The sequence below is a fragment of the Caloenas nicobarica genome, chromosome 1 (genome assembly GCF_036013445.1).
Source record: "Caloenas nicobarica isolate bCalNic1 chromosome 1, bCalNic1.hap1, whole genome shotgun sequence".
NCBI lineage: Eukaryota > Metazoa > Chordata > Aves > Columbiformes > Columbidae > Caloenas > Caloenas nicobarica.
In genome coordinates, this window is record NC_088245.1 from 120,288,548 (window position 1) to 120,360,404 (window position 71,857).

General features: G+C 44.7%; 1 protein-coding gene across 2 annotated transcripts; it reads left to right on the forward strand.

Annotated features, from left to right (window-relative positions):
• The first annotated feature begins 221 nt into the window (after positions 1 to 221).
• Positions 222 to 27,618, forward strand: RIPK4 (receptor interacting serine/threonine kinase 4). Of its 2 annotated transcripts, none has more exons than XM_065655698.1 (8): positions 222 to 604; positions 12,767 to 13,058; positions 20,661 to 20,809; positions 21,634 to 21,683; positions 22,739 to 22,897; positions 23,810 to 23,916; positions 24,384 to 24,636; positions 25,528 to 27,618. In XM_065655698.1, exons 1-8 carry the CDS (start codon positions 534 to 536, stop codon positions 26,703 to 26,705), a joined length of 2,259 nt encoding a protein of 752 aa, XP_065511770.1. In that variant the 5' UTR covers positions 222 to 533; the 3' UTR covers positions 26,706 to 27,618. The 2 variants fall into 2 exon arrangements, with proteins under 2 accessions (XP_065511770.1, XP_065511779.1); XM_065655707.1 differs by lacking the exon at positions 222 to 604 and adding an exon at positions 4,894 to 5,099.
• Positions 27,619 to 71,857: the final 44,239 nt, after the last annotated feature.

Here is a 71,857-nt window from a genome sequence, read left to right on the forward strand (position 1 = left end):
TGGATTTCAAAGTTGTTTCTTCAGAGTTTTTTCAAATTTTATATTAAGATTTCAGTGTTACATTAGCACTCCAAGATGCTGGTATGCATGTACAAAGCAAAGCAAAATATGTATCTGAATGAAAGCACTTTGGTGCAAAGAGGCTCTTCTTCTCTTATTTTGATACCAAACTGTAAATTTTTAATGCTAGTTATTTGTACTAAAATAACTATGTAAATCTCTTCAGTTTTGAAAACTAGACTTTTGTTCCTGCTGATTTTTTTCAACACAATTCTGAAGCCGCTTTCTCTCCAGCAAGTGCTGCAGAGTGCTGTCCCACAGAAGTGCCTGTGAAATGTGCCTGCCGACCCAATGCTCTGGCACACTCTGCCCCTTTGTCCCACCACAGTGTGTGACACGGGGTACATGTTAAGCAAGTATCTTCATTGAACACATACTTCGTCCAGTGCCTCCTAGAAGACAGAAGCTCAACGATAAATGAGACATTATTTGCTGGGTTTTGTGGGACCCAGCTTGAAAAACAACTTCTTCCCATGCACAGCAGGTGTGAGGTGGACGTGAGTCACTGGGGACTTGTTCTCATGGAGCCAGATCATCCGATAAGGTAAACTGGCGCAGGTCCACTGGAGTCTGTAGAACCAGCGTAATGTCTCACTGCGGCTCTGGCACCATGGGCCTTTGTGGATTTCAGTGTGACCGAACTAGCCCTTGGCTTTGTGGAGGCAGGAGGAGACAGCTGCCAGGCTGACAAAAGAAACCCTTTGATAATGACCTCAGAGATGGTGCCCTGCAGCGCAGCTAACAGTGGAAAAAATGTGCCTTAAAATGTACTTTAAAATGATGGTGCCTGCCAGGAAGCAGAGCAAGATGGGAGCCTGAGGAACTCATGTAGAACACTTTTTTTTGTTCTCAGGGGTTTGAGAAAGAAAATTTAAAAGTAGGCATTCTTTTCCTTAATACCACAGAAACAACCGTGTTAGTCACTCACTGTTTACGTGAATGTGATTAATCTTTTTTTAAAAAATTAGTATGTGTATTTTTTCACTTTGTGCAGGCTCTCTACCATCATAAACAGAACTGCTAATGAGATATATGTAATATTTGGATTGTTTAATACTTGTCAATTAAGTTCCTGAAAGCAAAGCTTTTTATTATCCTTACAGAGGAAGAATGTTAGCAAAAATAGTTCAGTAGTTTCTAAGAAAGCAGCTATGAAAAAGCACAGTATTTGTCTTTTGGAAAAAATTAACAAACTGGGTCATTAAGCAGTGCTTTCTTTTGCATGGGCTTTAAAGTGTAGCATCTGGGAGAGGAGCGGTTGCCCACATTTGTTTTTTGGCATATAAGTCCATGAAGTAAGATGTATTAAAAGCAATATCTGCAAAACCTTCCTAAAGCCCCCAACCAGTTGTTTCCTTACTAGATCACATCAAATACAGAGAATGTTCTGTTACTGTCTCTACAGCAAGGAGTTTATGTCTTCTCCAGCAAATTATTATGTGCCTCAGTCTTCTGCCTTTGAAGAAGAGTTCTCAGCCTTATAAGGAAGCCACATGATTTTTATTACCTTGTATTCTGATTTGTTCAGCTACCACCGTCACAAGCACTAGAAACATGCTGATGAAGACCCAAGTATGGTTCCCAGCCTGCCTTTTAATTCATGGCTTGTTTTTGTGCATTCAAATCAATTTATGAAGGAACTGACTCTTGGGGTGCTGAGCAGGCAGAGCTACCATTAACTTAAGCTCTGAAAGAGCAAATATTAATACATATGCCTGACTCTGGACACTAGGAGCAGTCCAGCTGGAGTATGTAGTTGGCTTCAGTAGGGTTACCTACACTGTACTTTTTTTTTTTTTTTAAATCAGTGGAAAAGTTGGTTGAAGAATTCCTACCTTCTTCCTACTGCTCATTTCTACCTCCACACCACACTTCTAGTTGTTTGAAGGGTGCGCTTTAAACAAGATTAGCAAGGAACTCCAGCATCTGCTATGACGTGCAACTATGCCCCTTTCATCAGCTTCCTCGGAAATAGTTTGCTTCCAGCCTACTCGCCTCCCTTTCTGTTGACATGAACGAGCAGCTGGTAAGTCAGGCCAGCTTTCCAATCTGTCTGAAAACTAACCGAGGGAGTTATTTTAAGTGAGATCATTGAGCTGATTCAGTTACTGTTCAACCACATGAGTGCGAGTAAAACTGTGTGAATACTCGCACTGACACAAATGGGGGACAGCAGCCTCCTGCAGAGGCAATGGAGTTTTAGATCAGCTTAAACCAGCTGCAGTATTGCATTGCTTGTGTATAAAAACCTAAACATAGCTTAAATGTTTGCAGAGTGGGCGAATAGACATGTATTTGTTTTATCTTTTGGAAAGTTGCAAGTTGCAAATTAGTTCTCTTTTGTATCAGTGTTAAAGTTATTACATAGTTGCCATCTGCTGTCCACAGAACAGAGAAGTAAAACATTTTAGCTCTAACATGCAGGACAAAGGTGCCCTACAACCTGTTAAAGCTTCAGGCTGGTTAACTGCATACACTCCAAGCAGCCATTTATAAGGCTTTCATTCTAAAAAGAAAAGGCTAAAGCACTGGATTAAATCCTCTTCTCTGAAAGGACTGAGAAATACTGCCAGACAATGAAACAGAGTAAGAAGAGAGTTTTCTTTGTGATGCCCCTTCCTACTTACATGCACAGGAGAGAAGCAGTTAGACAAGACTGGTTACCTTGCCGCAAAAAGATGCATTAGGTTGCTTTCACATTATTTGTTCTCAATAAACCTAGTATTGACTGCTTGTCAGCCTGGCTAGCTATTAGCATATTTTATGTATTTATTTATTTATTTTTAGTCAGGGACCTGACTGCTCTAGAAGTTCCCTAGCCACCTCCTTTTTCTGCCTCTTGAAGACAAGCACTTCTGGTGCCCTTTTCCAGCCTTCTTACACTTCACCAACTACAAGCTCAGAGTCTGGACAGCCAGTTTTCTAAGCATCTTAAATGTCAAATTCATTTAGGCCGAGTCCTTTTGAAAGCACTTAAATAGACAACATTTTCTTGGACCAGCTCTTTTAATGTTCTGTCATGAGCTCTCACTCCTTTGTTGCTGGTGTTTGTTGAATTAATTCTCAAATCACAGTGAAGGCAGAAGGTATGCAATGTACTTCTCGCTTAAACCCAACTGCCAATCAAGTGCAACTTGTGTTTCTTCTAACTCACTTAGTTTTACAACTTTTATCATCTTCCCAATGAAAGAGGAGTTTGAATGACAGTGTATCATTAGTAGAAGAAAATATTTGGTGTGCTATTTGGAACAAAGTCATGCACACCTCCAGAAGATACAGTGTCCAAGGCCCTTGTTCTCCAAATCGCTTCAACTTAAGTGGAGCTCCTTGAGAGAGCTCTCCACGCTGATCCAGTTACAGCTGAAGTCCCAAATCAAAGCAAGGAACAAGTTAGGATGATAGCCAGGAAAAGGTCAGATAGAGGTGTATTGTTGGGTGACACAGGTGACCTAAGGGCTTGTCTCTACAAACAGCTATTTCTTATTCCTGATTTATTTATACATAGATGTTCTCATTTTGAGTAAGCAATTGTTTAGTTTAATCTGGCATAAATTAAGCATGAAAAAGTCTATGTGGAATAAAGCCTTGAGAACAGACTTGATGTCCCACGTCTTCCGAAAGTAATTAAATGTCTCCATAGATTTCTTTTTAAATGGAGCTTTGCAAAGACAAGACTAACTACTGCTATTATCCCAGCTTTAAAACACATTGTCCTCTATCTGTTGCCTAACCGCTGAGATTAAATGATTATACACTAACTGCCTAGAACAATCAACTTGAGTTTGATATTCATTATAACAAACAAACACGAGCTTTATTAACCTTTAGACATGTGATAGGTGTGAAGGTCATGATGCAGATCGAGCAGCCTCTTTGCTGTCACGTTATGGACCAAAGGTTGCAGACTCCTTCCTTCCAACTGCAGCATGTCAGTACCAGAGTAAGACTCTCTATCCATTGGTTCGAGTCCTGTGGTACCTACAATTAGATCCACAGGAGGATTTAGACACTGAAATCTGCCGCTGGGATCATCAAAGCTCCTGCTCCCAGGGACAACTAAAAACCAGAGACGCATCAGTTCTTGGCTGTACCGTTTCCCAGAGCCTAAAACTCCTTCGGAGTGTCCCTGGGCAGCCCCTGGCTTCTGTCACCGGGAGCAGGCTGGCCTGAGCCTCTCAGACCCGAGCAGGATGTACAGATGAAGGGTTTGTGCTCCTTTGCCGGAGGGACACAGCGCGCTGGGGCTCCTGCCTAGGAAAAAAAAGAAGGAACGCAGCTGCTGGTGCTTCCCTCCACTTTATTTAATAGCTTAATTGTCACAGCTCGACAGCGCACACAGCGTTCCCCTCCTGCCCCATCACTTTGGCCCCAGGAGCTTTAGGACACGCGTGCTGCACCCCCACTGCGGGGCTTCGGGGCTGCTGCCGCCCGGGACCTGCCCCAGCTCCCCGCGCTGACAAGAGGGGCCGCCGGAGAGCCCACCCGAGGGCGGGGGTCTGTCCTTTGTAGGTGCCAGAAGAAGCAAGAGCCGGACATTCAGCGTTGCCCGGGCCCTGGGGACATTCTGGCCGCCTCCGAGGGGCCAAAGAGGGCGCTACGCCTGGGAGCGGGACCCGGGTACCGGCAACCGGGACCGGGCCACCACCGCCCCCCGATCGCGCTCGCAGCGCCCAGCTCCCCGCGGCGGCGGTGACGGAACGGGACGGGGGGGCGGGCCCGGCCCAGGAAGTGACGCCACCCCCGTTCCCCCCCCTCCCCGTCACACCTGACTCACCTGGACGGGCGGCGGCGGCGGCGGCGGCGCTGCGCACCGCGGTGCCGGGCGGGCGGCGGCCGAGGAGCAGCCGCAGCAGCAGGATGGCGCGGGAGAGCGGTTCCCCGTGGGCCATGGGATTGCTGAAAACCTTCGAGGAGAGCGAATTCGGCAGCTGGGAGAAGATCGGCTCGGGGGGGTTCGGGCAGGTGTACAAGGTGCGCCACCTCCACTGGAAGACCTGGCTCGCCATCAAGTGTTCGCCCAGCCTCCATGTGGACGAGAAGTAAGAAGTGATGGGGAGGGAGGGAACGGGGGAAAGCGGCTCTACCCGCAGCAGCGACCCTCTCCAGGCACCCCGGAGCCCTCAGTCGCCCCGGGGCTCGCACAGCTGGGGAGCCTCGGGGCGACTGAGGGCTTCTCCTCTACAGCCCTGCCTAGGGAACAAACCAAGCGATATAGCCCAGATCTTGGGAAATGTACTTGAAAAAGAACAAACCAAAGCAACTCAGCCCCACGACGACACAGCTGAAGAGCTGTAGCTTGCAGCCCATCTCAGCCCTGTTTACCAACAGCAACAACGGGTATGAAGGTCTGACTAAACACAGCGAGGAGAGCTGCGCAATTAAATATTTCCTAGTCAAACGTGGCCTTTGCCACACTTAAGCAAAGCCTGGACTGACACCTTTAGTTACATCGTGCATAATGGGTGGCTTCGCTTAAAGAATAAGCTCCATTGCTTTGCCACTTGTAGCAGCTTGGAGAGAGCCACCGCACGGCTGCAGCGTAGCTCTTGCCTATTCCTTGGAGCCATTCGGAAAGTATTTTGCCCTGCCCTGGTCCTGCATGTATTGGCTTGTGCTGAAGCATTTACGCCTGCTGCAGCTCCAAAGGTCATCGAAGGCAGTCCTGAATGGGAAGTGCAGGAGGTGTGGGAATACCAAATGGAATCCAGGAGCTTCTCAGGCCTGTTGTGTCTCACTCCAGTCAGCTCCCTACCTTGAGAAAAATCAGCCCTTTGGCTTGCATTTGCAGATGCATTTATTGTGACTCCTGTGTGGTAGATGCTGGTGGGGTGAGCAGCGTGCCCAGCATGGGGGGCGTTGGGATGTGGGCTGTGCTGTCTTTCGGGAGTGGGTGCCGAAAAGAGACGTGCTGGGAAATATGTTCTCCAGCTTTACTTCAGGGCCATTGCTTCTCCCTGTGTCTGCCCAGGATGAATCCTTGCTGGGTAGTCCAGTGTGGAGCTGTATTGCAGGTAAAGATACCACATGGACAGAACCCCCTCCAGCTCACTTGCCCGCTGTGACTAGCTGAGGCCCATAGTGGAGGATGGTCAACTACACTGTTCTCGCTTGGTCTGCGTATGATGGGGGCCTATCGAGTGCGGCTCTCCTTTCCCAGAAAAGGAAGGCTATCAGATCTTTGGAAACAATGATCTATGCATCTTTGGAAACATCCTTCTGTTTTGAGGGATGGTAGTGATTTCCTGGCAGGTCGGTGTCTGCGTGGAAGGGGGTGAACATGGCCAAGTCGCATTCATGGAGCTTTTCCAGCTCCACCTTGATCTGTGGGACCTCTGCCATCTCATAAGCTGATTCTGCAGTTCATTTTTTGAGATGTGGGTTGGTTTGGTCACAAAAGGTTTCCCTTGTTGCAGTTCCTGCAGGAAGAGGGGAAAAATCGGCCCAAGACAGAAAATGTTTGTAAGCTCATCTCCTGCAAGATGACTAGGGTAGAGGGGCATCTTGCCCACTGTCTGAATTGCTGACTTTGCCATAGGCATGGCTTATATAGCATAGTAAATAAGATTAAAATGTTCCTTGCTTAAAAGGGGAGAGGGAGAGTTTATGTATAGGGTAACTGCTACCTGTGGGTAAAATGGAAAAGACCTCAAAATTGCACAGGGTGTTTTATTGGATTAACTTGCAAGCCCTCCTACCATTAAAACTTTGAAGTAGACATCAGACATCATGCTCATTGAGTTCTAATCAAAATTGTATTGTAGCTGACTAATTTTGCAGTTAAAATTAAAGCATCTCTTTAAAATAAGCTAGAACATTTGTTATACTTTTCATTTGAAGAATGCATTTAGAAATTTACTCCAAAATTTATTTACAGTCAGAGATGAAGGATGCTGCCACCTATTGTAATCTGAACAATTGCTTTTGAGAGTTGCTACTAAATCTGTATGTTGATAGAGAACCACCTGTCCCTCAGTAGCTATGAGGTGTGCAGATACTGGGGAGACCATATGAATATGCAGTGCCATAAACAAAAAACACTTTTAGAATTTGGGAACTTTGAGGGTGTAGGAGTTCTGCAGCTCCTGTTTAATTTTAACAGTCTAATCTTTGAAACACTTATTCATTTGTTTTGCTGCAGAATTTGTGCTTTGGATGCTTAGGGGGAGCATTAATTGTAAGTTGGAGGGTCCCTGGCCTTTGAAAAGGCTGTTCCTGCAAAATCAAGGCTAAGATGAATTTGTATATGCTTCTCCTTCGGTTCGAGGCTGCTCTACAAAGCCCTTTTCAGTAGCTGGTGACGCTGCCTCCCCAATCCCCAAAGACACTTTTCACCCAAAACTTTTCTAAGAAATGGCAGGGTGGGGGGCACAGACATAATAAAACACTACCTCTGTAGTTCACAGGTTGAAACAGGCCTGCGTAATTAGATTGTTAATCCAGGAGATTAACTCGACTAGCCATTTTTTTTTTTAATCTTGTAAAGCGGCAGAGTTAGAAGAACTATCAGCGGTATTTGAAACATTAACTGAAAAACATAGGGACTTTTTTTGTTATTTATTTATATGGTACCACATTAAAACCCCGTTTGTAATGACTCGGTGGTGGTAATACTCTGTAGTCTCTCTTACTGTGTTTCTGCAGACAGTAAGAGATTTGAAGTAATTCCCTTGGCAATTATCACAGCATAGAGCCAAGGGGCCTCAAGCAGAAGAAAAACTGAATGTACAGCCAGAAGTGTTTTTCCCTTGAAGCCTAAGCCCTCTCAGGCGATCAAGCCAAATTCCGTTCCTAACACCTTATTTGCTCCCACTTTCTTTCTCCTGAGATCACATTTCCCGCATGTGACTCACGATGTTCCTGAAATGGGAAAGTTCAGTGTAAGCCTCAAGAAAAGAGAGGGTGACCCAGAAAGGTGGGGGAGCCTCTCCCCCAGGACTTGCAGTGGAGGGCCCAAAGTCTTTTCTCTTTACTGCCGTTGGCCAGAACGGAGATATGGTCCAGAGAAAAAGGACAGTGAGCTCGGGGGACAACCTGGAAGCCTTTGTGGGTTTCTCATAGCTGAACAGAATGTGCAGACTTTAAGGAGTATGAACGATGTAACGGCTCCCAGAGAGGGCTCTTTGCTGGAGGTGTCAGCCCGTGGGGGTGACTACAGCGTGCGGAGGTGGAAAGGTCTGCCTTCCTGATTGGAAAATAGAAAATGAGCAAAGACCTGCAAGTACCTCCCTCTGCAGGACCTGAATTTAGGAATGGAGTAGAATTTAGAAATTCAGGAGGTTTTAGAAATGCCTTGCTGTTAGCAGATGCTGCATTTATTTAGGTGATGAAGGTGAATGAACATCTGTTCTGGTGGTCTCTGGATGTGTAGGTACAACTTAATACTCACCTTGTGCTCCTTGAAGAGTAAAGGTGAGCCTAGCTGTCCGGGTTAACCTGCAGTCCTCTCGCACCAGGGCTGTGCAGCAGAGACCTGTTAGCAAGGCTGAGATCTGTGTTAACCTGAAAGAAGGTTTTTGTTGTTTTTTTTTTGTTTGGTTGGTTGGTTTTTTTCCCAAAGGTATTCTGCCCTGACCATGCAGTGGTCTTTCTATTCTTCTCTCATTCATGTTCCTCTCTAAGGATCAGCAGTGTGAAGGTCATTAAAGCTGTATTTATGCCATGATGCAGATGCAAGAGTCTCTGAAAAAATTATGGGGTGTTGTATTTATGTGGACCCCATCTTCACTGCCAGCAGTTTGTAAAGAAGTGACTTGCATTCTGCACTGGAGAGAAATGTGGCTGTGCAGGACTGGATCTCCCCTGGGCTGGGAGAAGACTGGCTGCCCTGTGTCTGGAGGTGGTTCACACAAATGGCCTCATTACAGGTTTTCAGGGCTTCTTGAGTTTCTCTGGAGTTTAACTGCTCTGCCTTAGACTCCATTAGGGAAACGTGATGGTAGTGGTAGGGGAATATAAAACTGGAAGGGCTGCCTTGTGAGTATAAAGTTGTATTTTTATAACACGGTGTTATCTTTAGGGCATAAAGATTGGGTACATGCAAATGTGGATATAGTTGTAATTCTTGCTGTTCTTGTGGCAGGGTTTGTGGTACAAGGGTTGGGCTCTCGTCCCTGCGGAGTGAGGTGGTGGGCAGGAGTAAGTGTCTTGTCTCTCCAGGAGAATCCAGAGAGTGCAGCCCTCTCCACTTGGTGTCTGACTTTGAGCAGAAGCAGACAGCTGTTTCAGGGTTGTGAGAGGTCCCCCATTCATGCAGTATTTCTGATTGGTTTGAAAATGTCTGGTCTGTCATTGACTTCTTATCTGAGAGAGATACTATTTAGCACTGAACCCAGTTAATAGATCTCTTGATGTGTGTGTTCCCTGTCTTCTGATACTGTTACAGGTGAAAGTGTATGCATCCTGTCATTTACATGAGCTCTGCTGTCCTGTGTGCAAGCTTTTAATTTTTCTTATTTTAACTTTTATTACCTTTATGTTGAGATAAATTACTGGAGGGGGAGGGGAATGGAGCCAAAGTCCTTAGAGAAGATAGCTCTGACTCTTTAATTGTGTAGGTATTAAATAAGAAACTCCATTATAACAGAAGCTTGTCTCATGCCTCTTGACTGAGAAAACTCGTGAGGAGCTTTTTCTTTTCCTCCACCTTGGAGTGAAGTGTTTCTTGGTGACAGTGCAGGATAATTTCTAAGCACTAGGAGTAACTGAGCATCATAACCCACCCCATCCCATACTTTCATCTGTTAAATATGAACTTGAAGGATACCTACAGCATCCTTTGTTGCGGCATCGGCATTTGTGTATTGAAGTGATGAGTGCGTTGAGAACAACTAAGACTGTGATGGGCCCCAGTAGCACTTTGCACTAAGGGAAAGACCTTTCATCTTTGCCTGATGGAGGAGATCTTAGTTAAACGATCTGTTTGTGTTAGTGCAATTAATACAAGTTGCACTCAAGCACTTGGTTGATGACTGAGTTGTATTTTGTCTCTCTTTATTTCTTTTGTCTCTTTTCCTGTTCTGTTTTCTGAAAGTGACAAGAACCTGTATTTGAAAACTCATGTATTTCCCGGGCTATACCAGATCACTGGCTGATTCAGTTTTTAACACCCTGGGTATGGGAAGATGCTAAAGGTGGCAATTGTTGTTTGGAGGTTTTATTTAAACAGGCAAATTAGATAAAGGGCACTTGTCTGTTAATTAGTCAGTTAATTCACTCAGCTAACTGGGTTTGGTCCAAACAGAAAGGGAGCTTTTTTTTTCCTTTTTTTATTTTTATTTTTTTAAAATTGGAAGTTCTCTCTTTGTAGGCAAAATGCCCCATTTCGAGCAGCCGATCTCTGTGATATTGGTAATGCTCTCTGAGGCTGTCATTAGCCCGGGAACTCTGTCCCTTGGATTCTAGTGGTTCTTGTTAGGCTTTAGCTGTTGCTGGGTTCTTGCCTTGCCTTGGAGGGCTCAGACAGGTATTTTACATCCCTGACTCCAGAGCTCAGCCTGCTGAAGCCTGGTGAATTATGCTGGCTATGCATGTGGCTTGGGGGCAAGGAGTTGGTTGTGTTATTCATAGGCGCTCCCTTCCAGCTGCCAAAGAGCAAACTGGGTACTTGTCTACAAAGGCAATTATTTCACAAGAAAGTTGCTGTAGAGAGCAGCAGGAGCCAACATGGTTAATAGAGAGAAAAGATTTCCCTTATCTTTTTTCTCTCTTTCTTTTTTTCTTTTTTTTTTTTTTTCTTTAAACTCCCAGTGTGTATGTCCCTCTTAAACCTTTTTTCAGCCTGATTTTGCCTCTGAAATAGGTCTGCTTCTTCTTGCTAGGCTAGACTCGCCCCTAGTGTGAAATGTGAACTGCGTGGGGTTATTGTAGGCTGCTACAGCCAGCGAGGAGCAGGCAGCAGACGGCATTTCCAGCCTTGTCTGGGCGAATATCAGCTCTGCGCTTCCCACAGCAGGCGAAGCGGTGGGGAAGGGGATGGATGGGGTCATGGGAGTGTCTTAATGCGGAGTCTAAGGGCTAAATGGCAAGTCCCGAAATCACTCCCACGTGGGAGCACTGAGGGTCCCTTGCAGGCTGAGCTTCAGTGTGGGTAGTGTGTGCTGTCCTCTGTGTCACCCAGGCACTGGGGGAATGGTATGGGAAGGGGAGACTTAACAGCGTTAAGGTTGGACTTGGTGTTTCTCTTTTAAGAACCATGAGAGTGCTTCTAGCTGATGTCAGATTTTTGTTTTGTTTTGTTTTAAAAGGGAAGTTTGAGCAGATAGTGGTGGGAGACGGTATAATTTGTTAGCGGCACAGGGCACAAACTGTGACCAGATCAGGATCAGTCCCCAGGTGTTTTTCAGAGCTGTTGGGGTCTGGCAAAGAGGGCAGGCAACACGGAGCTTTCTCCCTTGCAGAGGGGTATGAGCATCTTTCTTCTGTCAGTTGTTGTGGCTGCTGTGAGTGTGGCTTGCTGAGCTTTGTATATAAACCCTGATGTCTTCCAGGAGAGCTGGTCATCTCAAAATGCTTGGGTGGGGCAGGAGCATGTCAAAGCAAAGTTTTTTTTTTTCTTTTCTTTCTTTACTAGGGGTCTGTGTTAAAGCTTTGTCCTATTACGTCAGGTACTGTTCTTCATTATACAGTGTACATGCCTTGGGTAGATTACAAGAGCTGTAGTGTAATAAAAGAGGGTTTGTTCAGGGAATATTATCTATGTGACCTCCCTGTGTCCTCTGTTGTGAACTGGTGGGTGGAAGCAACAGTAATGCATCAGTACCGGTGGCCCAAAGCTGCTCTGGGTACTGCCCATTGTCACTAATAACGTAGCTTTGGATGGACTGAAGGTTTCGTCACCCATCGTGTGTGGCTCCTCTATGGGGGCACAGTTGGCCTGGGGACAGGACCTCTGTTTCCTCTTTTGAACTCGACTCCTGGCAGGTTGGCCATGCACAAGGTGTGGAAATTAAGGGTCTTGGCCTGGGAGGCTGCTGCTTGGGCTGAGTAACACTCGGTGCTCTGCAGGGCCAGGCTAAAGTGACCTGTAAACAACCCAGGGATGCTCATTACACGTGCAGGTGCTGGGCCTGTTACATCACCAAAAATGGCATGGTGGGAATTTTCAGCATCCGCTGGAGCTGAGTGAGCGTTGGAGTTGCCAAGGCTGAGTTTTGAGGACAAGGAGGCTTTTGCTGTGTCTCCCCAGCTACAGTGAGAAGATTGTTCCCCTAAATTGTGGGTGTCAGGGGTTCCTCTCCCCAGGCCTGGGTTTGTGCGCTGGCAGCCCGTGCAGCGGGGCCGCTGAAGCAATGCTGTCTGTGCTCGCTCCTAATTAACGCAGTCTTATGACTCACAAAAAGTTAATGACTTTAGCCCAAGGAGTTGCAGCAGTGGTAAATCTGGGCACTACATGTATTGTCCTCAGTCTGAACAGCACAGCATAAACATCAAAGCGGGGAGACGGGCTTTATGCTAGGGATATTTGCAGTGTTGGAAGTGTACAACTTGCCTGTGGTTCAGCAGCTGTGAGCTGCCCACCGTTAGAAGCATAAAACAAAGTCAGTAAATGTGGAAAAATGACTGGAGTACAGCCTGATGAGATGTAGCGTGGTCGTGAATGCAATGAGCATGAAACGTGGTGTTTGTCTTCATAAGAAACATTTTGTGCATATCTGGGAGGGGGAGAAACAGCTACTCCATCCTTCACCATCTGTTCTCTTCTACCCAGGGAGCGCATGGAATTATTGGAAGAAGCCAGGAAGATGGAAATGGCAAAGTTTCGCTACATCCTCCCTGTTTATGGCATCTGTAAGGAGCCTGTTGGCTTGGTCATGGAATACATGGAAACGGGGTCTCTGGAAAAGCTCCTGGCTTCTGAACCTCTGCCCTGGGAATTGCGCTTCCGAATCATCCACGAGACAGCCGTGGGTATGAACTTCCTGCACTGCATGTCCCCTCCGCTGCTCCACCTGGACCTCAAGCCTGCAAACATCCTGCTTGATGCCCACTACCATGTCAAGGTACGCATTGGGCACTCCCTACCAGGGACCCACTTTTGGATATTCCTGTATGGCTCCTGCAAAGTTCAAAGGCCTGAGAGAAACCAGCAGCATTCCTTTCGAATTAGAAAAATGCCCAGCAGGCCAGTCAGTCCAATCCCCAAACTTGTCTATCTGATTTATGCACCATTTTGGTACATAAATAAAGGTTGAGTTAGGGAGCTTGTGAGAACTCTCCTGAAATTTTAGGAGGGTCCTAATGCAGTAAACTCTGGTTTTGAGACCTAATGGGTCCTGCTATAAATTTCCTTGCAGTACAGTCATGACGCAGATGAGAACAGGGAGAGAAAAATAGTGTGAACCTCTAAATTATCTGTGCCAATTCCATAGCTTCCAGTGCTAACCTGGTTCTGTCTAGGTCCTTCTGGCTTTGTATGCTCCCCTAAATACCCAAATCTCATTTACAGCTGAAGTCCAGAGAAGCCTTCCTGGAGGCAACTAATTTTCTTCTTTCATTTGCTCAGAGCATATACAGTGAAGAAGTATCTCTGTCCTGACTGCTTATGCATACCAGACGTCACTTAAGGCAATTTTTGTGGCTGTATCAGCACGAAATTCTTTTTGTTACCCATTTCCAGGATAAACTAGCAAAACTTGTTGGCCTTCCCTTTAGACATTCTGTTTTGACAGCTGGACTAAGGAAGTTGTGCTTGCTTTCTGATCCTTCCTTCTGGAGAAGAAAAAGAAACTGAAATACATATTTTTTTTCCTGGTGGTGTTTTTTTTTTTTTTTTTCCAAGTCAGTGACCAAACTCTTCACCTTCGAACTGCAGGATTAATCATGCTGGCTGGCTGATTAACTCAGTACAAGTAGTCATAGATTTTAATTACTGCCATCGTTCATCTGCTCCATTTTCCTGTCCCCCTCAAACTGGTCAAATAGCTTTGGCCCGGACCACTCTAAAAATGAAGTTTTAATGAAATTAAAACACCTCTTCTGAAGTCATGAGAGGACTGGATCCATAAGAAGCAGTTGCCTCTCACGAAATCACACCTGTGACAGTCTCAGCTTTTTACTAGGCATCTTGGTGCTTTACTTCATAGAAAGGTTTTCTTTCTGGAACAGGAGGCATCTACAGGCAGTCCATGGTATTATGACCAAAACATCAGGATCTGAACTGTGGAAAGTATATTCTCACACCCTGGTGCTGAGAGGCCTTAGCTAAGTATTTATTTACCTAAAGTTTGTGCTTGCTTGCATAACTGCTTAAATTCCTAATTCTTGACTCATCTACAAGCCGAGATAAGAAGGCTGTATTTTTCTCACTGTTTCAGGGGGTTGAAATGCTGCCTGATATTCTGCTTACTGTATAGCCTGTATCTGGGTGGTGATGAAATACAAGGGGGCAAAGTGCAAAATGTACAAATAAATGTTGCTGGTGAGGTCATTGTTGACGTCCCTAAACTGTCGCTACTCACTCTGTGAAACACATGAAGGTCTTCTGGCCATTTCCATTAAGTTCAGAAAAGACTGGTCTAATCCAAACCTTCTTCCAGCCAACAGTCTTTTGCATCTGCAGGCATCTTGGAAACTCCTCCAAGCAGCAAAGCAGACATAGGAACCTATATGCAAAATAAGAGATGTACATATTCTGTGAGGTGCCTTCACTTTAAAAATGTGGCCCCAAACCTTCTTTTTGTGTGATGTGAAACTTGTAATTAAATTTCAGACCCTGCAGCTTGATTTAATGTACATTTTCTTGCTGGAAGGCTAATGGAGCTGATCATTGAAGTGTTTTTACTCTTTAAAAGTTAGTGTTAATTTAGTAGGTGACCTGTCCCTAACAGAATCCTAAGGTGAGCGAAGAGATGTTGCAGACTGCAAAAGAAGAATTTGCAGTCAGGGAGGACTTGTATAACTGTTTGCCCTTGAGCCAGGAAACAGCCAGTCTTCCAGTCAAGTGCATTAGAAATGCTTCTATGCCATATTGCTGGTTAGTTATATGGAAACACACCCTTCTTTTACGAGCACAACACTTACTGTAAAAACCCCAAGTGAGGCTGATGACTAATGCAGCAGTGTTGTACAGAGCTTATCATCAAGTGGGTGCCTCCGTATCATAAAGCCGTCTCATGTGTGTTACATAAGTGTGTGCTGAATTTTGTTCTTGGGAGGATAATTAAGAGGATGGGATTAGCCTGAGCAGGGATAAAGAGAGACATTAGCTTTTTCAAAGGCATATTGAGGGATTCCTTGGTGATTTTTAAATGCATGTATATAATACGTGTGACTCAAGATAAGGCTTTGCTGGTTTTTGGAGGCTATATACCTGCATGCCTCCTCACTTGCAAGCCGTGGTAGAGCTTGGTACTGGCAGGAGCCTCAGCTGGGAGCTCCCTTCCCGTCTGTGTCCTGCTCCATCTCAGCTGCCTTAAGCAGTGTGGTCTCCTTGGGAGGATTATTCCATACCCAGACAGTCTTTGCTAGCCAGGATCAGAATTTTTTTTTTTCATTAACTTCAACCTGTTGCTTCTATTTGGTGCCAAGATCCTCCCTGCCCCATTCTCTAGCATTCAGTAGCTGCAGCCTTCTGATACTTATGGGCTGCTTAACATCTAGTTTTTAACATCTAGTTTTTACTTAACGGGACCACGTCTTGCGAACTCGTTCTTCAGCTCTCCTGCCCTCCGTGCGCATTCTGGATGTCTCCCCTCAGCTCCTTGTGATGTGGCAGTCGCTTGCGGGGACCTTCTGCTGGGGAAGCAGCAGCACATTCCAGCGCTGCCCTCTCGGGCTGTTAGTTTGGTTGTTCCCTGCGCCAGTGTGATCTCTGCAGCGCTCTCAGTAGGAGAATACACCCTGCGATACAGTGATCTCTCTACCCTAATTTGTTGCCAGCTACCGTGCCCATGTGCTCACCCAGTTGCTGCTTCCCAGGTTTCTTATCTTCAATATCTCATGGTTAAGAGTGTCAGTTTTTGTTCAGGTATTTAAAATGAAGTCAGCCTGCAACTTAATACATTTGGGGAGAGTTCTTGTTTCTCTTATTCAGCTTGTTTTTTTGCGGCTCCTCATCTTGTCATATACACGCACACACACATATCCCACCAGTTCTTTTTCCTCTCCCAGATTTTGCTTTTAAAGGATGTGAATCAGGATGAACTGGTCTCATATGTGCACTACTTTAAGCTGACTGTAGTTGCTTTATTTATTTATTTATTTATTTATTTTTATTTTTCCTGGTGCTCCAGTTTAAACCAGTATAGAAAGTGAAGTTTGCTGCTGAGTCGTGCTGTGCTTGTGATCCTACTAAACATGGACAGGTTGCCTCTGAGGTCTTCACCTTCAGTTGGTTCACCGGAAGAAGGGGTGGCAAAATTTCTAAAGTGTAGGGTTAGAAGCAGCCTAGTCATACAGAAAATTCGTTTATCAGAAAACTTCTTAGTGTCGGTCATTAAGTATAGATCAAAGTAATACCCAGAGACCAGGTTGGTAAAGAGAGGTTGTCTCTTTTTATTAGACAAGCTGATGTAGTTAACACAGTCGCTTCTTTTTATCAGCTGCAAATGCTCTCCTGTTACTAGAAATGAGAAGAATCTTTGTCTTGTGTGTCCCTTCTCCCTGTTTCCCACCCCACCTGATCAAGGTTTCCATGCAGGGCTGTCGTTCTGTGGCTCTTTAATCCAAACAAAAAAGCTGGTTATCACCTTGATCAATTCTCTGATTGATCTAATGGTGGTGGCACAGGGCAGGGAACAAGACGATCCCTGTTATGGTAATGTAGATTTATGACAGATGAAATTGATATTTGACAGTGGCTTGGGTTTCTGCCGCTTCTGCAGGGAATATTACAAATGTCACACCCAAAACAGCTTTTGAGGAGTTAAGGTTTCAGGTCAGGTTGGAAAAAGATGAAAATACAGTCTGTTTCAGAAAGACCTCTTCTAGTAGCTAACTGAAGGGTATTAATAAACACTGGAGTGAAGACATGTTTGAAGTGCAGATGCTGCTTGTACCTACACTTGAAGTTAATTTTCATTCCTAATTTTTAGTAGTCCAAATCTGTGACCCACATAATTATCTTAAAAATTTCTGGCATTTCTTAAAGAACAAAATTGAAACAACCAGCCTTTCCCCCACCCTCAGAGAAACAAACAAACAAGATCAGCCCCGCCCCCCCCCCCCCCTGAAAACCCCATAGACAAATATGGCTTTCCCAAAATCCAGGTGCATTGAGACTTTGGACAGAGATAAATACTAGATATGCCAGCAGTGATTAAAAATTAATCCAATGGCTTTGTTACCTATTTGATGAATAGAATATTTTTGTGAACTCTTTCCCTCAGTCCGTTGTAGTGGGTTCTTGAGTCTTATTTGCAGAAACATGACATACAGCAGCAGAAGCTACATGCACACCTCAGGATGGCCTCTCAGGAGTCATCAGTGAAAGCACTTTCCAAGCACCAATGTTGTTCCTGGGAGCTAGATTGCTGCAGTGTTTGGGAGTAGCTGACTTTAGTAACCATTGTAGTTTCGTGAGCATATCTGCTGGTTTAAAAAAAAATAAAAGTTTGAAAAAAAAACCCAAACTGGACATACATAAAGCATGTAAATCTTTGCAAGCGAGTGTTTTTTACAAGCTGGAATGGAAATGTCCATAAATGACAGAAGCAGAGAAAGGCCTGTGTGCACAGTACACTCAATTTAAAACAAACAAAACTAAAGAAAAAGAAAAAAAAAAAAAGACTAAAAAAAAGAAAATTATCTTCAGATCTTGGAATTTCTCGGTAAAGTAGGTGTTGCTGGGAAGTGGGCAGGAAAAACACGCACGGCTCCCCTCCGCAGTTGCTACTCACGTGTTTGTTCTCATGCAGACCTTTAAAGAGCAGAGCCCAGGCGAGCTGTCTGAACACGAACAATCCCACTGTCTGTGTGGGCTTTGGCCAATGTTTTTTTTTTTCTTTTCTTCCTACCTCTTCACCGCGTGTTTTGCATGAAGCAGTCTGTCGCCTCCATGTCTCCTCTTAACTCTGCTGATATTAGGCATGCTTTTGAAGCGTGATGGGATCCACCTGACATAACCGATGTGAGGAGTGAGATTAGGGGTTCTGTCAGGTCGCGGGGCAGGGCAGATCCCAAGGTGGGCTGCAAGGGCTAGCGGGGATGCGGAGGAAGAACAGGGGAGGGTTGCTCCGCTTTCGCTACCTTCACCAGCAAGAGTGCCTGCTGTTCCAGAAGGAGGTACCTGGCAAGCAATTTAAAGGCAAAGTAGGTAAATTAAATGGCTGTGTCTTCCACCCACTGCACAGTTCCCACTGATGTTTAAAGAAACTGCATGACTAAATACACCATGCAGTGTGGAAAATTTACCCTAAAGGAACTATTAAAAGCCACAAAAACTGTCTGCAGAATCTTACTATTTTGTTGCAGCCTTGAAGATGACAATTCTTCAATTTCCAGCACTTTCTGCAGAATTCGATATGATTGAAGCTCTCCTCTACAGATGAATTTCCTATTCATTGGTATAGAAGCTAGTCCTTCACGGTTGGTTCACAAGGCAAAGTTCTTGCTAGCCTGGGGGAGGGTACACATAGGTGCCTCAGGTGTTTCTTGGTTTGTAGGCTGAGACTGAGACCTTTTCTATCTAGTGTGCTTAGCCCCAGCCTTAGATTCATGCTACATAGCTGGTGGCTTTTAACACAGGAGTGTCACTGTGCTGTCTATATTTCATCTTTATTTCTTAACTTACACAGTAGGAAAGCCAGTATTGTTTAGACAAAGAGGAAGGCGTATTACTTTAATTATGCCTGCATGCCATATGATTTCTTGAGGTGTATACAAGCCTCTGCTTCACATTAATCAAAGGATAGCAGTGCTTCGCCAAGTTGGATCTGTTCAGGCTTGCAGCAGTCGGTTCGTTTATTAACCTGACACCACGGGCTTGTGTGATGTTGGGGTTGTGCTTTTGTTCTCCCGTGGAGCGCTAAGCAGCCCAAACTCATGCAGCACTTCCTGGGGCGGTCAATTCAGCTCTTCCCAGGGTAAGCTGGCTGGTAAACCTGGGTTTCTTGACTACGTATTGCTTTCCTGGGCTCCAGTGTCTGGCTTGCTGAGGAGGCCAGTGATCTCCCTCTGAAAGTGTAGTCCTACAAGCACAAGAAGCTATTTTTCAGATAACTTTGCTTTTTTGCCTCCTTTTTTTTTTTCCTTCTTCCTTCTCAAGTCATTCCCACATTACCCTACATATCTAAGATACAGATGGACAATGGGTTAGATATACCTGTGTACTAGGGTACAGGACTTAGTTCCTGAGAATGTCTCTGTTGAGCTCTTTGTCCCTGGGAGAAGTTCTTCCTGAAGCTGTGTGGGTTGCGTTTGTTTTATGGCAAAGGGAGATTCTGAGAATTCGAAGACCAATGGCTCTGTAGCTGCCTGTTCTCCAGGAGGCTGAAGCTGGCAGCAGTTTTATCCCTTTCCAGTAATGGATGCATGTTAGGACCAGCTTTGTGGTATCTTTAGACAGAAACTTCTGAAAGTGTAAAGTTGGAGCCTATTAAAAAAAAAAAAAAGCTTTTTTAAAATTATGCTTGTTGTTTTGAGGGACAACTTTCTCAAAGGAGAAGCTATGAAGATCAAAAGGGGAATGAGTCATTGAAAAACCTGAGTATTTAGTAGATAAAAAGAATGTTTAAGTCGGGGGTGGGGGGAGAGGAAATCTTATCTAACATGTAGACAAAAGTCAGTGGGCTGAGTGGTCCAAAAAGACTTGACTTTTCTTGAAATCTCCACTTAGCATAATAGACATTTTTGACCAGTGGGAAATAAGTAAGACAAAGGAAATTCCTTGTCTATCTGCTCGCTTGATGATTGGTATGCCTTTGAGAGCAAATGAATGCATATTTGTTTGACACTTCAAATTAAAGTGGAGGTGTGTTTTCCTTTTTATAAACTTGCTGTCACTTGTTTTGTTCATTTCAGCTGTGCTCACTGCGTCACTGCACCAACTTGCTGTATCTCCTAGTTGCCAAAAAGGATTCCCTGTGTGGGGTTTTGATGTGTGTGTGTTTTGCTTTGGGTTTTTTTAACACCGGGTGCCTCTGGTGTCAGGCTTAGTCCTTGTTGGCATGGCCAGTATAACGGCAATATCTGAAAGAGGAATTCTCTTGCACTCATTGGAGAGCTCATGGTCTGAAAACAGGTGCTCAGAACACTTAAACGTAGCATACAAAGTGAGGTTACATAGGCAAAGGGGGTGGCAGGACCAATAATTACATTAAAGTAGTTTGCACTAGCTAAATTTGACTGGTTTTAAATTACAATAAATAGTCTTGACTGTTGTGTTTGCTATGTAATGGGCTAACATGTTGCTGCTTGCAAAAAGCTGCTTGCTTTTTGGGTTTTTTTGTCTTTTTTTTAGCTTAACCATAAAGAAAAGCCTACTACAGTGTAATGTTTCCAGAGATGTTTTCCTTAGCTTAGTATTTCTGAACAGCAGCTCGCTATATTTTGTTAGGTCATCCTGCTATATCTATTGTTCTTCACAGAAAATTTTTTGTTAACACCTCTGAAGTCTAATGGTAGCATGCATTTCTCTTCCCCTCTTCCTCTTCCATTTTTTGCAGATTTCTGACTTCGGACTTGCAAAGTGCAATGGCTTATCCCATTCCCATGACATCAGCATGGACGGCTTATGTGGCACAATTGCATACCTTCCTCCAGAGCGCATCAAAGAGAAAAACAGGTGTTTTGACACCAAACATGATGTGTACAGGTCAGTTAACTATGAAAACACTTGAAAGCACTTTAAGTAATACTGTAAAATGAGCCCTCTTTTTCTGGTTATAAAACCTAATTGAACATGGAATCCCTCAAGCTAGTTTGAGCCTCATCTCGAAAAGGGTCACTTTTGCTTTGCTTTTTGCAAAGTTTTTATAGGGTAGAGGTCTTTTAACAAACTGCAGCTGTTCCTGGGTCTTGAATGTAAGTCAAAGTAACATTTATTAGTAGCTGGCATGGGAAGCACTCTGCCCACCTTTAATTTCCCCATCAAAAGGTACATCCTGACCTACTTTTCGAGTCTGTGACAAAATTCTTAGTTATCTTCAGTGGATTTCATCACTAGGTCTTTGGTTCTTCTTTCATAGTAAGGTAATTAGGAAAAGGAAATCATAGCTGTAGATTAAAAGATGTTATATTCTAAATGGAATGTATTTCTTTAAAGTTGCCTTGCAGGGTAGAAGTGTTCTATAAAATCTACAGCAATACTTTGCTGCTCTCTGATTTTGTCAGTGTTTGTATGGAGTAGTTGGTAAATGTCACCAAAAACTCAACGGCCTCCAGCAAGTCCCTGTGTTTGCTGCCTAAGGTTCCTCCCTGCAAAAACTAGACTTTCAAATTGGGGTTTGTGGCTGCATCTTGCTGTATGTGTTCATCAGCCGAATTAGATGCAGAAGTGAAGGACAAGGAAAGAGAACTTGGGAAAATAATTTATATTTCTGTGAGGTTTTGGAGTTTTTTGTTTTGTGTGGTGTTGGTTTGTTTGTTTGTTTTACAAAAAAGCTTTTCTGGAAATAATTTTTTTGCATTTATTTGTAGCTTTTCCATCGTGGTTTGGGGAGTGCTTACACAGAAGAAGCCTTTTGCAGGTAAGTCTGATGTCTTGTGGCTTGTGTTTGAATTTTTTTCCTTTCTCTTGTTGATAAGCACGCTTCCTGCCCCACAGGCCCCAGATTATGTGCACGTCCTCCAAATTCCTACAGTCTTGCATGGTAGACACTTTTAAGCTCTCAAATTCTGATCACAAATGCAAGTCCTTCTTTCTCCTACACTGTGAAAGCAGAACCCATATTGCTGCAGGGGGGCCTAGTTTGCACCTTTTTGCTTCTGCTGGAGTTTGCTGTACAGATCCGGATGAGTGTGTGGCCTGGGCAGACGTCTGACATGTTTGCGGCCAAGGAGGAACAGCGCAGAGCAAAGCCAGCTGGCAGCCAACTGCACTGTTTTCAGAAACAGCTTCTCTGTAGAGAGGTCCTGTAGTTTATTTGTAGATTGTGGGTACAGATTTGCTCTTTTAAAAGAAAAAAAAAAAAAAAAAAAGAGCTGTCTGTGAGAATAAGCCTTGTTCCACCACACAGTAAATGTACCGATCAACAGGCAGCTATTTATTCTTTATGACTTTTCCTGTGTGTGACTAGCCTATGTATAGCAAACATGTTCGAACAGGTTCCAGTGTACTATTAATTTTCCTCCGAGTGAGAGAACCCATTTAGCCCAATGGTTGACTTCAGAGTCAAGAGCCACATTACTACGCTGCTTGATTTGTGTTCTTCCTTCACCTTTATGAAAAGTTCAGGTACCTAATCTATATAAGCGCTGGGTTCAGTTTTCTTACAGCAGATATGGATATCCAAAGAGATGCAGCAAAGAGCTGTTTGAGTCTTTTACGGGTGGAAAAAGAACACAGTCACTCACTGACAATTGTTTTTAACTGATACATGGGAAGTAGCTGTTACTGCATTGATTATTTTATTGTGGGAAAATAAGACCAACTTCTTCTTCCCTGTTAAAAGAAAGCATTCTAAGTATAGAAAAAAATGCATGAAAACAAAGTTTCAGCCTAACACACTGTTAATACTCTTAGACAAAAGAGAAAGAATTCCTTTTGCTGGGGGATCTTAACTTGTGTGCTTTTGCTTTACAGAGGAAAATAACATTTTACATATTATGGTAAAAGTAGTTAAAGGCCACCGCCCAGAGCTACCTGCTGTTTCCAAATCCAGACCTCATTCATGTAATAACTTGATCAAACTGATGCAAAAATGTTGGCAAGATGATCCTGGTGAACGGCCAACATTTCAAGGTAAGATTTCTTTGTAACTTGGCTGCCCATTTATTCTATGAGTCACGTTATTGCTCAGGACTCTCTTAATCTTGGAGTAAATGCTGTGAACCTCTGTGAGAATAAATAGAGCACGTTGTATGGTAGAGACAATGGTACAGGCCACTTATTCATTTGTGGAGGAAGGGATTATCTGGGGACAAGTCTGACCATGACCATGTTATGTAAACATGTCAGGAATAAGACCTGTACTGAACCAGTTAATACATTTAGCCAGAAATCATCTTCATTTCTGATTGTGTGTATCATATGCCCTTCTGGAGTTGGTGTGGCTTTCACCATATAAAAGGCCCTGGTTCTTGAAACTTACTGTTGTATGGTGAGAAACTGAATTGCTTTCTTGTAACAAAACAATTTATTCTGTCATTTCTCTGCCAATAAAAGGCAAGTCTGGTGAAAGGTTTGAACTTGCCCAAAGCACCTGTTACGAATTCAAATTTGCAGAAGGATATAGCAAGTGCTATCTCCACGTAGCTTCATTTAGCTTTAATGGGTGAGATTTGCCTCTTCCTTCTCTTCTTGATGAAACAAGATACAGGGGCTGAAGGAAAGAGGGATCCCATCTTTTTAAAAACTGATGTCTAAGTCTGTCAGCAGTAGACTGGTTCCCATTTCACAGTCCTTCAGCGTAGCCACCATGTAACATCAGCCTGGTCTGAATGTGCAAATGAATTCTTCAGTCAGCCCTATGCACTTCTTGCTTTGCTACACTCTTGTACCTACTGATGAGGTGGTGGATGGAATAGTCAAAATTTAAGTCTCCCACAGTATCTCAAAGCTGTTAAGCTCTAATGATAGAGAAAGGCAGCAGGGCATCTCAGAAAAGTTTCCTGTTAAAACAAAAACCAAAACCTTCTCTTGCTTTCTTCAAAGAAATCACTTCAGAAACAGAGGCCCTTTGTGAAAAGCCAGAAGATGAAACAAGAGAGACAGTAACTCAGGACCTGGACACCAAGAATTCCCCAGAGCAGCAGCCTGAGGTATTTTCTCTTTCTGTCTCTAGTTGAAGTGCACTAGGTTTTGTGACCTGTAACTTCCCAAGCAACCTTCTCTTTGCTGCTCTTGAGCACCTTCTTGCCTAATAGAAGTGGGTCTTGGTGAAGGACTAGAATGCAAAAGTGACAGCAGATGATGGACCTGCTCAGGACTGAGTGTTGAGGGAGAGCAGGACAGTTAGGAAATAAAGGCTGGATCTATGTGGATGTGACTGATCTTAAAAAATGCTGTAGACAGAAGAGCCATGCAGCTTTAGTGACTGTGTGGGTACTGATGAAAGCCACTCTCCTGCATCTGAAAATTTTCAGTGACCTTATTCATATGCTTCATTAAGTAGGAACAGTGCTTAAAGGCTACCTGCAAACTAACCAGCTTATGTTTCTTCCTGTAGGGCCTCATGCTTGGTTTACTTTAGAGGCATTTCTAAAATGCTTGTGTGCTTCTCTTGAAGGTGATGTGTGCATTATCGCAGCCAAAACAGGAGCCTGCTCTACCGTCAGTTAAGGATTACAGTCTCTCAGAGTTGTTGTCCCAGCTGGATTCGGGGATTTCACAGACTATGGAAGGCCCTGAGGATCTCAGCCGCAGCTCTTCTGAGTCCAAACTTGCCTCCAGTGACAAACGGCTTTCAGGAGTTTCGTCTGTAGATTCAGCTTTTTCATCAAGAGGCTCCCTTTCCCTTTCCTTTGAAAGGGAGAATTCAGGTAATGGTCAGGAGATCACTGTTGTCCTTGCTTTCTCTTGCTGTCAGCACTACAAATTTCTTTACTGGAGGTAGTTCTTAAAAAAAAAAAAAAAGAGGTGGTTCCCAAACATGATCTAATAAGAAATAATAAATCTCATTTACTTTTGAAAAGAAATGACCTGAATTATCACCGAAGTGATTATCGAACCAGTCATGTAAAGGTTGGTTGGAAGGGAGGTCATCTAGTCCAGTGTCCTGCTCGAAGCAGGACTAAAGCCAGAGTCCAGTCAGGTCAGCTGAGTTTGTGGCCTTTTCAGTTACACTGAGCCCAAGTCGGAGCACCTTTTTTTTTTTTTTCTGAGAAGACTCAAGCCACCTTCTCAGCAGCCCCATGAACATTGTAATAAAGACCTCTGCTGTTGCATACGTGCCCCTCCCTTTTCAATCTAGTGCTGCAAAAAATGGGCATCTATTTTCCAATTAGGCAATCAATGCTTAGTGCAGGGAGATCAATCACAGCATCCCATTGTTCTTCGTTTCACAACAAACAGAATAAGTGGGGCTCCAAATCTGACCTGAAATTGTTTTGAAACTACTATGGGCGATGTGGAGGGAGGATTTCTTTGCAGTCAAGTCATTGCTGAAGTGACAAGATATGTTAGTCATGGGCAAGTAAGGTTTGGGTATCAGAACTGTGATAGCCTCTTGCGTAGAACAATAGAATAGTTTGAGTTGGAAAGGACCATTAATGGTCATCTAGTCCAACCCCCCTGCCATGAGCAGGGACATCTTCAACTAGATCAGGTTGCTTAGAACCCCGTCCAGCCTGGCCTGGGATGTCTCCAGGGATGGGGCAAACTGCCAGTGTTTCACCAGCCTCATAATAAAATTATTCCTTGTATCCATCTAGATATTGGTACTACAGACATACAGAAGAGGAAGCTAACAGAGGCCATTTTATCTGGAGATACCAGCAAGCTAATGAAGATCCTCCAGCCTCAAGATGTTGATATTGTTTTAGATGGGAACTCCAGTCTTTTGCACTTGGCTGTTGAAGCTGGTCAAGAAGAATGTGTCAAATGGCTTCTCCTGTACAACGCTAACCCTAACCTCACCAACAAGAAAGGATCCACCCCTCTTCACATAGCCATTGAGAAGAAATTTAAAAGCATTGTGGAGCTGATAATGGCTAGGAAAATCAACGTTAATGCCAAAGATGAGGATCAATGGACTGCTCTTCACTTTGCTGCCCAAAACGGGGATGATTTCAGCACCAAAATGCTCCTTGATAAGAATGCATCCTTAAATGAGGTAGATTTTGAAGGCAGAGCTCCCATCCACATAGCCTGTCAGTATGGCCAAGAGAATATTGTGCGGATCTTGCTGAGAAGAGGCGTTAATGTGAACATCAAAGGAAAGGATGACTGGGTGCCACTGCACTATGCTGCCTGGCAAGGTCATCTCCCCATTGTAAAGCTTCTGGCCAAACAACAGGGTGCCAATGTGAATGTGCAGACCGTGGATGGAAGGACCTCGCTACACTTGGCCGCTCAACGAGGACATTACCGTGTCGCTCGCCTTCTCATAGACCTGGAGTCCAATGTCAACATCCAGAATGTGCTCTTGCAGACTGCTCTCCACATAGCTGCCGAAACTGGCCACACGAGCACGTCGAGGCTGCTCCTTAAACATGGTGCAGACATTGAGGCAGCAACAGCGGAAGGATACACCGCTCTGCACTTGGCATCTCGCAGTGGCCATTTAGCAACCACAAAGTTGCTGATAGATGAAAGCGCCAATGTTCTAGCCAGAGGCCCTTTAAATAGGACAGCATTACATCTCGCTGCAGAAAACGGGCACTCTGAAGTAGTAGAAGAACTTGTCAGTTCAGAAAATATCAATGTTTCTGACAGCGAAGGGTTGACAGCTCTTCATCTGGCTGCACGAGGAGGGCACACAAAAACAGTTGAGGTTCTTCTGAAGCATGGGGTGCATGCTGATGTGCAAAGGCCCACTTGTCAGACCCTGCTGCAGCTCACTCAGCAGAGCAGTAAGAGCTCGGTTGCTGTGTTGTTACGTGAGACTTAAGCAAAAGGTACAGAACTTGCTACCTGGTGTGAGAAGGCTGCTGGAGCTTGACTCGTGAAGGCCTGCTCTAGTTGTGCAGTGACCTGCTCATCAGCGGTGTCAGCTGATGGACTGAGGTGCAACCAGCAGAAGCTACTTGTGTTTGATTGTGCGAGGGAGAGCGCACATGGACTAAGGCCAGACGTAAGGCTGAGAGCTGGAGTCTGCCATGCTGTGGTTTGTATCAGCCATTCTGCATGTGCCTGCCCTGGCTGTATATTGGCATTCCCTCCCTGAGGATGTTGTAAGAGAAGGATGCAGCTTGTGGGTTTCCCCCCCTGCTTTTTTTTGATGTGCCAAACTAATTTAAGAACTAACATCCTGCTTTTTTATTTTCCTCCAAAAAGAAAAAAAAAAAGCCATAGATTCCTGGTTTGTTGCAGTGATCTATATTTTGGGCTGAAAGCCTCCAGTGTAAAATAAACACAACACAAATCTGCTTGAAATTAATGCAAGGAAACGGCTTTTCAAGATATAGATAATAACATTTCAGTGTCAGAAGGTACAACGTTTAACGGAGACATTGATTACAGATTTCCACGTACTCAAAATTGATAAGGCAGACTTATTAACAAGGCAGGATCCCAAAAATACATAAGCAGAAGTAAAAGCTTAACACTTGTATTTTCATATACAGTACTACCTTGTATGTATGCTGAGATCTGTAATCTGAACTAGGTGCTCAGTGTTTTGTCTTAAATGCAAAAATCAAAAGCTAAAATTCATACTGGACTGTAACTGGATGGTATATTCTAACACCATTATACCAATTTGCAAAACAATGTTTGGAGGAGCTGATGACTAGACTGATATACTGTGTATATAGTATTTCTACCTGTTGTATACTTTTTCTACTGAAGAAAATAGATTGCTTAGAGTGGGTATGTTTTAATACACCTTTTAATTTCACTCTTTTCAAAGTTCAAATGTGATCTGTTATTAATAAAAGATTGTGTTCCATATTTGCCTATATTTTGTAATTGTGAAAGCAACTGAAAACCTGTTGACCAGAATCAGCACACAACTGTGATGTGTTTAATGATGTTGAAGCCTAAACTGTTGACAGGTAAGGCTGTCTTCAGTTTTACATTCCCCTTAGCTTTTATACAGAAGGTAAGCAGCTTGAATGAATAGGAGGTGTTATATGCAGAATAAATTCATACAATAAAACCCCATGTAACCTAGCCTTTATGTGCATAACACATTGATGTAGAAGTGGGATGACTTCTGCTTATGCTGTAGCTGTTCAGGGAGTTTAGTTTTCTTCTGATTTGAGGATTCAAGGTGCTCCTGTGGGAATCTAGCCCCAGGAAAGTTAATACTTTCATGAAAGACCACTTCTGTTATTGGAGAGGGTGGTGGCTGAGAGTGATAACCAAAGGAGGATGGGCGCTTGCAGATGGGGCAGGGAACCTGCTGCTGTTCCATGCTGTTCCTGGCTCCAGGTACGTAGCTCTATGTACCTGTGTGCAGCTCCCCTAGTTTAATTTTCTGAATTTCAAGACAGTTCACTGCCTGCCTAATGAAACTGTGTTAAAGGATAGATGGTGAAGCCATATTCATGCCAATATATGGAGGTTACCAAGCAATGTACCTCTTACCAGAGCATGGCAGTCACAGCAGGCTTCCTAAAGGTAATGACAGTGAAACCTCATTAAGTAAACAACTGTAATTTTCTTACTGCTTCCTTCAACTTCTTCTGAGACCAATAAGGTTGTCATGTTTCATTAAGCTCTACTTAATCAGTCTCTCTTTATAGCAAATTCAACCACAGACCACTTAGTCTCTCAAATTCTGTGCCACTGTGATTAAACACTTGGCCAAGCCCAGCACACACCATACCCTTCTGTTTTGAAGTCCTCTAAACAGTGAGATTTGAGATACTTTAATTCCAGTGGTATTTGCCTGAACTGCAAAAGAGCTGTAAGGCCAGGTAACAGCAGTCTTGTGCCTCCTAATAAAGGTGGTGCATGCCAGCTAGGCAAGGGGAGAGTACACTTATAAAATGCTCTTAAAACAGCTCAAACACTGCTTCACCAGTACATTCCTTCACTGCCTAATAATAATAGCACGTTAGCTTCTAATTAAACATGAGGCCACACTCACAAGTCTTGGTTTTCCATGCCGTCTTTCACAATAACAAGCACCAGTTATGCATTATACAGAAGGCAACACAGCTGGCACTGGAAAAAAAACGAAGGGATTACAATGACATGCTACCAGTACTGGAGTGGGTATTTCTCCCTATGAACAAGCCTTCCTTGGGGCACGAGGGGTGAATGGGGGATGCTAAATTAGCACTAATGCAACAATGATGAATTGTTATTTTGTAAAGATCTCCTGCAGGTGACTTTCCTGGTCATGTGGGTACTCATCTGACTTAGCCGAAGGCCTGACAGGGCTGCTGACCTAAAGCTTACAGGCATTTCTCTGCCTCTTTCCAATCTTAGCCATGTTCTTTAAAAAAATACCCCCCAAAATATGCAGAATGATCAGAGGCAATATCAGGCTTTGTTGCTACTTACCTACAAAAAAAACCCCCCACAAACCTCTATCAAAAGAAAAAAGAAATCCCCAGACTTGCTATCATTCGACATCTTTTCCCTAGCTGAGTTGGCAGGTTGAACTCAGCTGTCCCAAGTCTGAAAGGAAACCTGTTCCCCACACCACTTTCTGTCACCCTCCCTCAACTTCAGGCATGCCCTGGAGCAAGCCAAGGCAACGGGTGTGAACCAGCGCCTAAGCCACAGGCTCTGCCCACTCACCCGCCAGCCCCAGCCCTCACGCAAACCCCCAAACCACACACAAAAACCCGCCACATGCTCGGGAAGCAGTTTTGAGAGGCGGTGTGAAGGCACGGAGGGCTCCACACAGCTGAGCCTTGCTCCAGGTCCCCCATGCTGCCCGACTGCTCCCTGGAAGGAGAAGGGGCTGCAAGATGAGCATAAGCTCCTCTTGCTCACCTTCAAAATCAGGTAGAGGTTGCCTGCAGGGTTTCTGCTACACCATGCTTGCCTGCTTCCTTAGGGCTCCTGACCATGGCCCAAGGTGGCTGTTTCAGCTCAAGGAGTAAAAAATGTAGGAAAAGAAGATACAATGAAATGGCATTAGTGATCATAAGCTTCACCTTTTCATAGCTAGATGTGATTTTTTTTTTTTTTTTTTTTTTTTTTTTTTTTTTTAACCCAGCCTCTGCCTGTATGCCTGCGGTGGTGTAGTCTGGGTTTCTGCCAGCACCCGCTGGTGCCGGCTCCCTGTGCAGGAGCCCCAGCGGTGGGGAAGGTGCCTCACACCATCCCCATTCCTCGCTCCTCCATCCCAACCTCTGCCTCTGGGCGACAGCGCAGCTCCGGGTGCATGCATTACCCTTCTTAGCAACAGTTTGTTCCCAGCACTCGGTACCTTTATTTACCTGCTACTTAGGACGAGGTTCTGCAGCGCCGTGTTTCTACAGGCCTCGAGAAGACTCGACAAGCCTGCGGTTCAAACACGCTCGGCGGTGCCAGTGAGGGGAGAGAATTGCTGGGTGATTGCAAAGAGGCCTGGAGGCAAACCTCAGCCCTTTCATTCCTGCCTCCTCGCTTGCACCACCTTGGCTCTGCACAACAGGGTTGCAAGAAAAAAGGAGCCATGTGGGAGCTGCTCCACAAGGTCTCCTTTAGCAGAGAGGTCTGGGGGGAGGAGATATTTGCTCTCCTCTATGCTCCTTTTTCCCCAGCTGGGTAGCATAAGGTGCAGACTAGCTTGCAGGTGGCCCCAAAAACCTAGACAAAACCTTCGGGTGCCTTGGTGCACTGCTGGTAGGGTACAAACCTGTGTTACCTCCCTAGCTGCCCCTAAGCCCAGGTGCTGATCAGATCCCATCACCCCTGTGCCTTGGGGATGGGGTCGTCCAGCCCATTCTCTTCCCGTCTGAAACTTTCTTCAAGCAGAGTTGATGTTGATCTTTTTCTTTGAAGGAGACTCACACAAGCAAGGAAGAAAGAGTGCTGGGCTTCTGTACACACGAGTCCTGGGGCCACGAGTTTGAGATGATATCAACCATGCTTAGCCTGTCCTGTTCTTTGGCCAAAACCATGAGTGCTGATCAACCTAACAGCACAGGGAGCCCTTTCAACAGGGGAGGTGGCAGCAGGCAGATCCCAACACGCCGGGCTGCTGCGGTCGCTCAGCAGCTGAGCATCACGGGCTGCCGGCAGCGAGACGTGGGGCCAGGGCAGCGTGTTGTGGGGCAGGCTGGGATTGGCGTGGGGAGGCTGTGCCAGCGGGTAGGCGGGCACGATGCCCAGCTCAGGCTGGGAAGCCCTCACTGCTGCATCAGGGAAGTCCTGAGCTTGTAGAGAACCATGCAGCAGGCACTTGAGCAAAAAACGGGGTTTAAAATCACCACTGCCACCATCTTGTTTGATTTGTGCTTTTGAAATGGTGTGGGAGAGGCTTTCAGGCTTTTCTCTGCAGTTACATAGAGCAAGTAGCATTTGGAAGCTGATAAAGGAGCAATTTGTGATCTGCACAGAAACACCTGGCCTTGGGAGGCTTGAGAAGAAACATGCAGAAGCACAAAATACATACTACAGCTGTGGCAATGACAAGGGAAAAGATGCTCCATGCTCTTCCTTGGAAGAGCAGGGAAGGGCCCATTTGCAGGTGCTGCTCCCTGGGGCAGGCTCTGCCCCAAAGGCAGAGGGTAACCCTTGGCCGCAGCAGGGATAAGGGCCCACAGGCTGCAGACTCACCACATGCGTGAGAGACAAATTTGTCTGATGAGTGCCCCCTCAGCCTCCACTGCCTGATCCGATCAGAGGAAATAAATCCTGGCAGAGCCAGTTTTCACATGAGTTCATACCCTGGCCTTGCCTCAACACGGACTGCGTCCAATACACTTTGTTTTTATCTATTTAAATGAGATTTCTTTTCTTGGTCCACTAACAGGTGAAACATGCCAAATCCTGTGCTACCTTTACTGATGTTTGCCATGTGTTTTAAAACGCCTGGTGAGGCTGGCTTTTTCCCAGCGTCATCTTGCTCTTTGCAAAGATGCTTAGCTAAGGGCATCGTAGGAAGTTAAGCAGGCCACAATTATAATGGACACTGGGAACACTGATCACAGTAGCTATATCCAAAAGCACATGTGCACTTAGACATTTGCAAAATCAAAGTCTAGAAGTTTGTATGTGGTGAATATAAAGGCTGACTTCAGCCTAACCTGAAGTTCCTCTGTCAGTCTCAGGGGCTCACAAAAATCTCCAACATCTTCCTTTGAAAAAAAAAAAAAAAAAAAAATCTAATCAGTAGACTAGTCCATCTCCGCTTGAAGAAGACGCTAGATGCCTTGAGATTAACTTAGCCTGACCACCACCTTCCCAAAGCAGAAAAGCCTTTATTCCCCAGCATCTTCCCACTTGGTCCCAGTTCCTGAGGACGGCAGCATCTCTCTGCCCAGTGCAGCCGGGGTACAACTTGTATAGTACCTTCAGAACAGGTGGGAGGTACCAGGCTTTCTCCCCACATTGAAGCTCCTTGTTTTTCCACACAAGGACGTGTGAACTTATGCCCCAACTGAGCTCCCCCATGGGCAGCAGCAGAGAAGAAGAGGAGGAGGAGGAAGCTGCACAGCATGGCTGCTGCTACAGTAGTAACTGTGGCCTGAGAGAGCAGAAAAGCAAAGGGCCACCGGCTGTCAACACTAAGCCATGGGTTTTTGTTTCCACTTGACCTAAACCCAGATTTGGGTGGTAGCTTATTAAGGAAAGGTGGTATTGCTCCATTGCTCTCTAAGTCAAACTGCTCACAAGACCACCCCTGTTCTCTCCTCACCCTATGGGGTCCTGTCACTTTTCTCAGAAGTTTGCTTTAGTGCGGTAAACGAGGCCAACCAGTGCACATGCAGGCAAGCCCATTGCCACAACTACAACCTGCAGTGGCATTGCCCTCCGTTTCACTGGGGCAGAGTTTTCTCTGCTGAAAAGGTCCCATCTCTGCGACATTTCTAAAGCAAAAAGCTTTGCAGAGTTGGAAACTGAGGGACTCACTTCTCATCCTTGGCTCTGCTGGCTTCGGGGAAAGAGAGAAGTACAGAACTGCTCCCAGCATCCCCTTCCAGGGGCCATGGCAGCGCCAAAGACACAGCCCCAGACACGCTTTTGGCAAAGCACTCTTTCTCCTTCCTCCTCACAAGCCTGCCAGCACTAGGCAGCTCTGCAGCAGCCCTTTGCCCTGGGTGGCGAGCAAACCAGCATGTGCCGGCATGCACGGTGCTACAGGTGGCTCCGGCTCCCCGCCGCCTGCCTTTCCATCATGGGACGGTCCTGCCCAGACGAGAGGTTTTCCAGATGACTTTTTGGCAGGGAGGCAGTGTTGCAGACGCCGTTGGACTTTCTCCATTCATTTCTCCCCATTAGTTACCCAGAACAGCTGCTCCAGCCTTAAGCTGGGATAAAGCCTAATGGTAAAGGCAGCAGTAATTACCTGTGCTGACAGCGCACTCAGAGAACCAAAATGGCTGGGTAGTCATCATGGTTTATAACCAGCCTGTGCCAGTGGGGAAGATGAAGGTCCTTGATCCTCTCCTTCCTCCTTCTGAGCTTCCCTCAACTGCCAATTAGTTGCCTCCTTCCTGGATGAATTAAAAGAAAAAATAAACTAAAAGGCCAAGAGATGCAGCGGAACATACCAGCTTCTCCCTGCTGATGGAGACAGGTGCCTGAAGGGAGGGCATCCCTTTCTCCCCTGCCGGAATGCATGCTGGCAGATGAAAGGCAGGGTCGGGCAGAGTGAGCAGCTCCATGGCAGCGGCACAGCTAGCCAAGATCACCCTCAGAGAAGGACCATTTTGCTCCATACTGTTTTGCGGTGACAGGGCTGTGTCAGCCCCCTGACTGAGTCTCTCCAGGCTGAAATAGGCCAGGAAAAGCTGCTCCAGGAGGAGGCTGTCATTCCCTTAATGACGGCATCCCGTTTCCAAGGGATTTTACACATCTGACTCCCACTAAAACCAGAAGGACTCTGACCTAAGAGACTTGGCCAGTGTTGTGCCTGACACCTGCAGACAGCTAGGACCGCTCCTTCAGATGCCACCTCCTCCGCTCCCTCCTGCCCTGTGGAGGTGCCAGGCTGGGGGCTGCACTGCAGCACCCTGCTGCCTCCCTCCAGCCAACAGCCCCGTGCATGCTCTGAGGCACCCAGTCAACGGCCCACAGGGCTTAAAGTTGGTTTGTTTCTGTGTAAAATTCTCAGAACTGTGCTCTGAGCTGTGCCACGAGGGGCCCTTGTGTGTGCCACCAGTTTGTGCCCTCTGCGAGCTCTAGGGCAGGGTGCTCGCTCAGCCCCTCTCCCTCTGTCCTTTGCTTGACTGCTCTGAAGCAGATGGTGTCACAGGTTGTCACAACAAGGCGGTATGGCTTCCCGCGGAAGGACCTGACTTGTTGATCGGCCCCACGGTGAGCACGCAGCAACTCTGGCTGCCGCTGCGTCCCTGCTGCTGTTTGCGAGCAATTAACAAGGACACGGGACAGGGCGAGGCTGGGTGAGGTAAGATACCCGAGGCAATAAGGATGGGATCTCAAGCTATTTCAGCTTTTTAATGTGGCTCTTTCTTCACTGTGATCACAGGGACGGTCCGGTGCCTGTGCATGTGTACCTGCCGACACAGGCACACGCAGGCTTACAGGCGCACACGTGCCTGCGCACACATGGGCATGAGTCTGCACACGCACATTCACAAATGAGATTTTTTTTTCTTAATTTTATGGTGAAAATTAGCCACTTTTCAAGGCAGGAAGCTCTCAGATCACTACATCCAACAAACTCACCCCAGCCCAAGCCACGGACAGACCGGGCTGTGACTCTTTGCTTCCAGAAATGGATTACAAAAATCAGAGAGGTGACGGCAGTAATGCACTGCCGCTCGTGCAATGCTTTACTAACATCATCATACCAAACACTCTGTACCACAGCAGTTTGCAGCTCTACCCTTAAGATGCTCCATCCCAGCTCCCTGTGGTCTATCAGAGCATCCACGAGGCTAAAAGTAGCCTCAGGGTATATCCCTGGAGGCTGCCAAAGGATGGAGTCAGACACATCACAGCACTGCCAAGAGATACAGCTGCTGTCAGAAAGAAATCAAATCCTGGCTGCAAAAGAAAGAAGAATAAATATTCAATTGCGGAACCACAAACACTGGTACAGTTGTTCCTGTTCAGGCATTCCAAATCCAGTAAACAGAAGCTGGATCAGACCGGCATTCCCTAAATTCAGTGTTTTGCCTCAGATTTTCCCATGCTAAAAGCCTAAGGAAGAATCAAAACATAATCCTGCTCTAAGCAGTTAGGAAATAAAATGCTCGTAGGGAAAATGTCTTCCACATCCCAGACACTTACCACAGTGTTCACAATACCCATAATAAATATTTAAATATTTCCAGAATCCTACCCTGTTCTTAACAGTTAACATTTTTTAATACTTATATATATATATTTAATACTTATATATATACATATACAGACATATACGTATGTGTGCATATACATGAAAACCCTTGAGAACATTTATTTGATCAGTCTAAAGACATGATACCTTTGGTTTCTGCTTCTACCTCCTGTTGCGGCAAAGTCTTTACCTTCTCTTTAACAGTCACATGAGATACAGGATACAAACTTTTACAGTTTCTTCTATGATACCACTTACTGACAACAGTTCCAACTCCATCCCATCCTAACAAACCCAGCAGCAAGGAATTGGATTCAAAATGGTACACGCGGCTGCTGCTGTTGCTGCTCCTGCATCACCAAAAACTAGAGGAGCTGGGAGTAACTTCTTTTGGCTTTTTATATTTGCAGTGGTTTATTCCTATTCCTGTCCCTGTTCCCATTCTCCCAGCTGCCTTCTTCAACACACTTTTTAATAACTGTCTTTACTGATGCAGCGACAACCTCAAGTTTACACTAAAGGGAATTCTTGGGACCATAGAGAAGGTATTTATGAAGCATTTCTTACATACATTGCACACTTATGCACGCACACACAGAGTCAGGGGTCAGCCACAGTGCTAGACTGCTTTTACAAGCAGCAACGTATACAGCCTCCTGCTGCCCTTCTGCTGTTTTCCCAAGCTCTGTTTATTTTCCCAGGTTTGCTCTATGTTCCAGACTAAAAAACTTTCACTGGAAACTAAGATGGAAGGGGCAAAAATTTCCAGTCAGGTAAACTACACTCCCCAGCAAAGCTAGATTTATTTATCTCACCTAAAAATGTCCATTTGCCACCTCCCAATGCCTGGTGTGTGCCAGGGGCTCCATACTTAGTCCTGTCTGCTCCTCTCTAGCCATGCAGTGAGCACAGCTGCTTCCCATCGACATGCCAGAGGATTATTGCTTCCTTGAAGGTCTCCCAAACAGCTTTAGTTATCTTCCTCCATCAGATGTCAAAGCTCCTCTACCAATAGTAAGTGACAGTAGCCGACCCAGCCAGGGAGAAGATGTGCTCCTGGGCGAGGCTGCAGCAGGGCGCTGCCACCGACCCCCCCGGCAGGGCTGCCCGCAGGGGGAGCGAGCGCCAGCACTGCGGCTTCCCAGAAAGTTTAATTTCTGGAGAGGCCTGTTTTGGGAGAGGTGCAGGCCAGCTCTTGAAAGATGTTGGGTCTTTGGGGGTGGTTCTGCTGCTCCCCACAAGAGGATAGGAGGTGGGTGAGCCAGAGGAGGTAAGTCATTGCTGCTGCTGGAGAAACCTGCCAGAAGCCCAGAGCCAGCCTCAGTTTTGGGGTTTGCCTGTCTCCAGTGCTTTTAACTCCTTAATGACCTTCCTGAACAACCAACCCAATCCTCGTACTTTGCCCAAAAGGCATTTGGCCGACAGCAGTGAAGTTAAGATGTCAGGACAAATGTGTCTATCGCCAGCAGAATTTGGCTGCAGATCTGAGTTGTGACACGGTTGATATGTAATGAGGTTATTAATATTATATTGTGACATACTTAAGATCACCAGGTTTCCACTGAACACGTAATTGTTGACGAGCCAAGAAATAATCCTTTAACTACAGATTACATTTAGTCCTATTTGATATCCCATCCTTTGTTCAAGTAATTAAAGGGACCTGGGCCAGAAAGCTGTACTTGTTCCTCACTGGAAATACAACCAGCTGAGATATTTTTCTAACATATATGCAAATAAGAAGTTATGAATCTCCCCAAGGAATGCCTGCTCCAAAATAGAGCCTACTTTGTGCCTAGATTACATTAGATGCTGTTCCCTTGTCTTAAAAAAGCCATTAAGCTGTGAACATATCTGTCCCGTCTTACTTTGACCCCATTCTTGGCTGCAACCTTAACCCAACAGACCTTAAAGACAGTTCCTAGATGCCTACATTTGCTTGTCCCTGAAAGAAGCAGGTGCCAGGGGGTGCTGTCACCGCAGGGTGACCTGGCTGTACCTCCTGGGTGCATAGGTGTGCCTACAGCCACCACACACGTCAGTGGCCCAGCCTGCCTCTCCTTCCTTTAGGTGTGCCAGCTGCCTCTGGAAGGGTGCTTAAGCCTGGTGTCTTCATCTGCTGCTCCTCTTCTGGGTCCTGCCCTTTGAGCTGTCAGTGACATCCAGAGCTGACAGGTGAAGCCTCAATGACTCATGGGGGGTAGGGATGAATTAACACAAGGGGTATTTCAGCCCCTTGTGCAGGTTTTTCCTCCCCTCTGTATCTGTCAGGGCTGTAACTGGGAGCTCTGGGGGCTGGAGGCAGCGGGTGTCTGCTCCTCTGGAGAAGCTCTTCTAGCATTTTGCAGGACTACAGCTGCCAACAAACTCTTTAAACTCAGCCTACCTGTAACTCAGCCCAGCCACTGCAAGTATTTTCCCTCCTCCGCAGGGACTTTGTTTTCTTCTCTGCTACTTATGATGAAGGTACCCAGAGATCCTTCCTTCACTTCCTCCTGCCGTAGCTGGACTAGGTTATTAAGCATCTCACGCTAGCAGCAGTTTAAATGGGGTGAGACATGGGAAACTTACTGATTCAATGAAAAGAAAGTCAACAACTCCTGAAACAGAGACATGGTGGAGGAAAAAAAAAAATCAAGAAGGCAACTGTGAAAGAAAAGCCCATTGTGGAATTATCCAGCATCCCTGTAACAAAATCAGTTATTCAACTACCTGTGAGGGCACCTATTTGCATTATTCATAGGGTGTTAATTACACAACTCTTAATATTTTTTTTGAGTCTTTGCCATTACAGCTCAACGCCTGCAGCAGGTAGCCCAGCAGCGCTTTGCTGCCTCTGATCCCCCCAACACAGCCTATTCAGTTTTCCCCTCCTGCCTAATTATGACAATTACTTTCTTATCCTCCTCTTTTATTTCCCTTTACTTACATTGTTTGAGCCAGCTATTACAGCTTTAATGTTCTTGTAATGAAGTTGCTCTTTGCAAAGACCCCACCCAAGATGGCACCATGATATCAAACTGCTATCAGCCAACAGCACTGCAGCTGAAATCAGAAAAACACCTGGTGGAGAGCTGACAGCCCCTAACAAAAAGGAGTTTATGGGTTTGGTTTGTTTTCCTCTAACTGCTGCACCTCTCCATCATTTCCTCTTACCATCTCTTCCTGCTGAACACGTGCTGGATGGACACGGATGCGCGGTCTCAGAGGTTTTTTTCAGAAGTGGCAGATGGCCCCCGGAAGGGTTCAGCCGACTGCCTAAGCACAGCATCCCAGCTCCTCGAAGCCAAAATCCATGGCACCAACTGTCTAAGCATCACCGAGGACTTGTGCTTCCAGCCCTTCTACAGCAGGACCAGGCAGCCCCCGCAGCGTGGGCTCCCCTCCCGCACATCACCGTGCAGGAGACTGTGCACAGACCACAGCGAGTAACGTGCTTGCTAATTAATTATTGAGGGCCCAACAAGGAACCAAAAAAACACATCTGCAAGTGCTAGAAATGCAGGATCAAGGTGGAGACTAATAAAACAGGGGGAAGAGGGCTAGTCAGCAATGATCAATTACAGTTGTTTAGGTTATTCATTAAATATAAATTTTCAAAGCCAGGTGGAATGCGGCACACCCAACTTTAAGATTCAAGTGTGCAAAAGCTCTCTCAGCAGTCAGTGGAGAGAAAAAGAGGAAAACCCAGTGCGTTTATTTATCCCACCTTCCTCAGACACCAAGCTGTTTCTCTGGGTGAGCTGAATGCCCTGCACTGACCAGAGAGGGTGAACAAACTGTCCAGGTGAGCCCCAGAGAACTGGACTGGCCAAAGTAAGGAGGGTCAAATTTCACCAAGGCTGCCTACACTTTGTTTTTAGAACAGCCCCAGGAAAGGCCAGCGATAAGAAGCTCCTGTGACATGCCTCAAGGTATCACTGGATTTACGAGAGGGTTTTGGTCTAGGAGCTGGAGAATTGGGCTCATGACTGTGCATTGTAGAGTCTCTTGAGGAAGGAAGAGGACTGTGGCATTAGCAGAGCCAAGAGATTGCAGACAAAGCTAATTGTCTAATAGTTTGGGTTGAGTTGACCAGGCTAATGGGCTAATGCTAGGGTTATGCTGAAGAACAAGGACAGAAGGAACTAAAGAGCTGGGTCTACCACTGTGTTACAAGCAAGGACTAAAGACCTACAGTAAGTGTTGCTGTCTTCAGGGGTAATTGGGTCATCAATCCTTGAGCTAGCAGTGCTTCACAGAAGTGGTGTCCTGTGTTAGGGCTGGGGCTTAGAGCTGCCTTGACAGAAGATGGCCCAGGGTACATGGGCACGGAGGCAAGTTTATGAAGGGCTGTAGATAATTCTGAAATTGGCTGAGGATTCCTAGCTGTAGGGAAGCTCACAGATGGAGGAGTAGGTTGGATAATCATTTAGTACAGGTGGGTCTGAGGAAGTTCGGAACACAGCCTAAAAATGGAGAATGAGGGAGGGCGCCAGCAGGGATTATTGGCATGTGCTTTGCATTGGGCTATTCTAGTAAGGCCAGAGTCAGGGTTAAGAACCACAGGATCAAAAGAAATAAACTGAGCAACATTGCCTAGAAGATGATTGCAGGCCAACGGTAGTCGTAGGGACAAATAACTACCGGTCTTCCTAGTAAGACTCAACCATTTCCATTTGTCCTAAACAAAGATATCCCACTCAGCACTCCTGGCACCAGCCCCACTATATGGGAATTGCGCAAGTATGGCAAGGAGGCTTATTGTAAATACGCTCAAGCGACTGCAGCTGTGGTGTAGAAAAAGCACATACATCACACTAATTGTTTTACTGACCTTGTGTGCTTCACAAGTAGAACCTCTGTGTTAGATAACATAGGCCTGTGAGAAACTCTAAGGCACCTTATTATTGTGCCTGAGATTCCTGCTTTGTTGTGAGAAAGAGCGCAAGGCTGCGCCTGCTTGAAGCCTTGAAATACAGGCGAATGCAGCAAGCCCAGTGATCTTCTACCAGGGCTGAATTCTGCAGCGCCTGCATCCCCACTTGTGTCACCTCTGCCTGGGAGCTTAGGTGCTGTTTTGGAGATCCCTTGCTAGCAAGGTAACTAAAATAAATATGCCCTTTTGCAATTGCATTTGTGGCGTCTGCTTGCTTCTTGCAACGAGCCTGTTCACACAATCACATTCAGTTATCAGCCAAGCTTGTCATTGCTTCTCTTCACAATGAGGGTAACTTCTGCTTTTCTGAAACCTAACACATGTCTTAAGCCTTGGCCACAACCCTGTCCACTTTTACACTGTGGTTTCCTGTATACTAGGTGCAAACCATAATCCTTGTTCAATGAGTTGAATCTGGCCCAGAATAATCAACATTGGATTCCCACCAGGAGGCACTGGCTCATTTTAGCCTTACAGAAAAATCTCATCCCACTTCTGAGCAAATCAAAGCCAATTTACCTCCACATGATGCAACCCTTATCTTATCCAGACAGGCTCATCAGATGCTTCAGCTTCTGCTATTAACACTTTATTCCAGTGATGCTAAGCTGAACCTACATGAATTATGACCCTTTTCCCCCATGTGATGCTAACTCTCAGGTTTTACAGGACTACAAGGACCAAACAGAAATCACAGTTCTTTGTGAGCCAGTTTGAGCCCTAATGATAGGCTTGATATCCTTGCTTACAGACCCTGAGATGATACAAAATGAATGAGAACTCTTTCACCCACAAAGTAGCCACCCTACTTTTAAATGTGTAGCAGGACCCAGCAGAACAGAACACAAAGCCCAAGAGATCTTCAGCCCATGCTAAGCCAAACCCTAACCATCATGCCTTCTGCTGTGTTTTTCTAAAACACACCTGAACAAATCAAAGATCCATGTTTTCCCTCAAGATGCCACCCTCACTTTTGCTTGTTTAGCCTTGCAAGTACATGCACATATTGACCCATGCAGCTCTTTAGACCTTTCCATGTAATCCCTCAGACACAGAAGCCACAAACCCCCACCCACGTGGCACCAGTGCTAATCAAAGCCCAAAGGCAATGGAAACGCCCCAGAAAGCTTAGGGCAGGGCTAGGGCTTCATTCAACAGGAGCTGAGGAGTTTCTTGTTTTACCATGACATAAATCTGAAGGCCTGGCATGAGAACCTGCGCAGCATCAAGGGCTTAATTTTTTTTCCTAAGGATGAGCTCTCAGAGGTCCTGTGCTAAGGTGAGAGCTAGGCTTAGGAACAGCAGGGTTTGAGAAGCCCAAATGATTTGCAAAGCTCAGATAAACAGGAGAATGGCTGTCATTAAAAGGAGAAAATGACATTTGGACTATTTTGAGACAAAGCAGGGACTACTACACATATGTCTATGGGCACATACTTAATGCTTGGGTTGGAAAAGCCTGTTTTCCTGCCCAGTGGGAAAGCAGGATGAGAGCTAGTGTCATGCTGTCAGGGTTATTTAGCCCTTCTCACTGTCTCAGTGAACACTATCTGGCCAAACTCATCATCAGCTCCACCTGTGGGACCTTCCCAGCTCCAGCAGCAAATCTCCTTTTCTGGGCCAGGCTGACTCTACCCTACCCAATGCTAACATACCTCAGCAGCTCCAGCATTTGATGTCTCCTAATCACTCTTTGGCAAACAGCAACCACTCACCAGAGCTGCCAGCAGCCCTCTATTACATATCAAAGGAAGAGGATTGAGCAGGACTAAGGATCAAAACAATGCACGGAAGATCTCAGTCTGCTTCTGAATCATTCATCGCTTGGAGGCTAGGATTAGAGATGGTACCACTGGAAGCCAATAGCTCCTGCTTTTTTTCTGGGTCAGAGGGAGTTTGCTGGGATGCTATTCCGTGGCACAGTATTTAAATGTAGGGTTGGCACTTTGGCCCAAACTCTATGCCAAATGATAAATCCTGCAGATTTGCATAAATATTGGTGTCAGTCTGGACGGCTTCTATGTAACTGTGGGGCATGTGTGGATCTCCTGGACATTCAATAGCAGAAGCAAATAACTTAATAGGTCTGTTGTGAATAAAGCCTGCTTCAAAGGCTGGAGTCGAAGTCCTGATTAAGAAAACCAAGATTTGCAGAGCTAACCTGATTTACACATTTTGCAACACCTCCCAAGGTAGAATGAGGGCTGCTTGTAAGAGCAGCAAGCGTCTCCTGGTTTGTCTTGGGGCACAAATTGTTCTCCAAGCAAACATGGGCAAGCCCAGAACTGGGCTTAATATATTAGGGAAGGAGAAAACAGGGACCAAAGACCTCTTTATTATTGTTTTCTCTTAAGTTTAGAGCTGTGGATGCCACTCTGGCAGGAACTTACTGACGCATCCAGCGCTCAGTGCCTCGCTGGTGCTTTGGGTGGATCAGGGAGCTGTGGTCAGCGCTCAGGTGGCAGCATTGAATGAAAAACCTTTTTGCTCAGGCCCAGGAGGTTCTGAGCCTTTGCTCCTCAGCCCCAGCACGTGGAACCACCAAGGCATAAGCCCCCCCTGCAACCCCCATGGCTCCACCCAGTCAGGCTTTTTGCTCCTTGCTCCTGCTCCCTTTTTACCCCATGCTATTCTGCAGCCCACACGCATCCCGATACCCACTATACAAGACTGCGTTTTATACAGGGAACACACACAAATCATCAGGGAAACGGCCTGGGAGATAGAACTTCCAGAATACACATGCAGTTATTCCCCCTACTCCCCCAATAGCAGGTGTTGGCCTAGAAAATATCTCTGAATATTTCCATTTCCAAATAATTCATTTTATAGGTCTACAATTTAAGTTAAAAAGAAGACAAAACTTCAATTAGTAAGGTTATTGTTGTCTATTAGATTTAGAGAACCTCAGCCGACTCTGAATAATTGCCTTTCTGCTTCAGGTTAGCATTATTGGAAAGGCTATTGAAGCACATGCCTTATACGAAGCAATACGAACTATGGTTTATAAATTAACATTTTATTGCAGTAATCTTTCACATGAGAGGTACCTCTGCATCATTTGTGTACCCCTGTCCAACTTTATGTGCAAATATAATGCTCATGAATTTTAATAGATATTGGAAATGCTCACTGGAGTGAGAAGAGACTCTTTTCACTGGCCACAAACATAATACAATGGCACTAACACTTTTTTCCACCCTGCTCATTTTTTGATCCTGGCTTCTTATTTAATAACAGACCAGGCTGTGAACACACTGACTCATCTCTTGTTTTCTCAAAATAGCGAGAAGTTTTATTTATTTTTTTAATCAGTAACTACCTGAGAGAAAGGAATGCCTTATAAGATAAAGTCATTTAATTAGTTTGTTTGCTGTTAAGAAAAATATGTAGGTGGATATGGGCTAAACGCCAAGCCAAAGTGGTCTGGCTTTACTGACAGTTCAGCAAAAGAAAAAGATTAGACGTCATGGAAAAAATTACTCCCCAAGCAGGAAAAGCTGGACATGGCACATATTTCTCTTCATGATCTAGCTTTGTAACTGTAAAAGGAACCACTAGCATTAGCTAACAGAATGTACTTGGAGTGTAAAAGGGCTACAAAACAACAAAAGCATAGCTGAATCGGATGACTTTGCCAATTACATGAGATTTATTTCAAATATCTTATTTTTAATTGTTAATATTATTATGGCAAGAGCGAGTACTCCCTCACGTCCCCAGACTGCAGAAACGTCAACACGTCTGCAGTGTTCTGGGGCACTGAGAACATTTGGCTATGCTATATATGCTTCAGAGCAGACTCAGACATCAGGCTACTTTCACTTATAATCCGGAGTGCACTACAAAGCAGAATACTTTTTGCAACCACGTTAGCAAACAAAGAGCACTATATCAATCCTCTTAATCTTGATTTTAATGCTTTTCACATTCCTGCGGATGTGAAACACTCGAGGTACAACATGCTGGAATCCCAAAACACAAACAAACCCAGTGAGCTCACAAGCCTCTTTAGACTCCGTCCATTCTTGCTGAAGGCCATGTTTGCATCGCAGCTGGACATCCTGCGTGCTGTCTTCACAGATAATTCTGCTCCACTGCTGCCGAGGAGCTATTCCCCACACTTGAGTTTGCACTACAACCTGAAGTGGGAGCACTCCCGTCTGTACCGAGCACCTCTTCAGGGACTGCAGGGCATTCCAGACAAAGCTTTCCAGCTGACTGCTACATTGGGAAATTCTACCAGTCTGTTTTGGATACAGTATCTTATTGCCAGTCATCCTTTACCCTTTAGACTTTTGTCCCAGATAACGACCAACCAAATCCGTACCTTTCCTGAAATCTACGATTCTTATCATAGTGACCTGGCTTATATTATGATCACTCAATTAACTCCCACCTTTGGATTATTAAATCAGTGTCTATTAACCAGGACAGATACTGAAATAGCCAGTCCATCATTAGCTGCCTCCCATTGCTGAGATGAGTTGTTACCACTGTGTTGGTGGACCTGGCCGCTTGACTGCTTCTCCAACAGGCCTTTGGGAAAGCACGATGTCTGTTTACCACAGGGTCCCACCCCTCAGACATGTGAGATAGCTGCCTTAAAAAAACCCAACCAAACAAAACCAACTCATATCCATGCCTTCCCAGGACAGACCCCTCCTATCATATTAGCTTGGTTTTCCCTTTTACAATTGGAAAGTTTGTGTGCATGACCACATGAGTGCTTGTAAGGAACTTGGTGAAACAGTGTCTTCACAGCCACCCACCACCCAATGCAGGTGTCTGTGTACAGGACACATTTGTACACAAGTCTCCTGGACAAATTGAGTCCAATGGGAGGGACCTAGTTTTGAAGACCTGGTCCAATATTTCCAGCAGCTGTTAGTGATGGCACAGAGACCCACTGGATGGGAGAGAATGGAGATATGAACAAAGAACAGCAAGTTACTTTAGGTCAAAGACCCTGAACCAGGAGCAGATCGAAAGTTAAATAAGATTGGCAGGTGGGTGGGTGGTCTTCTCCCCAACCAGTAGACAGAAACCTGGCTCCCACTCTTTTTTCTCCCACAGGATCTTCCCTTGCATACACTTCTCCCACTACAACTTCCACTTCCCCCATGCTCCAGCAAGACTTCCAGCTTGTACCCTTACGCAACTCTGATTTCCTTGGGAGGCAGGCCTGGAACCCTACCTAAGTAGACAGCAACTGGCTCAGCACTTCTTGCTGCTGAGCCAGTCACACCAAAAGCAGTGCCCACACCACAGCCCAGAAAGGGTGTGACTGCCGCCTGGGAAGCCACAGCTTGGGCACCGGCAGCAGCTCGTGTCCCTCAGCATGGCTCCAACAACCTTCCATGCTCCCAGGCAGGGTTTGCAACTTGTTATGTTACCCCTGGATTGCCATTGCATCAGGACTGGTGTCAAGACACTTTAAACCTCAGCTGGTTACTTTTCCTTTCTAGGGTGTCAAGAGCGGGCAAAAATGAACAAGATTAGCTCTGAATTTTCTCCTCCAGGAGAAACTAGAAATTAAATCCTGGGTTAATAAACCTGTGTTTTACCCACAGTGAGGCTGAAGGCAACAAATTATCCCTGCTACATCCATGTGGCTTGGGCTGGCTGCTGTCCTGCCAGGGAATATTGGCTCCTTCAAGTTAATGTATTCTGTCATATTTTGAATCATCTTCTCTGGGTCACAGCCCCTCTGGCAGAATGACACAACTATCATTTTGCAACACACCGCCTGTACACATACCAGTGTGGACTTCCATCCTCTCCTGCCATTACCCTCCCCAAACTGATGAGCTTCTCCCTCTACCACAACCACATCTGCTGTTTTTCACCAGGGAACATACCTCTGCATGCACAGCTCCCATCGCACAGGGCTGGGGCTGAACTGTGCCCTTGTGAGGCTAATTTTGAAAGCCGACTCTCAAGCACAGATGCGGGAAACCTTCATCCTGATGACAGTTTCCCCGGTATAGCCTGATGCCTTGTGAAGTCCCACCTCTGTTCCCTATCCTTTCTATTGAATTTTCCCCAGTCTCGATTTCCACCCCTCTGTCCCAAAGGTTGCTCTGGGACTCCCACACAGAGCTTGGGGCAGCTCCATGCCACACAGGGGCTATGGCATGTCCCGATGACTCCGGGCTCAGCAAGATGAAGAAACCTAGTGCTGTGGGATGGGAGGTGCTGGGCAAGAAGGGGCATGCGGACCGCCAGCCCCAATCATGTTCATATCACAGGTCTGTGTGCACGCTATGGGATCTGGGCAATAAGGAGATACAGACTGGTGTGTGCTGCTGCAAGAGCCACTGATATGGTACCTGAGAGCCCTCTCTGGCCTCCAGTAAAAAAAAAAAGTTTCTCACCCCATTCTAGTCGAACAAGGGACTTTCCTCTCCACTTTAGTGTCTGCGTTTTCCATACTCGGCCCAGCTTAATTTTCACTTCACCCACATACAGTATTAGCCATGTTATTAAGCCTTTGTAGACTGCAGCAGACACACACCACATTATGTGAAAAATACAGGAATTAATGTAATTGGTTTTAAACATGGCACAGTCTCCAGCATCAATTAAATACTTAAAGCAAAAGGTATGCATGGGAGATAATGGTAGGAGCATAAAAATGGCACTGGGCAAACAGCTCTTAAAGAACATGAATTTCTGGTTAAGGAAAAAAAAATCAAGAGGGGAAGCCTGAAAAACCTTTCCAGTACAGGAAAGGTCTCCCAAATAATTTGTGAAACTATTGTGAAAATTAATATGATATAGATATATTTGAGGACCTAAAAAATATCATCTCAGTATTCCTCATCTTTATTCAGTTGAATGGCATGTTTTGATACATATGCCAAATCATATTTTAATCTTGAAAAACCTTAAGTAAACAAATTTGCTGATCAGATGTTGGAAATGAACAGAGTAAAAGGAAAAGCATCAAAAAGTGGGAGGAAGCACTAAAGAGACAATGTTTCTCTTTTCCAATACACAAATTAGGATATATTAAAAGTGCCAATTAAAAATGAAAGAGGAACGAGGATTTTATTTTCGTGAAATGCAGATTGACATGAATATAAATTCTGAGCAAATAAAAAGCTTTGCCCATAAAATAACCACACCAAACCTGTTGCAAAAAAATGTAAACCCCAGCTCCTCACATCTTCCTCAATACTTTTGCTTTTCCTCCCCAGCAATGATGTGGAGGAGAATGATGAATTTCCTGACCACAAGAGACATGGCAGTGTTTTAAAGGTATAAGGTATAAGGAAATGCAATAGGAGGTACAGTGCTGATGGAAGGAGAAATAAGAGAGGTGAGAAGACCGGAAAATATATCCCTTTAGAGAGAAAACCTGACCAAGTAAGAAAAGAAGAATAGTGGGGCACGGGAAGCTGACGTAACAGCCTGTGAGCAATGACAAACATTTCCAGTGCGTGCTGTTTACGGTAGCAAGCTCATACTCAGCTTTCACTCCAGTGTCTCCCAAGCTCATAACCTGCACATTTCCTGTACAATTCACTTGGGAACAGCATCATTTACTGATCATCAGACGTTCTATTTAGATACCAAGTAACAAGCTTGTCATGTAAGTAGGTCAAAGGCACTGTTTGAAACACAAGTATCGATCCCAAGATATCTCCTCTATAAAATTTTACAGTTAAACATTGACATACAGGAAAGAATCCAGATCTGAGACATTTTTCATTCCTTAAGATGCACCAAATTATTTTCATTCCTTATATCAATTTCTCACTGTCATCCAGACATAATTTTTTTTTCAGTTCATCTTTTGCCTTAAAGACAGCTTGACTTCTCTTGTCTGTTCATGTGTTGGTTGAACACAACCCTACCTATTATCCTCTCTTCCCTACAGATGTTCAGCAGAAGGCTGTGCTGCATCCACTGACTGGCGGATGACAAAAACCTTCTTCCCAACTTCAGCCAGGCAAAGAGCACACTGTGAGCCCACTGACAGGGCAGAATGACTAGACTTCTCTACATGTACACAGCCTGAGTTTAGAGGAAGAAAAAGAAAAAAAAAAGAAAGGGAAAGAGAGAGGAAGAGAGAGAGGAAGGGAGGAAGGAAGGGAGGAAGGGAGGAAGGGAGGGCAGCTATCATGAGGACAGAGCATAACAACACTTGGAGAAGGTGGTTCATTTCAAAGTTTTGCAGAACGGAGCCAGCTTGGCTACCAAGCTCTCTGAAGCAAGGATCAGCTTTGAGGGATCTCACTTCACAGAGCCAAGTATGGGGAAGGGAGGAGTATTAAGGGGGAACAGGGGTCCTGAGCCACCACTGAATTGTATCAGAAATCCACAATACCAACAGCAGCTTAATACTGACAGCAAGAGCTCTGAGACCCCCCTTGCTCCAAGGCTGTTTGGGACCGGTACCAGTGAGCAGCCCTGATGTCTCTGCACACACGTGTGTGCACACACACGCATGCAAACGTGATGGTTTGTCATCGAATGTGCATGAGAAGTTCTCACCAACGACAACTTATCAGCTAGACAGCTATGAGAAAATGATAAAGGCCAATATAATTACACCTGCTTGTCTCATCGCCGGGTAAATAATGTGGGACTCATGCTGAGGAGTGCTGAGTCCCTTAAAATTCATCTGAAGCCACTCATACGCTAAATACATCCAAAGACACTCATGCTAAATTCATCTGAAGACATTCATACGCTAAATAAAACCGATCAAAATATGAGGGAAGAGTTTTCTATTAAAAGAAAAAAAAATCTTTTTAAACAGAACCAAAAAGTTTTGTAGAAATGGTTTTACAGAAGTGTTTTCAAGAAAGGAAGAGACCAAACAAATTTTCAGATTAACAAAATGGAATGAGAAAGTTGTTTTAAGAACGTGATTTTTTAAAAACTATGTTATTTCTATTAAAATATGTTTACCTGTGTAACAGTAGAGTATAAGATGTCCATACTATCAAAATGAAAGGTTTCTGGAGAATTTTCACTAGGAACAACTGAGTTTTGTTTTGCAAGAAATATGGACCTTTTTATTCCCACACAGGATTTAAATGTCAGCATTAGAGTTCAGAACAGGAGTACTAATTTCTCAGCAGCACCACCACTAAAAACATGCTTCCTCTGATTAAGTTTCATGGTAACTCCTGTAATAGAGGCAGGAACCAGATAAAGATACTTCTCCTCAGGAGAGGGGGAAAACTCCGTAACCTACACTTGTTTGGAAAAGAGTTAGAGTTATACATCTTTCCGCGAGGGCATATTCCTTAGACTGGACAGAACCCATTCAAAAAGCACACAGAAAAGTCATGTAGCACATACCAAAACCAACTAATTTCTTACTTTCCCACAAAGAAAATTGGCCATTGGGCGTTTTCATCTCCTCATCTCCAAGTCATTATGTCCCAACCACTCAAAGGATAAACTTCAGCTAATTGGATCACAGGCACCCAAGTTTTAATCCTTGAATATCATTTAACATTTATAGCATAACGCCAAAAGCTCCTTGACACCAAGAGCTTAATTTGCTGTCACTGATCGCTCTACTGCCACTTTAATCAGATAGGCTGCAGTGTCAGAGACTCACTGAATTAGCTCCCTGTGGTGTAATCTTGGGTGCGTAATACTAAGTTTTGTATTAATAAAGGCTGATATCACCATGATGCACTCCTGAGGCAGACAGGAGATGCTGAAATGAGTGGAGTAATGAGGAACCCCACCCTTTCCATATATACTTGTTAATAACCAGTTTCCCTTAATGGGGCTCTTCTAAAGGACAGGCCTTTTCCTTCCCAGCAGCCATACATAATACCTACACAAGCATAAATGGAGATGTTTCTTTCCAAAGCGTTGCTGTTATGCAATGTTAAAAGGTATATCTCCATCAAGCCAGGGGCATGTAAAGAGAAAAACAATATTAAGCTGAAGAAAGTGAAGGCAAAGTGGATAAGACATTACCATTCCCACCCTCCTGGCACACTCTTTTCCAAAGGGTATCTCTTCCCAGAAGAGGGGCCAGAAAATTACTTATGACCAGCCTGAATCCCCTTGGATTCATAGCATCTTAAGTGCAATCCTACCATCATTACTGATTTTGGGAATCAGGCTGGACAAGGCAGAGCAGCAGCTGGGCTGTAGGTCCTCCTGCCCTCAGTGCTGCCCCACTGCATAGACACCAGCCTCCAGCAGAGAGGCAGGGCGCAGAAAGGGACATCAAACAGCCACAGCTACATTTCCCAGAACTCATCTCTTGTCAGTCTTGGTCAGATGCCTATTACACAAAATTTGCGCACTTCATGCTTTTATCTTTAATTTTCTTCTAACTGGCCTAGAAGTCCATCTTGCAGCCTCCTTTTGCTGTAAATCAAATCCTTTTTATTTTTCCTTTGCTATTGCCACAGAGTATGAAATTTTCTCTCAAGCTCTCCTAAAACAACTTCTCCTTCTTGCTGTGCTAGCTTGCATTTAAGTTAATTGGAAGGAGACCATCAGCCTAGTGAAGTAAGATCTGAATACAGTGTGTCATATCTCCCCGTCTATCTGTAAGATACAGCTGGGCGGAGCCCAGGGAGGAAAGGAGAGCAGAGGGGAGCTGGCGTGAAAAGGCCCAGGAGGGAAATACACAGTACAAGAGGGGGTGAGATGCACACAAGCTCCCTGCCCAGTGCAGTGAATGGGGAGCAATGGAAGGATAAGAGGAGCCCCTGGCATTTAAATTAGGCATGCAATCCATCCCTGCAGGGAGACAGGAGAGTGGGGGGAGAGGGATACAGGGAACTGAAAACCCCCAAAATAGAGGGATGGGAACACAGCGTGACATGGTTCATGCCTGGCAGTGTTCACAGCACTGTCATTAAGGACTACCCAGGCTACTAACAGGACTGCAGTCATACCAGAGTCCTACCCCTCAAAGAGAAGCATCCACCTTCTCCTCCCATCTGCATGTGGAAAACTTTGGTCCAGATCCTGAAAGCTGGCCCACAATAAAGGAGCCAGACCAATCCTGTGGACCTCTAGAGAGGCTAGCAAGTCTCAGGACAGGCTCTGAATTTGGTCTTTGAGGCACAACACCGATTTGGGGAGAAGTGTATAAAGGATCACACCCTTGCAGCTCAGAGGCAGATGACAGTCCTTGAGCTGGAGAGGGAGGGCCTGGGCAGACAAGAAGCATCTCTCCACAAAAAGTAAAGCATTCAAAAATACCACAGCTCTACCATTACCGGTCTTGAGAGAGCACAGGTGAAGCCACAGGTACATAGGAGCCCCAAACCTGTACAAACAGAGCAAGACACGCACCTGCTGCCAGGAAACTGTGTCCTGAGGCCGGGGGCTGAGGCAGCACATGGCTACCGCAGGGCTGGCAGCAAGTGCTCCCATGCCAGGTGTGCCTGTGCCCAGGCACTGTCCCTCCTCCTTCACCGCCCGGAGTGGGGGAAAAGCCCTGCAGGGCTTTGGGGGAAGAGTGGATGAAGGGCATGGCCCCAGTTGCCTCCAGTTAGCCTGCCCACTAGTATGGAAAGGCAGGGGAAGATGGAATGAAGGGATAATGAGGATGAATCGACCGTGGTCACTCCAACAGGCAGCAACCTCCACATAGCAATGCCTAGTCCCTGTCGCAATTTTGGTAACACGGCGCAGAGATGGAGGGGCTTGCAGAAGGACAATGTGCAGAAGCCCACAAGGTCTTGTCTCCTCTCAGAGAGGACAGGCGACATCCAGGTGCTGTGCCAAGCTTTGCCTTGACTCAGCGAAGTGGTGAGCATGAGACTTGCACCCCAGCTGAGATCAGAAAGTACATTGTGCTTGTCACATGGAAAGCACTATGACAACTGGAGGGGAACACAGGAGGGCCAGATCCTGAGGTGATTACTCTGACCTTACTCAGTGGGAATTTTGCCTGAACAACAACTGAGTAATGACTTTGCGTGTTGGCACACACATGACACACCATTGCGTTTTATATGGGAGTTGTCTAGATTTCTAATTAGTTTGCACTTGTCCTCGTTGTATTTTGACAAAACAGCACTAGACAAGCCTATTTTCTTCTACCCCTACCTGTGTTTAATGGCATCTATGATGCACCTGGGGGGGGCCTATCTCCACGCTGCAACCAGAGTGTAGCTACAAGGTGCCCAAGTGCAAACTCACTATGGGCTTTTGGCACGCTCCAGGGATGGTGGCAGGGAAAGCCTGACTCTGTTTTGGACTATAGTGTGGACAGAAGTTTTCTGCCAGGCAGAGGCACCTTTGTGCATGGCTAGACTGTGTCCGCCACCTTTTGTCCCGTAAGGTGCTACAGCTATGCCAACTGAGTGCAAAGATGTCACCTTGTGCTGCCTTTGCTGAAGGCTGTGGGGACAGCTGGAGTTTGTGAGGCAAGGAAGGCACTTGAACACCATCCGCTCACCCCGATTTCAGCTCAGCCCACAAGCAGACTTTTACTGCCTAGAGTGCAGGTCACTAAACACTTCTCTGTTCAGCTCTCAGGACAAACTTCCCCAGCACTTCCCAGAGATTGACAGACACATCAGCCCCTTTGTGGTTTAACACCATTGCATTTGGGAAGAAACCCCAAAGCAGCAGCGTCTCTGATCTGGCTTCGTTCCAAGACTCGGAGGCTGCCTAACCTCCTCCCTACTGCAAGCAGCCGCACACCCTGATGTGGGCCTGACTCGTGATGACTATCCTCCTCAGCCCCATTTCCTGGTCAAAGTTCTCCGACTCCTCTGAGCACACACTCAACTTATTATATAACAACCTCTAAGTGCTGGTAAAGTGTTTCAGCATCACTGAAACATGATTTCCAAAGATGAAAAATAAAACCCTATCACTCCCGCAAACATCTGTCACAAAATGTTATTGCAGAATTCATTCTGGTCGAGGCTGGAAGAACAAGAGCACATTGCAAGTTTTACAAGATGACCCTTATATCTTTGAATAGACAGAAGAAAAGATTCCCCTTGCAGACAACTGCAATTTTATTTCTAAATCCAAAGAAAGATGCCTATGTAATTATGCAGCAACATGCTTTCAGTCAGGGATTTAATAGTAAGATACAGAAAAGAAAAACACCGTGTGTGTCAAACTAAATATTGTCCTTATGAAACATAGTGATAACAACAGATCAAACCAGAGACCAGAGTGCAACACATACTCCAGACAGGCCAAAAAGTCACATCACTCTGTAAAATGGGAGGGTTCATGTCTCTCCCACAGCCTCATGAAGCAAAGAGGGGCCAAGCCCAATGTGCTGTTCAGTCTGAAACCTCCACCTATTGTGACAAGCGTGTTGTTATAGGAGTTATACTGCAAGCATCTGGCACCCTTAAAATCTATTTTGATCTTCAGATAAGATCAGTTTACTAAAACAAGCTCAGAAATTGCAAAGGTCATGTTACTGGCTTAAAGGAGAGCGGTTCCAGAAAAGCTTTTAAGGGCATGGGTCAAGCATGCAATGCCAAGTTTAATAGCAGCAATTTAGGATGCTGCTGCCTGTTAAGTTGTTTGCAACCCAGGCCTTTGCACTGCATGGCCAGCCACCAGAGAGGCTGTAAAACAGAGCACGTGCCAGCACCTCAACCTCCCCAGGGTTGAGCTCACAGACTAGTTCAGACTGCGTTATGGGCAATCGCTCGGCATCCATACAGCCAAAACAGGTGTGCATGATCTCTCTGCCACCAAAGGCAGTTTGCCCTTAAACCACCATGGACATTTCAGTTCCAGATGCAATTTTTAACCTCATTTCGCTGTTTAACTGGCACGATTATCAGTGTGTTCAAATAAAGAAATAAATGGGGATGTAAGTACCCCAAAGTGGCCAAGTTTCTTATCCAGCTTGAGTGCAGGGTGCCTCCAGTCTCATCAGATCTAATTTTTGGCATCACCATCAATGTCATAGAACTTGGTCTGTAATCTGGCATTTTACTGAATAAATATGTGGATGTATATGACTTCCCTTAACTGGCAAGGAAGTTCACACTAAATCTATTTCTGAAGTTACCATATAGGGTAACTCAGCCACATTGCAACAGGATACATAAATCCCTGCATACATAAGCTCTTAAGAAAAAAACCCCATTACTCACTTAGATTTTGTCATTGTTTGACTGCTTTACAGGCTACGTGCAGGAGGCAACAAGTGTACGTGCACAGTTACACAAAAAAAAGTCTCTGCCATTTCCATAAAAAATAAAGGACACACAAGCTTGAGTTTGCTGACCAAAATATTTTTGGATGAAAAATTACTCTGACCTCAGATTTTTTAAAATTTTGCACAGTTTCAGGTTTTTCAGGGCAGCTTCACACCACCTAAGACCAGTCACAAAGTACAGAAATTGAGGTATAGCATGCCCTTATTGTCTTCTTCTGAGCTGAAATTCTCAGAACAGTTAGACTTTTATGATGTATTTTCTACTCATTCAAGCCATACGTCATTTCTTCAATGGACATGTGTTTTAACATAGAAGCTTGATCCTAAAAGAAAAAAGAACATCACATGCCCTAACTTCAATTCCGACTGGACACCTCAAAATCCAGTAACAGTAAATGACAGGGTCTAATCTGAAGCATTTCTGGACCAGATTTTTTAAAAGAGTTTCATATTCAGCATAGAAATATAAAAGTATCTCAGTAGACAGGCATTCCATGTTTCATTCATCTGTAAATATCTACTTATCTGGTCATATCTGTGAAGATCTAGAACAATCACCTTCCCTAAGAACTGATCCCTGTTATTTTTTCAAGACATTCCTGTACTGACAATAAAGTTGTGCTTATATGAAAGGCTCCCTTTGTTTCACACTTCTATACAATCCAGTACTGCTGATAATCAAACACTATGATAAAAAAACCAAGAGTCTCTCCTCCCCTGAAAAATCCCAAGTATTTTAAGTGTGGATGAGTACTTCGGCTGGGAAGCAGGAAGACAATGTGTCAACGGACAAGTTACTATCCAAAAGTGTTAATGTTTAGGGCAGAAAAACAGATGTGGCAATAAGTGTCTTTTGAGGGCAATTCATTATGGAAATTAAGATGAGACACTTGTCAGTTGATGGATCTGCTTAGTGTGAGTAGTCTCCTCTCCTAGAGAAATTTCAGCATGAAGAATAAAAAATGTAGTAGACTCTAATGAAATGATCTCCTAAAACCACACCTCACCAGAGCATTTCCTTCCTTTCCTAGTTGAAAAGTGCCCTACTACACATTTCTTGGGCTTACTTTTTTTACATATACATTTTTTTCCTGCCTGTGGGTTAGCACTGAAGTAAATAATTTCTCTGGAGAGAGGTTTAGGAAACAATGGGGAGAAGGAGTGGCTTGTTTGGAAACATAATGACACAGCCGGACACACTCAATGTCAACAGATTTCAATGCACTTGCACAAGAAGATATTATGGGAGAGGTCTGCACTGTAACTGGGTGAAATACTTCTTCTTGTATCAATAATGTATCATCATTACTATGTAAATCGGTCTATATCAGGTTCTACCTTATGGCACAGGGACAGACACTCATTATGAAGCCATCCATGGTTGTGAGAAACAAGAGGTCATTTCTTTCAGCACCCCCTTAGTGACTTGTCTGCTAATACCTGAACTCTCAGCTCCAGCACGCAGCTGGCACAGCAGCCTTAGAAAGGATTGCTTCATTTATGAAGAAAAAGTAAGCTGTGTCTATTAATTAGATTTCTGTGTTGAAAGATACAGTTTCAAAATCTATGTGTTTCATGTGAGTTTCTGAAGGCTCTTCCTGACAGAATTTTTGATGTGTGTGTACATACATACATACACAGACACACATATAAATATAAGGAGCACTTTCCCACTGATCCTCCCACCAAAAAGAGAGAGAAAAAAAGTGGGTTTGAAATAATTGTCCTGTTCCCCTCACCAAGAAACCTGGTATTTGGACATTTATTTATTTAATGAAGGTATTTCAAATCATACTCTTAAGCCAAAGTAAAAAAGCCTCAAGAAGAAAACAGACTATTTTAGATTCTTTCAAATTAAAAATTCTGATTGTCAGTGGTTGTGAAGATCATTTCTATTGTCCCATTAACTCAATGAATTAATTAATAAGTTTTTAATTGACCCTAACTTCTTTGCTTTTCCTCTTTGCTCTCCACACTGCTGTCCTTCCAAGTTTTTCTCTTCTTGCACCTGGGAAAGCATAACCCAGGAGTGCAGCACATCTACCCAGCTGGGGAGCAGCTCTGTGGAAAGGGACCTGTGGGTTCTGGTGGACAATAAGCTCAATATGAGTGAACAGCATGCTGCTGTGGCAAAGAAGGCCAAAAAACAGGCCTGTCTTAGACTTTTTCTGAGCACAGACTGGAGGGCTGCCACCTGCTCCACCAGGCCAAAGACAGGCATCTCCTCCCAGACCTTGCTGTGCAGCCCAGGGTCATGCCCCAGCTTTTGCCTCAACTCCATCCCACCACCACTGGCAGGGTGGCTGCTGCCTCTGCTATGCCCATGCTCTACCCCTTGCATTCCCTGCCCTGCTCCAAGGCAGGAGTTCATGTCAAGGCTCAGTAACTTGTTGTTAGCAAAAGTGGAAGCTCCTGCTCTCCTTCCTTCCTCCTTCTCCCTCTACCCACCCCATGGGAGGTAGCCGGGCAGAGGACACCTTGACTGTTGGGGTGTGCAGGGGGAGGACAAGGGAGGGCAACCAGGGTTTGGCCTGTGGGCAGTCACCTCTTCCTTCCCTTTCCTAATACACACCCAGTCTACTTTCTTCTGCTCTTTCTTCTATGAGAAACCAAATGGTCACATACAACTTCTAGTATTAATTAAGCACCATGTTCATATTTGTGGAGCCTGACCTTGCTGCTAATTCTGGTGGGATTTGACTCGAGTGCACCATTTGTTTAAAATAAGTTAGTCTAATGCTATATTAGAAATATCCTCAAAACAAACGTGATTGAGCTTGCTCATGCTCCCCACTTTGCATAACTAAACCCATAAGTGGACTTTTTGCTCTGGAATCTACTCAGTATGCAAGCAATCCCAAATTTTATGGAAATATATAGGGCCTTTCCATGGATATTAAGACTTGGGTGGGCATCTAAATATCAGTTTCAGTGCTACTTCTGACTGTGGATCCAGCCTGCTCTTCACAACAGCAGAAGAGAAACTCCGCAAAAGTCGGGACATGTCTCTGCAGAAAGGCAACAGAACATGCAGTTTGTAAGCCTAATTTGCTCTGGACGGAAAACCAGATGCTAAGAATGTATTAGAGGGTTGCTTTGTTTTTAATTGTTTTTTAATGGACAAGACTCTAGCCCTTGTTTGTCACAGGGGAGGCCTGTCAAAAAAAGAGCCAAGTACAGATAGCCATACATGCCCAAGCTTGCAGAGGTCTCCAAACATTGACTCAGCAACTACACCTCTCTTGGCCATCTCACAGCAACAGCAATGACAGTTCAACGTCAACATCAGTTCTTCGACAATTGATCTTTACTGTACGTTAAGCAAAGACTGTGTTAGGTGTGAAGATCATAAAAAGGTATGAAACTCTGCAGGCAGGGAAATGCAACAAGAGGGGGAAAAAAGATACAAAAATGGACATGAGAGGGCTAGGGCATAGAGGGAGGGAGAGGAGACAACAGAGTCAGACAAGTCAGAAATAGTAGCAACCTAAAGGGCTAGCTTGTGAAAAAAACATTTAAAAAATCCCCACTAATTAAAGACCAGAGAAAAATTATATCCTTGCTTCCTGTATGCAAGCTGCTTCTTGACAGCAGGGATTCTTCTACAGGAAGGGACAAATAAAGACCTGATCAGAGAGCTAGTTATTCCTATGAAGGAACTATGAATAAATCTACTGCCCATAAGGCCAGAGAGGAGTCTCTGGGCTGAGACCCCACCTGACCTTCCAGTGCTGCAACTGAGGTAGAGCAGCCACAGCACACCTGGTCTTCCCAAAAGGCTGCCTTGTTTTCCTTAAGAGTGCATGCCTTGGGCAGAACACATGTTTTAGAAGTAGCTGATGTGCCAACCTCCTCTGCCAGGGCAATCAGCTGTGAGCCACTGTGGGACTGCCTGCCTGCTGGCAGGAATCACTGCTGAGCTTCCTGTTCCAACTCGATGTTTGCTGGGGACTTTTAAAACATCCAGAAATGTGATAAATTCTTTATCTTTCCCCTAACACAGGTCATCTCCCCTCCCACCTCACGATACCCCAAAGGGCACAATTAAAGCCTTTCTGGATAACGGGAACACTCCCTGGAGTGCTAATCATGCTGAAGATTGTTGGAGCATTTAGAAACCTAAAGCTTATCTTCTCCACCATACAAAAGGGGATCTGCTTCTGCAGACATTCTAATCTGCAGGATTCTATTTAAATTTCAGCTAATTCCCAGGACCACACTGGGAATAAAAAAAGGCTGATTAGAAGTTGGGTGAATCAATATGTGTTAAATGGCCTAGAGAAGTAGGAACATTCATTTTGGCACTAATAAAACTGGGAAAGCTGTGGGTGGATGACTAAAAGGAACAAAGGGCTGCTTGACAGCATTGAGCTAGGGTAAAAAGGCCAGGGAGAAAAGCACTCATAAAACTTTATGACTAAGATCAGAGTAAGATGAGAAATACATGGGAAGAAATGTCAGATCAGGAAGGACACCACTCAAAACCTGCAGTGAGTCATGTTGATTCCTGCCTTTTAGGACAGGAGGTCTGCTTTGCTGAAAGGGTCAAGACCCCGTCTTCGATCCTCCACAAAATCGCTGGTTTCCTTCAGAGGATTCACGCGACTGCTCAAGGAAAGTCCAACCTCACATATCAAAGCAAGATAAGTACAAAGGCGCCAGAGCCGCTGGTTATTCCAGAGTTGTATTAAGAACATTGACATTAGGAAGAGGGGAAAAGATTACCCAGAGGAGGTTACAGGGCAACAGATGTGCCCTGAAGGAGTCGAAACGAGGAGAACGAGCAGCAGCTTCAGCCTTTGGGAAGAGAGGCTGAGTGTTCAACCAAGCCGGAAACGGGAGGGCCCGGGGCCAACATTACAGCACTTTGTCAGGGCCTGTATTTCTTCTGCCCTTACTTTATTTGCCCCATGGCTATATGGAGAACTTTCTCCGTCAGAGTTGTCAATTTGCAAGTCTCATGAGCATTTAACTCGCTTAATAATCTGTTTTTCACTAATGTATCTTTTGAGCCGCAGTCTCCGTTCATTAAAAACAATTTTCTTCTAGAAGTACAGAATGGTTTCAATATTTTGAAACAGCTACATGTGAGGTCTCATGAAAAGCTAGTGTTCAGACTTATTAAAAGATTACTGAAACATTCGAATAAGATTGTTTTCTGTTGTGTTTCAGAAGCACTATTCAATATTAAAAACAAATACAGCACTGGGATACATAACTAAATGTGCTTGGTTTTGTGCCTTAATTGCCTTCTAATAGTTTTTCCTTCTTTCCGCTCCCTCTTAAAACCTACAATCCAACAACTTTTAGCATGGATGTGTAGTAGACCAGAAACAACACTGAGCACAGATGTGCAATTCCAAGCTTTTGTCATAACGTCATCATGTCCCTCAGAGCTTTGGTCCAGCTTTTGATTGCTTTTAAAGATTATTTACAAAACTCATTAGAAACACTAGCTCAAGTCTTCTGAAACTACACAGAAAACAGCTAGTGGGATTTTTTAAATTATTATTATTATTACTTTTTTTTCTTCTTTTAATTTAGTAAGGCTAAATTTGGGTTTCAGACACTCTGAACTACAGTCCCTGTCAACATGCTGTTTTCTGCCTGAAAGACTTCAAACATCTTTGCTTTCTATAGAGATTCTGAGCTTCTGCTATCAACAAAACCCAAAAGGCAATGAACAGGATGAAGTAGGTTGAGTGAAGCCAAGATGCAGTTGGAATGTTCTCCACAATTCCCATCACCTCCAGCAAAGCAAAGGGGGGAACGCGAGACAGGAATAGGAAAGGAGTGCTTGGGGTATTCCTAACCACACAGCAAAAAATGTTCCCAAAGACTCAGAAGAAAGCCTTCTGGTTTCTAGATGACCTTCATTGCCTCAAGAGGTTTGCAAGTTCAGGTAAAATTTGACTGCATGCACACGTGCTGGGACATTTTCAAACTAATCCTGATAGATAGTGAGGTTCCTTGACTGTCCAAGTTCATTGATTAAAACAGACCTCCTTATGCTCCAAATGAACATGAAGTTCTTCAAAGCTGTTCTTTCATCTGGCATTTAAGATGGACAGAGTGATCCATGTGCTTGCAAGTAGACAAGACATCTACAATGTATGTCAAGACACATTCAGGAAAAAAGTTTACTCCTTTACAAATAAAGGCATCTCATTGTAGCATGGAAACACTGGTGAGTGCACAGGTACACTCTCAGAGTCAGAGCCGAATTTCAGTGCTGTTTTGTGGGCATGTGAAGGAGGAGGAGAAGGAAGCCTGCAGCCTTCCAAACCGCAATGGCCTGCTCCAGCTTTGTTTCCCACACTTCAGATTTCAACGCTTTTATGAGAAAATGTAACTTCTCAGGTCAAATTACTGACTAGGGACATCTAGTGGGATTTTGCTTTAATAACACCATGACAAAAACATGCTTCTATTGGAGAATGATTTATTTAAAAACATTGTGTTTTGGTTTATTTCGTTTTTTAATTCAGTTACTAATGCTACAGAAAAACAAACAAACAACAACCCCCCCAAAAAACCAAAATGCCAGTCTATTTTCCCAAATATTTTCTAAGCTTGGTCATGCCACCACACACTGCTTCAGTTTCTTTCCCTTTCTGTATGTTTTAGTTAGACTGGTGATTCTCAGATTTTGAGGTTGAGATGTCACTACCATATTTTGAAAGCATTTCATGGACCTAAGTCCACCAGTTGAGTAAATCAGCACTAGCAAGCTCATCAGCATTACTGGCTAGAAGGGCTACATGGCCTCAAAGTACCAGTAGAGCTCCAAACCATGGCATAGAAACCAATAATTTAAATTGAGGCCAGGCAGAACTTTTACCCATTTCTAATGACTAGAATACTATTGTGTCAACAGTAAAAGCAATAAAACAAATACTCGCCCGAGTCTCTTACTGTTGAATCACTAATATATTGAGTTCAAATAGGTTATTGAAGCAGTTGGCAAAGTTTTTAGAGAGGACACTGGAAAAATCAGTTTACTATTTATATTTTTGGGAGCAGGAATAATAAGATGAAGATATTTTAGGATGTAATCCAATCCTTGACAGATTTTTTTTGAGGGGGGCTAATGCCTCTCTAACTCTCTGGATTTCTCCAAGCTGAGCACTTCCAGTTTATTGCAGCTCTATGAGAGGTTTTAAAAAAAAAAAAGTTAAAAGCTGTGTGTCACTTTGGGATTCTCAGTTCATCTTCTGCTTTAGTCCTGGAACTGAGCTTTTATTAGATAGGAATTCTGGAAAAATTATTTCCTGTTTTCAGCTCCTCTGGAGTATTGATTCAGAGCACTGTCTGAAACCACAAGACAGAAGCAGGTGAACTTGCAACTTTATCTACTTCATTGCAGATTTATTAAAAAAAAAAAATCAAAATAAAAAACCCCACAACACAAAAAAACCCAGACAGCCCTCTTCACTACCCGATGGATATGTGCTGAGTACCCACACTGTTCTTTCACCTCCCCAGGTAGATCATGCAATGACTGATAACCCAGCCCATGCTCTAGCCTGCCCCTTAATTGCCTTAAATGGCTGTTTCACCATATTCTCTCTGCTGGTTCCCATGTTTGAGAGGCAGGCAATGAAGATGTTTGATGGCTTCAAAGTAAAATAGAGGCAAATAGAGACAGCAGAACCTCTTCCCACCCCTCCCAATCAAAGCTAAACATACTTCTGAAACATACTTCAGTTTAAGAGCAGATTGACTGGGGAGGGCCATTTCTCCTCCTTTCTCCTTGTTGGTAACACAAAGCCAACAGCACCCCAGAGAAGCACCAGCCTGAAACAGATCAGAGCACCCAGGGGAGGTGGCATGAAAGATGAATGGAGAAGCAGCTCTAATATAGTCTAATGACAGAATTCACAACGGAAAAGTCAGTATAATTTCAGATCTCTTCCTAATATGAAAAACCACAGGACACTGGTAACTGGACCACTATTTAATCTCTCTCTGGGTGAATTCACCCGAATGTGCGGGATAATTCACTGGTACAAGACTGCTGTTATTTTTTTTTTTATTATGTGAAATCAAATTGCCTTCATTTTAAGTGCTGAGTATAGGCAGGGTACAAGAGTATACATGCATACTGAACACAGCAGTATGAGGAAGAGAATGAGGCAATGGGATGAGCCACCATGATGGCTTGCACACTGAAGCCCTATGGCTAAAAAGAGGGGTCATGTCCCTGACTACAAGGCAAGCTCGAGATAAGGACACTGCTCCTTTGGGGAGCTGAAGGATGACGCACTTTCATTCACTTGGGTGCTAGGTCAGCCTTTCTGAACTAGGAGATTTCCTTTCCACCCACACTGTGTTTTGCACTGTCTTGCTGAATGAAATTGCATTATTGGGTATTGATAAGAGCAGGATACAGGCCCCATCGTTACCCAAATTTTTCAGTTCCGAGAGATTTGTATTATGGTAACTAAGTGCACACTTCACGCTAGGAGAATGACACTCTCCAGCCATCCATTTATAATAACAAGCTGTGTTATTCAGAACTTTGATATGAAAAGCAGAGGTAAGACGAGCTCATGAAAGCATGAATTAATACCTCTCAACACTGCTGAAGACCATGAACACTAAGCACAATGCTCTTTCTCTGACTAGACATGCCTGTTCATGAGGTGTGTGCTTTTGTGCCCGAACAACAGAGTCACGGCAGTAAGGTTATCACCAGTCTTCTTCCCGGCACCCAGGAACACGGCCAGCTGCAGGACAGGAAAGCTCACCTATAATTATACTACAGTGCAAAACTGGAGATCTGCTGGGTTATCTCCTTTTCAGATTTAGTGTAGTCAACAGCTCTCTAAGACTTTGTTCAGTGCTATCTGAAACACCTCTGACAGCGGAACTTTTACTATCTCCCTCTTTGAAGACCAGGAATTTTCCACCACTCTCAGTGTTAAGCGTGAGGGTCCTTCGGACAAAAAGGAAAGGCGGCAAGCCTCGCCCAGTTCCTTGTTCTCAGCAAGTAACGAATCATCATATAAACAATACAGCCCAATAAGCAGACTGTCATGGTCTTGACTTTCGCCCCGAGCCTTGTGGATTCTCCCTAAGCATCTGCTTGGCATGTGGCAGAGGCTGTGCTGGTGCTACCCTTTCCCCTAAAAGTGCATGCACTTCAAATGTGTATCGTGATAAAGAAAGATTATCAACAGATAAGGACCTGGGGAGCAGGGAGGATTAGCCTAGTAAAGACCATGAATACAAGGCAGTCTTGATGGTTGAAGATTTGCCTTATCCTGCGCTTGCACTGGGTATAGGTGACCTAACATGTTCTCTCTGTGTCGTCCAGGCACTGCAGCCATCCATGATCCCACAGGGTTTCATCATCAGGAAAGTCTCCTGACAGGCTGTTTTCTTCTCCTTCGCAATGCTTCCCTACCTGGCTTAGAAATTTAAATGTGTTGCCAGTTCTTATGATTTTATCACAACCATCCCACTTTTTTTTTAATTAAAATATGAACTCCCGAAGGCAAGCAATTATGCAGGAATCTCAGGTTTCATTAAAAAAATCCAGACCTCAGAAATACTAAGAAAAAGCTTGAAAATGAAAAAAAGAATATATATATATATATATTCTAAAGGTTAAAAATGTAGAATGAGACACAGAAAAACAAACTTTTAAAAAATGATATCAGGACTGTTCCTATTCCAAACTTTTTTTTTAAAAAAAAATAAATTTTTCTTCCACTTGGAGAGAAAAGAATAGGAGGGAATGTAACTTGAGTCAGTTTTGACTGTCTGGGATTACTAATACTGAATTTTACAGTGAATTTGACAAAATCTGATTTGTCTAAAGAGGTCAAATAATCTCATATGCAAGGAGAAAGGAGGATTATAAAAGTTGTTTATTGTTCTAATCCCTGTTATGAATGTCTCAGATTAATTGAAAATTAATTCTGCTTTGGTTTTGCTATTGTTTACACAGCACTAAGAGAACATCAGACACTTTATGAACACTGGAGGCTGACTTAAATAACTGAAATATGAATACGTGACCTTTATATGAGGGATGGAAGCTGAGTGTTCTTTAATTATGTTCTCTGACAGGTCCCAGGCTGTACCTTTTGCTAAACTGAATAGAATTAAAGATTCAAAATGCATACTTCAGGGAGTACTGGCACCAGAGGAAGACAGGCAAATTCAGGTCCACAATAGCTTTCCTGTTCCTACAGGACAGCTAGTGTCTTCACTAACAAAATGCTTAAATATAATCAATTCCTTGCATGTGTTTCTGCTCTGTTGCAGCCATATAAGCTCTCACACAAACACATCACTCGGATTACCTCACCTGATGGACTCTTTCAAAGAGTTTATTTATTGTGACCCTACAAGAGCACTATGAACCTTCAGGTGAGGACACCATTACACAAGGCACCATCTAAACAAGCAGCACAAAGACATGCCCTTCCACAGAAGACTCAAAGTTCACAGCCTCAAATTTGGGCAACGATATCCCAGGCGAGAAAGTGGACAAACAGGACCAGGTGGAGAGAGTAAGTTCACACGCTGGTCTAGACATAGCAGAGTGCCCACTAAGGAGTCTGCAATTTCATTTATGTATTTATTTAATAAGATCCACTGAAGTAGCACATTTGCAAACTACTGTAAGACCTGAACCCCTTCAGCTCTGTAGCAATGCCATTCACTATTTCAGTGCATAATATCTGAAAGAGTAAACACAGAGCTGGTCAGATCAGAATCAGGCGCTCAAAATGAGACTCAGTCAAGAAAAATTCTCATCCAAGAGCTTCCTGAATGAGGTGCAATTACAGCCTCACTCATGTATTTATTGGGGATGGGGTGCTTTCAGTATTCCATTTCCCCATTAAGCAGTCACGTACTACTATGAGAATGTCAGATATTTAATAACAAAGGCACATGGAAAGCATGTGACATCTGCAATCCCATGATCTCTGTTGTAACTTTTTAAAAAAAAATCTTCTCCAATCTGTGTAATTTAAAATAGAAAAGTGAAAGAAAAATTATTTGCAGCCAGAGTCAGGACCACTATTTGCTCCAATGGCCCAAACGGGGCCACCCCAACCCAGCAGCACTAGAGCCTCTGGGAAGGTTAAAAAAGTTAAAAGTTAAAAAACCCCAACTTTTAACATAAGTTAAAAATAAAGCCCGAAGGAAGTAGGAATTTCCTCTGTATGGAATAACGGCAGGCAACGATGCTTTTGTCGTAGCAGTTCGGGGGCCCTCCATTTTTCACTGCACCTTATCCTTCCCCCCATGGGCTGCACTGAGCTGGCCATAGCAGAAAGCCCTGTGCCTCCAACGGTGGGTCCCCAAGGGCAGGAGCCCCCGTGCCTCCAGCAGACCCTTTCAGCAGGAGGGCCCACAGACGGAGGCCACACGCAACAGCCCCTGCGGGGAGGGCAGAGCTCACCCCTCCCTGCCCATCAGGGCACCTGGAGGCCCTCATGGGGCAGCTGCTGCCTCAGGGAGGGGAGAGGCACCGCTGCCTTCCTGCCCAAGTCACCGCGCCCTCCTCTGCACAGGGCTGGGCTCATCCACAGAGAGCCGAGGCCGATCCCAAAGCAACAAGGCCGATTCAGAGAATCATACAGTAGTTTGGGTTGGAAGGGACCTTCAAAGCTCATCTAGTCCAACCCACCTGCCATGAGCAGGGACATCTGCAAACAGATCAGGTTGCTCAGAGCCCCGTCCAGCCTGGCCTGGAATGTCTCCAGGGATGGGGCATCTACCACCTCTCTGGGCAACTTCTGCCAGTGTTTCACCACCTTCATTGTGAAAAATTTTTTCCTCATGTGTAGCCTGAATCTCCCCTCTTCTAGTTTAACACCATTGCCCCTTGTCCTGTCACAACAGGCCCTGCTAAAAAGTCTGTTCCTATCGGTCTCATAGGCCCCTTTAAGTACTGAAAGGCCACAATAAGGTCTCCCTGGAGCCTTCTCTTTTCCGGGCTGAACAGCCCCAGCTCTCTCAGCCTGTCCTCACAGCAGAGCTGTTCCAGCCCTCTCATCATTTAGCAACGAAGCCAGAAATGCATACAGGAAGTTTAGCGTTTTTCTTTCTTCAATTTTTATTTTTAACCCCTCCGATCGTTTTGACGACGCAGTTCTTCACCCTGCCCCGCCAGGAGGGCAGGCGGGGGCACCGGCCCCTCAGGCCGCGGTACCGCACGGCGCCGCTGGCACAGACAGCACCGGCGCCGGCCCGGGCCCCGCTCCCGCGCACCCATCTCCGGGCCGGCGGCGCCCTCTGCCGGCCGCGCCCGCCCTCCCCGGGCCGGGCCGGGCCGAGCTGGGGGCCGCGGCCCGGCAGGTTGAGCCTCGGGCGGAGAGAGCGGCCGCGGTTCCCCGGAACGTGTGGCGGCGCTGGCCGAGGGGTAACCGGGAGCTCACAGGGCGGTGCCCGGGGGAGGGGGTATCCCCACCTCACTCCTCTAAAAACCGACATGCGCAGGCGGCACTAGTGAGCTGCTACAGGGTAGCGATGGAATCCCTCTGCTTCACCCTACACTAACGATTCAGAATGAAGTTATTCCTTGAAAACAGAGATTTCTCATACAGCCACGCTCTGGAGTCAGCCTACAGCAGCCCTGTCAGGCTCCCTGCCAGAGCCTCGCCTTCACAAATCAAGTATTGCCAAAATAGCTGGTCAGAGTTTGAAGCTCAAGTGTACCTGCACAAAGCGCCTCGGTGTAGTGTGCCCCTTCGATTTACCCTGTTTAGTGAGTTCGTCAGCTTCTGCACCTCTGTGTCTCACACTGTGGTAACTAGCACTTCATGATAGACCAGAGAAGCAGAGCGTCCTAGCATCACCTATTTTCTTTTAGCATCTCACAGCATTCTCCTTCCTGCAGCTACCAACAGGCCTAATCACTGAAAGCAAGAAATTTCCTCGTACTGAAGCAAAACTCAACCCTTTCACCCACCCTTTTGTTTAGAAAGCAGGGCATCCACAGGCAAGTCCATGGTGAAATGACAAAAACCAAAACCAAGCAAACAAGAAAGCAAATAACCATAATAAGCTGCTTTCATTCTCACCTGCTATCTCATGGACTAGCCCTCCAAGATGAGACCTCCTCTGAAGAGGCAAGTTGCAACAGCCATGTCTCTTAGCTGAAAAGGAATATTATCTTTTGTAAAATTACTACACACACCATACAAAAAAGAGAAACTCCCTGAAACCTGTTCAAACCCCACCTTACATGGATTCTGCAAGCATTGAAAAGAAGATGCAAAGCACCTGGGAAGCCTTAAAAATCACAGCTGCAGAGAACTTTCTCGTGTGATTGATCTATAAAGGTCTGGCTCTGCAGAAGAAAGTGTTTCAGCTGTGTTTTAGGGCAAGCTACAAGCTTGAAGAGGGGATTGTGGCTGCATGGTGATTTTTGTTCTTCTGTTGACAACCTGGATGGGTCTTTTGCAGTAGGAGAACAAGTCAAGACAGCTTTCAGGGTTGTCCAAACTGACATGGTGAGATACAAAGTGTGTCCCCTCCACACCCACTGCTCCAGTACACAATCTCTCTTGTTACAACAATTAATAGGACTTAGCTCATGCAAAGAGAGAAAAGAGCAGCTGGGAATTTTATGTGGCAAGCAACTAGTGGCACCACAGCCTGTCCTGCTGCTTCCAGGCAAGTCTTTTAAAATAGGAGTGCATCTCACTTTCAATAGAATGCTGCTCCTCCACACAACCACCTTTCACACATCTTCGCTTCCTTTGAATGTTTCTCCTCGCCTTTAGACAAAACTTGCTACTTGCCCTTCTGCCTCCCTCTACCATCTCTGTTGTTTCAAGCCCTTCAGTTGCCAGTTCCCACCCTCACTTACTCTCTCTGCAGTACCTGTGGAACTAAAATAAATGAAGCATGAGTTATTTAATTTGGAGGTGAAGGGTACTCCGCAGTTTAAGACATCAGATAACTACATTTTAGTCAGATGAGGGCAGTGTTACAAAACATGTTGGTTCCCAGTGCCACACTTCACTTTTTGTCCTCCCAGTATAACTACTTACGTCTCAGGTTTGCATTCTGAAACACCTAGGCTGAAAAGAAATAAGCTAAAAAAAGAACATGAGAGATTTATGCCAAATCATCTCAGAGATCCACTTTACAGCCGGGCCACACTAACATTTCTGCAGCGGAGGCAGGAAATGATGTGGCTGAGGAGTGAGCAGCCAAAGACAGGAAGAATTTCTCAAGCCGAACTTCCCTACCAAAGGCAACGTATTGCCTCAGCTGAAGATTTCTGCACTCCTTTTTAATCTTGAAATTTTAAATTGGATTGATTTGGCCCCTACTGCACATTAGAGCACTTTGTATGTACGTTATTTTCTTATTTTACTCTCTAGCTCCTTTATCTTCTCCCAAATTCGTTGCCACAAATCCTGGGACCTACCATAGAGCAGTAATTTCTTTCTTTGAATAGACAAGAGACAAAGATGACAATTCCTGTCTCAATATGAGGTAGATGCCAATGTCTAGCATACAGTAAATGTACAAATATTTAATGAGGTTACTTGGAGAGGAGAGGGAGTAGGTCAGTGGAAAGTCCTCTCATCAAATGTAACTGAAAGCAGTTTTTGCCAAGGTAGAAATAGTTATGTGCATATTCACGAACCTTTCTTTTTGAAAGAGCCCATCTATGGCTTAGAATTCATTTTCAGTGCAGTATACTGAGAAGCAGCTGTGGAATTCCCATTGGTGGTAACATAAATGTTGCGGCTAATTGCATGGAAATGCTCTTCTTTCCCAGGTTAACTGAGGCTGAGGATCTTTAATTCTGCCAGTCTAGTTCCCAAGTGGCTTATTCTACAAATAAGGAACTACAAAATACTAAGAACTCCTCCTCCAAAAAAATGGGTAACTGGAATACAAAATAAGGAGAATGCTTAAATTCATCTAGCTTTTCATACAATTGACTACAAGTTGGATTAGCAGTGGCTGTGGCTGAAGACGGATCACATGGATGATCTGGAGTGTATACACTGAGGCTATAGGTCGGACACTACCAGAAACAGGAGAGGGGTCCATCATCACAATCTTCACATACCTGAGTGCAGAGGGCCTGATGCTCATTTCAGTAATTGAGCAAAATCACTGCCAAATATCTCAGTGAGTCACAAGTTTTCAGGGAAGCAGATAATTTAGACAATTCTATAAGGAGATGGGTGTTTAAAGGCAGGGACTACATTGGAGATATTTTGCCCTTCTCCTTCCAGGTAGCACTTCACAAACCGCTACAGTGTAATTAACCGTAACACAGGAAAATCCTGTTAACTTTGTTGTATAAAATGGTAAAGAGACATGCCCAGGCTCACAGAATAACTCAGTGACAGAGTGAGGAGCAGCATTGCAGAAGATGAGGTGATCCTCTCTCTGTTGCAGTCAGGCACATGAGAAGGGCAGAGCACAGCTTTCTATCATCTGTTGGGAGCACCAAGCATCAATGCGGCTTAGCCCATGCACCAACATTCCTTGCACCTACAGTTATTAATTGGGCTGGTATGTCATGATTAACTGGTGTAATAAATAGCTGGGCCTCTTAGATAAAGCCCTTAATCTTCCCCTTTCTCCCTCTTGCCTTTAAGCCTAGCCCTGTGCTTCGAAAGTCAGCTCAAGTTTTTAGCAGTCATTCGATCAGTTTATCTTAATGTCAAACTTCATCTCAGCATGCTTTTTCTTACACAATAACAGCTACCAAATGCTATTCCCCTGGAATTCAAATATCTTAGCATATAAAATATATGTGATTAATGCTAACACAAATATGAAATGAAATAACAACGTAGTTGTTAATCAGAAGAATTTTTTACTTAATAGCTTACCCCCGGGCAGAGAGTTATATCTGTAAATTACAAATAGGCAATTGATAAAAAATATATCTTCTGTGAAATACAGTACTGAGATGATTTCTCAATCATTTGTCAGGTAGTGGCCTGTTTGCACTGGCGGTGGCTCCAAAGGCTGCCCAGGGCCTCGGCAGTTGCTAGGGAACAATTCCACAGCTCAGAGGAGTGCAGCCCTCGCCATTGTTCTGCTGTCATTCACCTGCACTGTGACATCCTTTGGGGTTTATAAACATTTATGCAGTTCATGTGCTTTCAGAAAAGCAATTATTGATTGAATACTGTTTGCTCTGCAGATTGTCTCCAGGGTATGTACATCAAGGAAATAAAAATGAACTCGGTTTGCATGCAAAATCCTAAAGTGATGCTGAAACTACGTATGTCGATACAGTTCAGAAGTGGTTGCTAGAATTGGTAATTTCCCTAGGAGTTACCCCACATAAATTCAATTAAAACTGCTTGTGACATACCTTCTATACCAGAGAATCTAAATTTTTATCCCAAATCAGGATCAGCTGTACTTATATCACTCTTGACAGATGTTTGCCTGGTGAGGTTGATTAGCTTCCAATGACTAACATGTGCAAACTCATTTTGGACTGTCTACCCCTAATCTACTCCAACACAATTTCCCTAAATGTCTGTCCTAAAACTTCTGCTACATTCTGTAAATCCATTGGCATGGAGAACATGCTCCAGCTTCTATGAACTTGCAGAATTTACACTCCCCCTCGACTTACTCTGCTTCAAGATAAACAGTACTATGACATTTCCTTGGTAGACATGGGAGAGAGGTTTTGCTACTGGTCTTTTCTTCTGCTCTCCTCTGGGCTTTCTTTAAATGTGCCTGATCAGTTCTTGAGATGTTAAACCCAAAACTTCAGCCTCACCAACATTAAAGCTGGAAGGAAGAATTCCTCCACACATTTGCAGGCAATCCTCTCATTTATACTTCCAGACTGTGTTTATTTTCTTCACAAAAGCATAGCATTGTGGACTGATGCTTGGCTTTTGACCAGTTGTAGCCCTAGAAGACTTTTCTGCAGAATGTGCCACCGTTTTGTTGCTGAACCACCAAAAACTGATCTTGGGGCACATCTGTCTGAGCCAGTATACACTCCTGACCTGCTGCAGTAGATTTATCAAAATAAAAATATTTCTCTGACTTACCTACAGAAATGTAAGCAAGGAAATGGTTAACAATAATGCAAATTAGGTCTCCACTATACAATGAGGAGTATTTGGGGGCAATTAATCTCATCCTAATGTAGAAGCTTAGCTCACAGGAAATCACCTACACTCTGGGAACCTAAATGCAGGCATCTGTATTTGGAATCACGTCCTACCCCTGTCGTTCCGTCTGACAGTCTACCTATCTCTGTCTACCTTCTCTCAACAAAGCCTGTTCCCCACTCACAGAAGGAACTCAGACTGATTTGTCATGCAGAAGATCTCAGATTTGCAGAGTTGAAGAGTGGGATTGTCTTTCCAAAAATCCAATCCTATTCCCTCAGAATACTGGGCAAACTAAGCCGGCACTGAGCCAGGAAAAGCACAAGACTAGCAACAGAAACACCACGAGCTGATGTGTTTTTATTTATACATCTACCACCCACATTCTTCTCACTGAAGTTTGTTCAAATCTGGAGCAATCTCCAACGCAGTTGCAAAGAGATGCAGTGTGAAGGTGGGGAGAAGGTGGAAAAATGTAAATCCCCAGTTAACCCTCTTTGCTGATCAGTGTTACTGGAAAGGGGGAGAAGGGGGA

Coding starts and splice junctions, on each gene's coding strand:
- RIPK4 (XM_065655707.1), top strand. CDS start 4,918: ATGGCGCGGGAGAGCGGTTCCCCGTGGGCCATGGGATTGCTGAAAACC. Junction 5,100..12,766: donor AGCCTCCATGTGGACGAGAA/GTAAGAAGTGAT, acceptor TCTTCTACCCAG/GGAGCGCATGGAATTATTGG. Junction 21,684..22,738: donor ACAGAAGAAGCCTTTTGCAG/GTAAGTCTGATG, acceptor TTTGCTTTACAG/AGGAAAATAACATTTTACAT.